This window comes from Salvelinus alpinus, chromosome 23, assembly GCF_045679555.1.
Source record: "Salvelinus alpinus chromosome 23, SLU_Salpinus.1, whole genome shotgun sequence".
Taxonomy (NCBI): domain Eukaryota; kingdom Metazoa; phylum Chordata; class Actinopteri; order Salmoniformes; family Salmonidae; genus Salvelinus; species Salvelinus alpinus.
The window spans coordinates 36,841,160-36,913,248 of record NC_092108.1 but is presented as its reverse complement, the minus strand read 5'-3'; the positions used below and the strand labels follow the sequence as shown (position 1 = coordinate 36,913,248).

Sequence of the window (72,089 nt, the reverse complement as noted above, 5' to 3'; positions counted from 1 at the left end):
TATTTGAGATTCTTAAAAGTAGCCACCCTTTGCCTTGACAGCTTTGCACACTCTTTGCATTCTCTCAACCAGCTTCATGAAGAATACTTGTCCAACATTCTTGAAGGTGTTCCCACATATGCTGAGCACTTGTTGACTGCTTTTCCTTCACTCTGCGGTCTAACTCATCCCAAACTGTCTCACTTGGGTTGTGGTCAGGTGATTGTGGAGGCCAGGTCATCTGATGCAGTTCTCCATCACTCTCCTTCTTGGTCAGATAACCCTTACACAGCCTGAAGGTGTGTTTTGGGTTATTGTCCTGTTGAAAAACAAGTGATAGTCCCACAAAGCGCAAACCAGATGGGATGGCGTATCGCTGCAGAATACTGTGGTAGCCATGCTGGTTAAGTGTACCTTGAATTCTAAATAAATCACAGACAGTGTCACCAGCAAAACACATGACTGATTCATGCAGTCTCCTCTGAACAGTTGATGTTGAGATGTGTCTGTTACTTGAACTCTGTGACGCATTTATTTGGTCTGCAATCTGAGGTGCAGTTAACTCTAATGAACTCACCCTCTGCAGCAAAGGTAACTCTGGGTCTTCCTTTCTCTCTGGCGGCCCTCATGAGAGCCAGTTTCATCATAGCGATTGATGGTTTTTGCGACTGCACTTGAAGAAACTTTCAAAGTTCTTGAAATGTTCCGGATTGACTGACCTTCATGTCTTAAAGTCATGATGGACTGTCATTTGTCTTTGCTTATTTGAGCTGTTCTTGCCATGATATGGACTTGGTCTTTTACCGAATAGGGCTATCTTCTGTATACCACCCTTACCATGTCACAACACAACTGATTGACTGAAACGTATTAAGAAGGAAAGAAATTGCACAAACTAACTTTTAACAAGGCACACCTGTTTATTGAAATGCATTCCAGGTGACTACCTCATGAAGCTGGTTGAGAGAATGCCGAGAGTGTGCAAAGTTGTCATCAAAGAATCTCAAATATAAAATATATTTTGATTTGTTTAACACTTTTTTTTAGTTACTACATGATTCCATATGCGTTATTTCAGCGTTTTGATATCACTATTATTCTAAAATGTATAAAATAGTAAAAATAAAGAAAAACCCTTGAATGAGTAGGTGTGTCCAAACTTTTGACTGCTACCGTACATGTCGGAAGGGGTAAAGTGACTATGCATAGACAATAAACAGCGAGTAGCAGCAGCGTAAAAAAAAAGTGTTTGTGTGTGTGTGCGTGTCTGCTTCCGTGCATGTGAATACATGTTGTTCGAACAGTATATGTTTCCAAATCCAGTTCATTGCTATCCCACACAACACACCAACCTTTTAAGTCAACATTAGTAGACATTTAAAACATCTAACATGCCAATTTGTGCAATCGAAAACATTTCATGCTAAATGGCTGTATGAATATTCAAACACATTGCTTCTGAACATGTCCCCATTCAATTGCATCACATTTGCATAGTATTTTTGCATTGGGCCACGTGCAGTTATGTCTCCAAGTAATAACCATAACAGATCATGTTCAGCATCCCTATCGGGTGATTAAATCTGCAATGATGAACATTCAAAGGGCAAATGGCTTTATGCAACACTGGACTCTGTGGACACACTGGGGCTCTGAGCATCCACTCACAAGTGGTTTGGCACGCAGCTGCAGGCAAGACTGTGCTGATTGTGTGTTTGTGTGTGTGTGAAAGCCAATGTTTCAAAATGGGTTATTATCAATAGGTCTGTAATCAGAGAAATTGCCATATAAACGTAAATCAAACACAAATCATACCATTGATTTGCTTTGAGTAATATTTCACCCGTTGTGTATTATTAAAGAAGAGCAAGTACAGAACAATTCCCTGGGAGAGAAAGCCCCTGGAGATATGGATGTGTAGTTTTTATAAAATGACATAATATTTCACACATCTGAATCACATTTCGAGACAGAATGAAACCATTTGGCAGGTCTATCAATTATATAACACGTTTTCCATTGTGTCCACACTCATACCTGGCATTGTGTTTCTTCAGGTGCAGTCTGCATCCTCCATTTCCATTTAACAGTGCAACCCTACACACTTCTTTGTTTTGGTTTTTAAGGACTGAGGGGGAGGGTCGTGCAGAAAACAAAGTAGAAAACGTCACCTTACTGTCATTCGAAGGACAGTTGTTTTTTTGTGTGTGTTTTGTTTCAGTTGGGATTGCGTATGTACTTCATCATGATATCACAGAGTAAGGAGAGAGAGCACCTTTAAGTTGTTAGCCTTACACTTTCACTTTCCCTCCTTCACCCCTGCGTTTGACCCCTGACCTTGGCTCACAGCCTGTCAACACCAACTCGCCCTCCTCCGATACCAGCTTGGTTGGTTCTCTCTCTCTCTCTGCCTCTCTCCACCTCCCTCCACCTCACCCTCCTTCAGATACCAGCTTGGCACGCACTCTCTCTCCATTGATTATGGTTATTTTGTACCTGAAAACATTAATTTATCTGATTAGCATAGAGCCTGGGTCCAGTTCATTAGCCCTGACCAGCTGACACCCATGCAGGCAGGCAGACGCCTGGCCACCCATAAGGATCCATCACAGAGCCACTGAGGCCTGAAGAGCACCGAGGCAGGCAGGAAGGGAGGGAGGGTGGGTGGGTAGACAGGTAAAAGGTAGGTATGTTGGCAGGCCGGCAGAGGGCAGACATGATGGAAGGACCAGCCACAAACACAGGTATGCAGTGATGTAGTAGCGGGTGCATACACACACATAATCCAACATAAAGGGTCTGAAAGACTGTGGATCAATGAGGCTCCAAAGAGAGGATGCTTGCTAGCGGGGTGCTGAGGGTAAGGAGGTCAGAGAGGGGGAGGAACGTGGGATGGAGATTCAGGGGGAAAGAGCGAAAGATGAAGGGGTGGAGGAGGAGAAGGCCACCCTGCAAATAAAAGGCTGTGATCTGATCAGTCAGAAGGGCTCCCTGGGGACCAGCACCACAGAAGAAGTCAGATTAAACGTGATTGAATTCACAGTCGTACCATCTTCAAAGGCTTGGGTTCATATGAAACACACTCCGCCCAGGATACATGCACTCTCTGTATCACTCTCTCTCTGTCTTTCTCTCTGTCTCCCTATGTCATTCTCTATATCTACAGTATCTTCCCACCTCTCCGTCTGTCTGTCTGTCCCTCTTCTCTCTCTCGCTCTCTCTTTCTTTCTCTCTCCTCTCTGCATCAAATTAAGAGCCTGGATATCAAAGTCTAAACCCAAACATATAAGGGAGAATGATAGACTCATGAAGAGTTTCAGGGAATTTATTTGGTCATGAAAAATACAAACTGGAGTTTAGGGCCTTTGTGTTGTTTCTTCTCTTTATTTGGATGCTTTTCTCACACATTGTTACATTTTCAAACGTTTGTTTTATTTTACAACCCTTAGACTGTTTATCAGAGCCTATAATTCTTGGTACACTTCTTCCAGAACAGGAGGGAACTATCAAATGATGAGCACATCCTTGAGTCAATAGAACACCACACGCTCGTAACAGTTTTATATTTGACATTTTAAAGGGACATATTTGCTTGGCCAGCAATACAATGGGGCCTTTTGTTCTTTTGTTGTCCACAGATTGTTTATCGACTCTGGGCTGTGCGAAGCCTATGCCTCTGATGGTGTGGTGAGGCCTCGGGAGAGAACTATAGATTCCTGCTCCTCTGTGTGTATCAGTACACCGGCTAGGTCAGATATCTGAAGACTAAAATATCTTATGCATTCTCACACAGATGCTGGAACTCACTACCCACAGACAGACACACAGATGCTGGAACTCACTACCCACAGACAGACACACAGATGCTGGAACTCACTACCCACAGACAGACACACAGAAGGAAACTTGACTTGACCACCTTCATTCTTCCTTCCATCACTTTGGTTACTTAAGGTATTGCTTTATACAACTCTTTTACCCTCAACATGCTGAACTCTCAACCCTGTTACACCTGGAAGTCTCAGCTCTGTTACCCTCCGAGGTCTCAACTCTGTTATCTTCAAAAGTCCATTTTGTTACCCTCAGAAGTCTAAACTGTGTTACCGTCAGAAGTCCCTCCACTTTTTCTGCCTGCTATTCGTAGATTAATGGATGTTCTTTATGCACTGGGTAAGGGAACCTACTATTAAAAACTACAATCATTCACCAACTCAAATAATTACAAATTAGTGTTTGCATGAATAATGCAGAACATGATCATTAAAACATACCTCATGCCCATTCTCTATTCACCTCCTATGAATTCCCTTCATTTTGCATTCAGGCAACACCAAATGAATGCAATTCAGTAGCAATTCAATACAGAATATCATGATTAAAATCCACATCTCCCTTCTCCCAATCTCCCTCTTCTATTCAAACAGCTTTTATATCTGTTATCAGACTTGTTCTTGGCCTCAGATAATGTGTACCCTCGCGGTCTATGACGAGTTTCTTTCCTGTGCCATTTGAAGCTTGCTTCTCTGATATTTGACGGTTGACATTCAAAGGTGCTCTTTCTACCTGACTGCGGCAGGCGCTCCAACTTGCTAATGTTATCTGTTTCACCCCAGTTTAGAGGCGGAGAGGTGTGGAGGTTGGGGCACTGGAGGCATAGAGGGATTTTCAAAGCATAATGAGGGTTTTGCTGGAGCGCCTGCCTGCCTCTCTGCCTGCCTGGTCCCCTTCACAGAACAAGAGGGAGAAATGCTTTCATTCTTCCAGTCAAAGACTACAGAGGGCCTTCCTTGAACTTGAAATGCAGGTCCTTAAGCTAAGCCTCTGTTGTAGAATGAATATGCATAATATTACTGCAATTTGAATAATATAGGTTTTTTTCTGGCTTAGCTTTTTCCTGTTCCTATTTAGTCAGCTTTCCATACCTCTGGGAAGAGGGTAGGATTGAATGTGTCTTTTGACTCATTGCTAGCATGACTCACAAAAATGTATATGCCCTTGTTTAACCTTGATTTGGTGTACAGATGCCTGTATATTTGCAAGGCAGTGTGCTTGAGTGCATGTGTAAACATACTGTATCTATGTGTGTATGAAACGCTGTAAACCGGAGACTGTGTGCATCTGTGCGTGCGCTGGCGTGCACATGCAGCAGCATGTGGATAAGCTCAGATTGCTCCTCTCTGGTCCACTACCCTCTGGTTTTTAGGCAGGCAACCTCTTGGCCCAGCTAACAGCTTGCAGCGCTGAGAAGACCGCTCTCTCTTAGCCCAGTCGCTGGATGCCTCAGCTCAGGTGAACAAGAGTAGATGGAATTTCTCCAGCCCCGCATGAGGTCTGCAACTCATCACAAACCGGTCTCGGCTGGTTTGTCCAGCGAATCAAATCAGGACCAGCCGGGCCCAACACTATTTCAGTTTTTGACTGGTATCTCTGGGTACAACTCAGCCATTCAACACATCTGATTCGATTCCATCCAACTTAAATGAAATATAACCCCGAAAACAATGGTGCTTTGACATTGTGCGAAAAGCCCACATGCTGTGCGTCACCACCGTAAACTCTAGTTATGACATCATCTGCTTCTGTTTGCGAGCCAGAAGACCTTGGCTGTTGATAATACCGTCTATTTATACTATTCACAGCACACATTCAAATATGAACACTCATACAAAAGGTGCTTCATACACAGACGATAGTACAGTACAAACAGAGAAACCTATACAGTAGTCACAAGAACCATAGGCTAGATCTGCAGTACAGCACTGCAAGGATGTAATGATACTGCACAATAGGACAATACTACAATAGTGACAATAACATCAATGGAGAACAGAAACCCACATGAAAAAATACTATAGTATACTATGGTTAAATGCTATAGTATCCACTTTAGTGTTTTTGCGGACTTTACTGTAGTATTTACTATAGTTTTGCGGACATGACTGTAGTATACTGTAGTATTTACAGTTTACTATAGTATAATTACTGGTTTAAGAAAAAAAACGGTAGAATATGCTATAGTACTTACTGAGTGTTTTTGTTGACTGTGGTATACTGTAGTATTTTCTGTAGTATTTTTGTGGACATTACTGTAGTATTTACAATAGGGTTTTTGTTTTATTATCTTTGACATAGTAGTGGGTGCTTTGTCATTGAGGAAACCTACTTGACAAAATACGCAAAGAGCAAATCTTCCCTAACCTGTAGGTAGGTAGGACTGAAGTCTGAACAGACAGGTCAGAGCTTCTGCTCTTTTTTATATATACTGTAGGGAACACAATATATGGTCTGTACTTGGCATGTAGGTTTCTAGCTTATGGGTGGCACAAATTGGGATATCGGGAGGGGCATGGGCAGGGTATATGCTAATATTATACAGTAGTACTGTATATACTATAGTAATTACTGTACTGTTTTTGCGGACTGTAGTGATTTTGCGACCATTAATGTATACTACAGTTTACTACATTATTCTATAGTAAGTACTGTAGTGTTCTATTGTAAACTGTAGTCTTTTTTCATGTGGGCACACACACTCAAAGACCTGCCGGACTACTCTAGACATGATTGTATAGTACAACATAAAGACATACCACACAATCCAAGCACATCATGGAGAAAAACATCAGAGACATAGGTGTTTATTGACGTGATATAGTCTTTAAGAAGTATGAAGCAGTCAGTCAGAAGCTCTAACGATGCACTCCAACAGAGCTTAGGAGTTGATGACGTCACTACTCCCGCTGTGCTTACGCCCTCTTCTATGAATGAATAATGAGTGTGTTTCTTCTCTGAGCAGTCTAAGTAACACGACTTGGCCTCTCTGCTTTCTCTCTGCCCCATGGGCAGGCTGATTTAACATTCAAGAGGCTGGTATCATTCTTCTAACATTGCCACGTTACGTTACATCTGAAGCCTTTCGCTCTCAAAAAGCCTGTAAGACTGAGCTGGTGTGAAGCAGAGCACGTCATCAAGACACAACAAAAAAAATCAGATTTGAAGGTGTCCTTGTTTACATACTTCAAGTACCCTTTGAGTACCCTTTGACCTTTGAGTACAGCCAGGGACCCTCTAAGCAGGTTCTGAGTAGGTGTCTGTTTGCTTGTTTGTTGTGCATTTGGAGACAGCAGGTGATTCCACTTCACACTGATATCAACCAGTTAGCTCAGTGAACTGCAGCACCTCTCCGTATCAGCGTGTGTGTGGTGACCTTTAAACTGATTGTGAATTAACTGACTCTGGAATCCTCCGCCCGTGGCCTTTGAAGGTTACAACGCTAACACTCCTGACTCTTATCACCTCAACGCTACAGACCTGTACATATGAACCTGGGTGGGGAAAACAACAAGGTCTATCACGTTTGTTTTCTCTCCAATGCCAAACAATCCTTTGTTCCAACGGCAGAAAGGCTCCTGAATGTTTAAAAACACAAATGTTTAAATAACCAAGTAGGACTTGAGGGCTGGCCTACAACTAACATTGTAGTTGACAGAGTGTTCTGTTGTGAATAGTGTACAGATGAATCATTAATCGCTAATGAACTGCACTTTACCTACCTGTATTTATTGTCTGTTTATGTCCTTTGTCTATCTTTAATTGTGTTATCCCCGTTGGGATAATAAAGTCATTAACTTATCTTACTCCATCTATCCATCCATCTCTTTCAGCAAGCATAGGTATCAGACACTGGGCCTCTCTCTCTCTCTCCTGCCCCCTTCTATCTCCTCTCTCTCCAACCCCGTCCATGTCCCTCAGGGGCAGGAACTGGGATGTCCATTCTCCGTAGTCTCCACAATTCCATCAGAACCCCTCTCTGGGAGAAGAGGATCAGAACCTCTCTCTGGGAGAAAGGGTGGACAATAAAACTGAAAATGAATAGAAAAACAATTAGTGGAGCTGATGGGACTGTGTATGATAATGAGATGGTGTGTGGTTGCGTGTAATGGAGAGAAGTTTGAAGTTAATTGAAGGCCAGATATGACACTGGGCGGTCTCCTCCATGGTATTGTGCTAGGAGACAAAGGATTTATCAGTAAAATCACTGAAAATTCAATTTATTATCAGATTTCACAAATCAGAACTATCTCGCCTTAACCTGACCATAAGGCAATATTAATTGGTTCCCTAACTAATTTTATTGGTTTCATAATGAATTTTGGGATTTCTTTCATCAGTTTCAATATGCCATTATTGGCATGAAGGGTCTTGCTGAGTCAAACTATTTCTCCGCAGTCTTCATGTTTCTAATGTATAAAATGAAGCCAAAATACCATCATTCCAGCTGAAAGGCTTAATGTCACAGTTGTCGTGCAAGTACATTTATTCAACATATTCAATTTGCCACTATGCTTCTCTACAGTAGCAGTGAAAGGTAATGTAAGGTTTCTTTTCCATTATGTTGTCAGTGGGATAATTCCCACTGCCAGACTGAGAACATTTGCAGTCTCGTCTTTAACTGACTGTTGGTTTTCTGAAAGAGAAAGAGTGCCACCCTCTGGTTGAATGATAGAATGCCCTCCACAAATCCATTCTAGAATCCATATAGTCAGCAAACCGAAAGAAATGTATACGAATACAAATGTATGCGCTTTCTCAAAGATCGCACAGAGATCACATACAGACATACACACATACATACATGAACAAGCACGTACACACACACATTTGCGCACATATGCACAAACACACACACACACACACACACACACACACACACACACACACACACACACACACAAGCATGCATTTTACTTGAACAAACCATAACCTTCCGTCTACACCACACAGATCCTCTCCTATTAACAAAAGAGTGGACTTGTTGCACTGAATTTCCTATCAATTCATGCTAGGAATGGGAATACATTACATTATGTTGAGCATGATGAACAGCAGAGGGCCCTCTCCTCCCCTCCTCAGAGAGAGGCTCTGTGTTAACAAAAGACAATTAAACGCTGTCTGCCTACTGTATTGATCATGTTTCCCTGATAGGCAGTGCGGAACCACTGCACCTGTATTCATTACACTACCTGTTCAGCGTGGGGAGGGGTGATGGGGTAATGCGCTGATTGCGAAATGAAGTTCCGTGAGCTGAAAGACTCTTTTTTTGTGATTGGTTGACTTGGCCTACACTTCTACATTTTAGAGAAGTGCAGTCTGTCATCCTCCATGGGCAACATTTCCTGACATGAGCAACTGCCCAAAAAATGTATCTTACAATGAAAACAGGCCATTTCTGCTATTGCAGAATGATATTAAATGGTGAGTTCTGCAATATATCCTTGCAAATGTTGGAGTGACTTTAAGACCATAATGTTATGGGTCCACTTTCTCAGTTATGAAAGGATCAAACATAAATCTGCTGGTGCCTGGGTACAATATTTACCACTCGTAGTACGTAATAAGGGGCACAAGCCCTCATGTAAATATCGGCTCTTTTAAGATTTGTTTGTTAAATTGCTAATAACCCATCCCCCAACCACCTGACCATATGTGATAAAGAGAAAATCTGAGGCCCGCACCTGACGCTAATCCGCAAATATATGAAATGCGCTGTAGAGTCAGAGATGGAGGACCATTTAAGTGTGTTTTAATCAATTATTTGCATTAAAGTCTACAAGCGAAGGGAAAAGGTGAGAGGAGGAGAGCACATAGATACGAGAAGGATTACAACGTGGCTGCTATGAAAGTGAACTGTATTTACGTGTTATCAAGGGTCTATTCATTCCGCTGATTCTGTTGGAAAATGTTTTTTAAACATTTAAAAGTTTTCATTTTTAGATAAAACTATACTAAATCTATTCATGTCACCAAATAATTGAAATGTCATTTTTTTCCAGTTTCACTTACTTAGCTAACAAATTCAGCTAGCTAGTTTAGCCTACTCAAACACCCTGCCTAAACAGAGGAATGCTATGTTAGCTAGCTGGCTATGACTATCCAACACAACACTGGAACTCTTCCAAGTAAAGGTAAGCTTTCATAAACCGTATCATAACCGCTACACACAGCCTACATCGTTGTCACTATATTAGCTAAAGTAACGGCATAGTCAACATACTGTAGCGTAACGACGTTCATCTGAGGAAGAAGGAGAGGACCAAGGTGCAGCGTGGTACGTGTTCATGACTTTTAATAACACTGAACACTAGAACAAAAATAACAAAACGGAACAAAGGAAACAGTCCTGTCTGGTGCAGACACAAAACAGAAAACAACTACCCACCAAAACACAGGTGGGAAAAGGCTACCTAAGTATGGTTCTCAATCAGAGACAACAATAGACAGCTGCCTCTGATTGAGAACCACACCCGGCCAAACACACAGAAATAGAAAACATAGAACACAAAACATAGAATGCCCACCCCAACTCACGCCCTGACCAAACCAAAATAGAAACATAAAAAGGATCTCTAAGGTCAGGGCGTGACAGTACCCCCCCCCCCCCCCCCCCCCCCAAAGGTGCGGACTCCGGCCGCAAAACCTAAACCTATAGGGGAGGGTCTGGGTGGGCATCTATCCGCGGTGGCGGCTCTGGTGTGGGACGTGGACCCTCGCAGCGGGCCCCGGACAGGAGGGCGACTCTGGCAGGAGGGCGGGAGGGCCGGACAGGAGGGCGACTCTGTCAGCTCCGGAATGTATTCTGCTCGGCGATTTTAACACAAATGTGCAGTTATCACCCAAGAACAATACACTAGTAAATGCCCTGTATAACTTTAATCAGTTATTTGGACTAAAACAACTGGGGTATTTATTTTTTTGACCCAACCAGGGTATTTATTGACAGTAACTCAACTTTGAATTTGATTATTGTATCAGATCAAGAGAACGTCTGTCAGTCAGGAGTCTTAAATAATGGTTTTAGTGATCATATGGGAGCCTACTGTACCTGTAAGAAATCCAAAATGCCAGGTAATATATACATGAAGGTACGGTCTATGAAACAATACTCAAAATAACGTTTTTTAGAGGTCCTTGGAATTTTGGATTGGTCTCATGTACTAAACTGTGATGATGTTGATCAAGCGTGGTATCTTTTTAAAGATTTGTTTCTCTCTGCACTCGACTCTCTGTGTAAAGACGTGCGCTGAGAGTCGGGAAGCAAGTTCAGGAAGTGAGTGTTTTAATAAATAAACTGAACATAATACAAAACAAGGAACTGGAACAGCACACAGACATGAAACAGAAACAGAAACGATGCCTGGGGAAGGAACCAAAGGGAGTGACATGTATAGGGAAGGTAATCAGGGAAGTGATGGAGTCCAGGTGAGTCTGACGACACGCAGGTACGCGTAACAATGGTGGCAGGTGTGCGCCATAATGAGCAGCCTGGTGACCTAGAGGCCGGATCGGAAGCACATGTGACAGTACCCCCTCACCGGCACGGGGCTCCAGCCGCAGGACGCCAACCAAAATGACGATCTCGGGGAACAGGAGCGGACCGATCACCTCTGCTGAGGTTCCGGGAAACCTGTCAGTCCGGCTGAAACGTGGGAACATGGCGAAATAGAGTGCCGGAGAGAGCATACGTGACTGTACCCCCTCCCCGGCAGGTTCGACTCCAGCCGCAGGACGCCAACCAAAGGGACGATCCCGGGTATCAGGAGCGGACCGGTCACCTCTGCTGATGCGCAGGAACTTGTCGCCGGCTGGGGCGCAGGAACCTGACAGACCGGCTGAGGCAGGGGAGCCTGTTGATCTAGTTGAGGCATGAGAGCCTGACGAGCCGGTGGAAGCAGGGGAGCCTGGCGATCCGGTGAAGGCATGAAAGCCCGATGAGCCAGCTGTAGCAGGGGAGCCTGGCAATCCGGATGAGGCACGAGAGCCTGACGAACCGGCTGAGGCAGGGGAGCCTGGCGATCTGTCTGAGGCATGAGAGCCTTTAGCGGCTCCCTGACCCGACGTCATTCCCACCAAAACAAAAACACAAAAAACACTCCCTGATGCTTCCCTTAGGTGAGGAGTCATTCTGTAACGACGTGCGCTGAGAGTCGGGAAGCAAGTTCAGGGAGTGAGTGTTTTAATAAATAAACGGAACAAAATACAAAACAAGGAACTCGAACAGCACACAGACATGAAATGGAAACAATGATGCCTGGGGAAGGAACCAAAGGGAGTGACATAAACTCAGCAAAAAATAAACGTTCTCTAACTGTCAACTGCTTTGATTTTCAGCAAACTTAACATGTGTAAATATTTGTATGAACATAACAAGATTCAACAACTGAGACATAAACTGAACAAGTTCCACAGACATGTGACTAACAGAAATTGAATAATGTGTCCCTGAACAAAGGGGGGGTCAACATCAAAACGAAAAGTCAGTGTCTGGTGTGGCCACCAGCTGCATTAAGTACTGCAGTGCATCTCCTCCTCATGGACTGCACCAGATTTGCCAGTTCTTTCTGTGAGATGTTACCCCACTCTTCCACCAAGGCGCCTGCAAGTTCCCGGACATTTCTGGGGGGAATGGCCCTAGCCCTCACCCTCTAATCCAACAGGTCCCAGACGTGCTCAATGGGATTGAGATCCAGGCTTTTCGCTGGCCATGGCAGAATACTGACATTCCTGTCTTGCAGGAAATCACGCACTGAACGAGCAGTATGGATGGTGGCATTGTCATGCTGGAGGGTCATGTCAGGATGAGCCTGCAGAAAGGGTACCACATGAGGGAGGAGGATGTCTTCCCTGTAACGCACAGCGTTGAGATTGCCTGCAATGACAACAAGCTCAGTCCGATGATGCTGTGACACACCGCCAATGACCATGACGGACCCTCCACCGGACCCTTGGTGTAACACTCAGTCTTTTGACGATAAACGCAAATCAGACCATCACCACTGGTGAAACACAACCGCGACTTGTTAGCAAAGAGCACTTTTTGCCCGTCCTGTCTGGTCTAGCGATGGTGGGTTTGTGCCCATAGGTGACGTTGTTGCCGGTGATGTCTGGTGAGGACCTGCCTTACAACAGGCCTACAAGCCCTCAGTCCAGCCTCTCTCAGCCTATTGCAGACAGTCTGAGCACTGATGAAGGGATTGTGTGTTCCTGGTGTAACTCGGGCAGTTGTTGTTGCCATCCTGTACCTGTCCCGCAGGTGTGATGTTCAGATGTACCGATCCTGTGCAGGTGTTGTTACACATGGTCTGCCACTGCGAGGATGATCAGCTGTCCATCCTGTCTCCCTGTAGCGCTGTCTTGGGCGTCTCACAGTACAGACATTGCAATTTATTGCTCTGGCCATATCTGCAGTCCTCATGCCTCTTTGCAACGTGCCTAAGGCACGTTCACGCAGTTGAGCGGGGACCCTGGGCATCTTTCTTTTGGTGTTTTTCAGAATCAGTAGAAAGGCCTCTTTAGTGTCCTAAGTTGTCATAACTGTGACCTTAATTGCCTACCGTAAGCTGTTAGTGTCTTAACGACTGTTCCACAGGTGCATGTTCATTATTTGTTTATGGTTCATTGAACAAGTATGGGAAACAGTGTTTAAACCCTTTACAATGAAGATCTGTGAAGATATTTGGATATTTGCTGAGTTTATATAGGGACTGTTATGCAGGTGAATGAGGACCCAAAAGCGACGTAATAGAAACAGAGTCTTTATTCCAGTATCAAACAAACAATGATTCTCCTGGATATATCAAAGGTAAATCCAAAACAGGAAACTGAAATCCTCTCGTCAGAAGAGAGGAACGACAGGAGACGCGACCACAGACTGCAGGTCGCTTCAGGAAGGCACAGGCCGTAGCTGACCTAGACACCTGCTCACACGCAGCATCTGAAGAAGGCAAAAACACGACAGGGCGGAACAAGGACACAGGAACAGCAAACATCAAATAAGAATCCGACAAGGACAGAAGCGGAAAACAGAGGGAGAAATAGGAACTCTAATCAGAGGGCAAAATAGGGGACAGGTGTGAAAGAGTAAATGAGGTCGTTAGGAGAATGAGAAACAGCTGGGAGCAGGAACGGAACGATAGAGAGAGAGAGCGGGAGAAGGAGAGAGGGAGGAGGAGAGAGAGAGAGAGAAAGAGGAAAAGAACCTAATAAGACCAGCAGAGGGAAGCACAGGGACAAGACATGATGATCAAAGACAAAACATGACAGTACCCCCCCACTCACCGAGCGCCTCCTGGCGCACTCGAGGAGGAACCCTGGCGGCAACGAAGGAAATCATCAATCAACGAACGGTCCAGCACGTCCCGAGATGGAACCCAACTCCTCTCCTCAGGACCGTAACCCTCCCAATCCACTAAGTACTGGTGACCACGTCCCCGAGAACGCATGTCCATGATCTTCCGTACCTTGTAAATAGGAGCGCCCTCGACAAGGACGGGGGGGGGGGAGGGAAGACGAACGGGGGCGCGAAGAAAAGGCTTGACACAAGAGACATGGAAGACAGGGTGGACGCGACGAAGATGTCGCGGAAGAAGCAGTCGCACAGCGACAGGATTGATGACCTGAGAGACACGGAACGGACCAATGAACCGCGGAGTCAACTTGCGAGAAGCTGTCGTAAGGGGAAGGTTACGAGTGGAAAGCCACACTCTCTGACCGCGACAATACCTAGGACTCTTAATCCTACGTTTATTGGCGGCTCTCACGGTCTGCGCCCTGTAACGGCAAAGTGCAGACCTGACCCTCCTCCAGGTGCGCTCACAACGTTGGACAAAAGCCTGAGCGGAGGGAACGCTGGACTCGGCGAGCTGGGACGAGAACAGAGGAGGCTGGTACCCAAGACTACTCTGAAACGGAGATAGCCCGGTAGCAGACGAAGGAAGCGAGTTGTGAGCGTACTCAGCCCAGGGGAGCTGTTCTGCCCAAGACGCAGGGTTTCGAAACGAAAGGCTGCGTAATATGCGACCAATCGACTGATTGGCCCTTTCTGCTTGACCGTTAGACTGGGGATGAAACCCGGAAGAGAGACTGACGGAAGCACCAATCAAACGACAGAACTCCCTCCAAAACTGTGACGTGAATTGCGGACCTCTGTCTGAAACGGCGTCTAACGGGAGGCCATGAATTCTGAACACATTCTCAATGATGATTTGTGCCGTCTCCTTAGCGGAAGGAAGCTTAGCGAGGGGAATGAAATGTGCCGCCTTAGAGAACCTATCGATAACCGTAAGAATCACAGTCTTCCCCGCAGACGAAGGCAGACCGGTAATAAAGTCTAAGGCGATGTGAGACCATGGTCGAGAAGGAATGGGAAGCGGTCTGAGACGACCGGCAGGAGGAGAGTTACCTGACTTAGTCTGCGCGCAGTCCGAACAAGCAGCCACGAAACGGCGCGTGTCCCGCTCCTGAGTAGGCCACCAAAACCGCTGGCGAATAGAAGCAAGCGTACCCCGAACGCCGGGGTGGCCAGCTAACTTGGCAGAGTGAGCCCACTGAAGAACAGCCAGACGAGTAGAGACAGGAACGAACAGAAGGTTACTAGGACAAGCGCGCGGCGACGCAGTGTGAGTGAGTGCTTGCTTTACCTGTCTCTCAATTCCCCAGACAGTCAACCCGACAACACGCCCTTCAGGGAGAATCCCCTCGGGGTCGGTAGAAGCCACAGAAGAACTAAAGAGACGGGATAAGGCATCAGGCTTGGTGTTCTTATTTCCCGGACGATAGGAAATCACGAACTCGAAACGAGCGAAAAACAACGCCCAACGAGCTTGACGTGCATTAAGTCGTTTGGCAGAACGGATGTACTCAAGGTTCTTATGGTCAGTCCAAACGACAAAAGGGACGGTCGCCCCCTCCAACCACTGTCGCCATTCGCCTATGGCTAAGCGGATGGCGAGCAGTTCGCGGTTACCCACATCATAGTTGCGTTCCGATGGCGACAGGCGATGAGAAAAGTAAGCGCAAGGATGGACCTTATCGTCAGACTGGAAGCGCTGAGACAGAATGGCTCCCACGCCCACCTCTGAAGCGTCAACCTCGACAATGAATTGTTTAGTGACGTCAGGAGTAACAAGGATAGGGGCGGATGTAAAACGCTTCTTGAGGAGATCAAAAGCTCCCTGGGCGGAACCGGACCACTTAAAGCAAGTCTTGACAGAAGTCAGAGCTGTGAGAGGGGCAGCCACTTGACCGAAATTACGAATGAAACGCCGATAGAAATTAGCGAAACCGAGAAAGCGCTGCAACTCGACACGTGACTTAGGAACGGGCCAATCGCTGACAGCCTGGACCTTAGCGGGATCCATCTGAATGCCTTCAGCGGAAATAACAGAACCGAGAAATGTGACAGAGGAGACATGAAAGGCGCACTTCTCAGCCTTCACGTAGAGACAATTCTCTAAAAGGCGCTGGAGTACACGTCGAACGTGCTGAACATGAATCTCGAGTGACGGTGAAAAAAATCAGGATATCGTCAAGGTAAACGAAAACAAAAATGTTCAGCATGTCTCTCAGTACATCATTAACTAATGCCTGAAAGACAGCTGGAGCATTAGCGAGACCGAACGGCAGAACCCGGTACTCAAAATGCCCTAACGGAGTGTTAAACGCCGTTTTCCACTCGTCCCCCTCTCTGATGCGTACGAGATGGTAAGCGTTACGAAGGTCCAACTTAGTAAAGAACCTGGCTCCCTGCAAAATCTCGAAGGCTGACGACATAAGGGGAAGCGGATAACGATTCTTAACCGTTATGTCATTCAGCCCTCGATAATCCACGCAGGGGCGCAGAGTACCGTCCTTCTTCTTAACAAAGAAAAACCCCGCTCCGGCGGGAGAGGAAGAAGGCACCACGGTACCGGCGTCGAGAGAAACAGACAGATAATCCTCGAGAGCCTTACGTTCGGGAGCCGACAGAGAGTATAGTCTACCCCGAGGGGGAGTGGTCCCCGGAAGGAGATCAATACAACAATCATACGACCGGTGAGGAGGAAGGGAGCTGGCTCTGGACCGACTGAAGACCGTGCGCAGATCCTGATATTCCTCCGGCACTCCTGTCAAATCACCAGGTTCCTCCTGAGTAGAGGGGACAGAAGACACAGGAGGGATAGCAGACATTAAACACTTCACATGACAAGAAACGTTCCAGGATAGGATAGAATTACTAGACCAATTAATAGAAGGATTATGACATACTAGCCAGGGATGACCCAAAACAACAGGTGTAAAAGGTGAACGAAAAATCAAAAAGGAAATGGTCTCACTGTGGTTACCAGATACTGTGAGGGTTAAAGGTAGTGTCTCACATCTGATACTGGGGAGAAGACTACCATCTAAGGCGAACATGGGCGTGGGCTTCCCTAACTGTCTGAGAGGAATGTCATGTTTCCGAGCCCATGCTTCGTCCATAAAACAACCCTCAGCCCCAGAGTCTATCAAGGCACTGCAGGAAGCAGCCGAACCGGTCCAGCGTAGATGGACCGACAAGGTAGTACAGGATCTTGATGGAGAGACCTGAGTAGTAGCGCTCACCAGTAGCCCTCCGCTTACTGGTGAGCTCTGGCTTTTACTGGACATGACATGACAAAATGTCCAGCAGAACCGCAATAGAGGCAAAGGCGGTTGGTGATTCTCCGTTCCCTCTCCTTAGTCGAGATGCGAATACCTCCCAGCTGCATGGGCTCAGTCTCTGAGCCGGTGGGAGGAGATGGTTGAGATGCGGAGAGGGGAAACACCGTTAACGCGAGCTCTCTTCCACGAGCTCGGTGACGAAGATCTACCCGTCGTTCTATGCGGATGGCGAGTGCAATCAAAGAGTCCACGCTGGAAGGAACCTCCCGGGAGAGAATCTCATCCTTAACCTCAGCGTGGAGTCCCTCCAGAAAACGAGCGAGCAACGCCGGCTCGTTCCAGTCACTGGATGCAGCAAGAGTGCGAAACTCTATAGAGTAATCCGTTATGGATCGATCACCTTGACATAGGGAAGCCAGGGCCCTGGAAGCCTCCTTCCCAAAAACTGAACGATCAAAAACCCGTATCATCTCCTCTTTAAAGTTCTGATAAACGTTAGAACACTCAGCCCTTGCCTCCCAGATAGCTGTGCCCCACTCCCGAGCCCGACCAGTAAGGAGTGATATGACGTAAGCGATCCGAGCTCTCTCTCTTGAGTATGTGTTGGGCTGGAGAGAGAACACAATATCACACTGGGAGAGAAAGGAGCGACACTCAGTGGGCTGCCCAGAGTAACATGGTGGGTTATTAACCCTAGGTTCCGGAGACTCGGAAGACCAGGAAGTAGCTGGTGGCACGAGACGAAGACTCTGAAACTGTCCTGAGAGATCGGAGACCTGAGTGGACAGGGTCTCAACGGCATGACGAGCAGCAGACAATTCCTGCTCGTGTCTGCCGAGCATTGCTCCCTGGATCTCGACGGCAGTGTTGCGAGAATCCGTAGTCGCTGGGTCCATTCTTGGTCGGATTCTTCTGTTATGCAGGTGAATGAGGACCCAAAAGCGACGTAATAGAAACAGAGTCTTTATTCCAGTATCAAACAAACAATGATTCTCCTGGATATATCAAAGGTAAATCCAAAACAGGAAACTGAAATCCTCTCGTCAGAAGAGAGGAACGACAGGAGACGCGACCACAGACTGCAGGTCGCTTCAGGAAGGCACAGGCCGTAGCTGACCTAGACACCTGCTCACACGCAGCATCTGAAGAAGGCAAAAACACGACAGGGCGGAACAAGGACACAGGAACAGCAAACATCAAATAAGAATCCGACAAGGACAGAAGCGGAAAACAGAGGGAGAAATAGGAACTCTAATCAGAGGGCAAAATAGGGGACAGGTGTGAAAGAGTAAATGAGGTCGTTAGGAGAATGAGAAACAGCTGGGAGCAGGAACGGAACGATAGAGAGAGAGCGGGAGAAGGAGAGAGGGAGGAGGAGAGAGAGAGAGAGAAAGAGGAAAAGAACCTAATAAGACCAGCAGAGGGAAGCACAGGGACAAGACATGATGATCAAAGACAAAACATGACAGGGACGGTAATCAGGGAAGTGATGGAGTTGAGGTGAGTCTGACGACACGGCGGTGCACAAAACGATGGTGACAGGTGTGCGCCTTAATGAGCAGCCTTGTGACCTAGAGGCCGGAGAGAGAGCACATGTGACACTCTGGCTATGATTAAACAAATTTGAATCAAACAGTGGTCAGGGAAATGGATCACTTCTGAGATCTTAGACCTCATAAGGAAAGTGATCGCTACCTGGCCAGATTCAGAAGGACGATCTACAACAAGATTATGACAGTTATATTAACTCTAGAAACCAGACAAGATACAAAATGGATAAGGCCAAATCCCAACATTATATAGATGCTGTTAATGACAACTTACATCAGCCTCGTAAACTGTGGAAAATTGTTAAAGAACGTTAGCTCAAAAACTCCCCATAAGGTAAAATCCTGTAGTATTGGCCTGGATATTGATTATGTTTTATATTATGACCAGGCAAAGGTTGCAAATTATTTTACCACATTTTTTACCACTATAGCCTCATCTCTGGTTAAGAAGTTACCCACCTGCGCTGGACACTATGGCCAGTCTTTCATTAACAATTTTTACCATAGCAAAGGTATCACAAATTATTTGTTTGAACTGTGCATGGTAACAGAGGACAAGGTTTACAATCTACTATGCTTAATGAGCATATTGGCTGGATAACCTTCCTGGAATATTCATAAAGAATAGTGCTTTTGTCACTGCTAAAATGATAACACATATTGTAAACCTTTCTATTAGTAGTGGTACATTTCCCAATGATCTCAAAACAGCCCGAGTGGTTCCACTCCACAAGAAGAGCAGTAAAACAAATGTAGGAAACTACAGACCTGTGTCAATCCTCAGCACCTTATCCACAATTGTTGAGAGATTAGTTTTTAATCAACTTGAGGGATACTTTCTTGAGCACACACGTATTTATGAACTACAATCTGGCTTTAGAACAGCTCATTCCACTGGTACTTGCCTTATCCATCTTTTTGACCACATTAAGCAGGAAAGTGAGAAGGGGAACTATACAGGTATGGTCATGTTAGACTTGCAGAAAGCTTTTGACACTGTGAACCATGATATTCTGAATTGAAATGCATGGATATAAATTCTGTAGCAGTGAATTGGTTTAGGTCTTATCTGACCAACAGAACACAAGTATGTAATGTTATTGATGTTCTGTCAGAGGCCAAATAAATATCCTGTGGAGTACCACAGGGATCCATTTTAGGGCCTCTCTTATTTCTTATATACGTTAATGATATGCCAGATACAGTGCAAACTCCTGCTTTGTGCTGATGACTCAGCCATACTGGTATCAGGGAATGATACAGTTTACATAGAGGAGACCCTGAGTAAGGAATTTCATTTTGTTAGAGATTGGTTATCTGACAACAACTTGTCACTACATTTGGAACAAAATGTAAATTGATTATGGCTGACAAGGTAAACTGCGCAGGGAAGGAGATTGAATATAAAACAAGTGTATCTTATCATGGTGTGTCCTTAGATCAATCCCTTTCTGGAGACCTGATTACTGCTAAAATTCTTTCTAAAATGGCAAACAAATTGACATTTTTATATTGTAACACTAGATATTTTAACATTAAGGTTAAGAAACTGCTTGTCTCAACCTTGATTCAGTGTCATTTTGATTATGCCTGCTCTGCTTGGTATAGTGGGCTATCAAAAAAGCTGAAAAGGAGAATGCCAGTCATGCAAAATAATGTTATCAGGTATATGCTGAATGTCCCCCCTAGTACCCACATGGGGGTGCAGGAATTCCGGGAGGTGGGCTTGTTGCCTTTGGAGTCCAGAGTGGACCAACTTAAGCTTAATCATATGTTTGACAATTGAAATGATCGTGCCTCAGGTTACATGAAAAACCGCATTGATATGGTCTATAACCAACACAGTTACAATACCAGAGCTAGTGTTATGCCTTGTAAAATCAGTACTGCGAGGAGCAAATCTTTCCATACAGGCATTTGTCTATGGAATAGCCTTCCCTTGGAAATCAAGCAAATACAAAGTAAAAATTGCTTTTAAAAGTAGGCAACGTTTTTCATTTGGACAAGGTTGTCTAAGTAAGGGAAACTACTCCACTGCCCCTTGTAACCCCTACTGCTGGTCAGGTGTATTTATTTGAAGGATCTGTATGATGTGCAATTAATAAATTGTTTTAATGTGAAATGACTATGGTTGATTTTTAAGGTTAGGGAGAAGTGCAGTGAATAGTGCCACTTTTTAGGATGTCAATATAAATGAATGTATTTATGGTTGTTTGTAATTTTGTCTTGTCTTTTAATAATTATGTGTTATTGTTTTTACCATCGAGGACCACTTTGGAAATAAGCGTTTTAATTAATGCGTTCAAGTGATATCCTCTGTGTCCACATTGTGCATTTTGTTTTATTTTTCTGTTGCCCAAAATAAATTAAATTCAAAATAACTGACTAACATTGGCTAGCTTGCTAGCTACTTCCAAACACATAATGAGAGAACCATCCACTCTGACCATTTTACTCACCCTCGCAGAGCAGGTTAGGCTGTTTTCATGTTATCCAGAGCATTGGTTACTGTAACTGTGGTGCTGGCAACGATTTAATTAAGCATTTTTGCCAATGTTTACTGCGCGAATACATGCGCCGAATACAACAGGTGTTGACCTTACAGTGAAATGCTTACTTAGAAGCCCTAACCAACAATGCAGTTTAAAGATTTTTATAAAAAAATACCCCCCAAAAATATGAACAGGTGTTGAGCGTTTGTAAATTCATCAGTTATTCTGCGCTCTGGCACACTAAGACGAGAGTATTTTGTTAAAACATGTAGCTAACTAGCTAGCTAGGTAAACAATGAACCATAATCCCAACTCATGACGTTACTACCCTGCATGAATCTGCAAGTAGCTAACCAACCAGGTTCAATGTTAGCTGGCTAACATTAGGCTATAACTAGTGGCTCTGAGATACGAATTATAAGATCATACACGTAAAGTTAGTTAGCGAGCCAGCCAGCTAACAGTACACTTTAACTAAATTAGAAACGTGTGATATCTGAAAATGTAGCGAGCTAGACTCTTACCCGTATACATCATGGTTTGATGCGTCTCCTGTCGAATGACATGGTTGCCCTTAGTTTGAAGATGTAATTTGGTGACTAGTGACCTGCAACATATAACTAGTTTCCTGAAACGGGTCAGATATATGGCAACACTTGAAAATGGCTGTCTAGCATTGATCAACAACCAACTTGACAGAGCCGATGACAAGCATACTGTCGTGACTTGACTACCATTAATGTGAAGACTGTTTTATCAATTAAATTGACTACGTTTAATTATTATGTGGTTAAATTAATCATGTAACAATTAACTCATTAGTATCTTGGGGCACCACGGAAAAAGTTTGTTTAATTAGTTACCGTTTTCCGAAATAACTCAAGAATATATCGTTGTCATACCAGTCATCCATTAATCATTATTACCTCATATCAGTCTCATTCTGAACGTCGCAAAATTCCTGGATATCTGCACGAACCCTAATCTAAATGACGATTCAGCGATACACAAGTTGGCTTAATTAGTCAAATAACTAAACAATCACACAGAAATACAGAAACACACACAGTAGAGGTTGAATTGATTACTAACATAATGCAATGAAAAGTCCCAAGTGGACTAACCCAATTTGACAAGTTGTTACACAATGGAGAGGGGGTGGGGAGAGATAAAGAGCGGGAAAGACATTGTACATGCAATTGGAAAACTATGCTCATGGGAATGAAAATACTTTGCACATAAACGACTGCTCATTCAAAAATAATTGCAATGTATATATTTACACTTGCGTCTTTGTCGTCTCTCTCTGTTGAAACCACTCAATCCTTCTGCAGCGAGTAGTTCAATGCAAGTCTCTGGTTGTCCACTAGAGATCACAGTGTCCTTTGTAGTTGTAGTAGTAGGCTTTCTTTGTTCTGGAAGTGTTCGTTAGAATGGATACATCAGAAATTTACCAATGGTTGTTTGCTTCCTCATGTGTTTGGTCAAAGTTCTAGGCTACTTTACATTACCCAGCTAAAGACAGAATGTTTGGTATAGTCTTCACCTTCTTCACTCGTCGAGTTTCAGAGGGTCTGACCATTTCGTAACATTCAGCTCACGCTATCGGTCATGCTGGTCTGTATTTAACTTCTTATGGCTGGGGTCAGTATTGAGTAGCTTGGATGAATAAGGTGCCCAGAGTAAACTGCCTGCTACTCAGGCCCAGAAGCTAAGATATGCATATTATTAGTAGATTTGGATAGAAAACACTCTGAAGTTTCGAAAACTGTTTGAATGATGTCTGTGAGTATAACAGAACTCATATGGCAGGCAAAAACCTGAGAAAAAATCCAACCAGGAAGTGGGAAAACTGAGGTTTGTAGGTTTGCCTATCCAATATACAGTGTCTATGGGGTCATATTGCACTTCCTAAGGCTTCCACTAGATGTTAACAGTCTTTGGAACCTTGTTTGATGCTTCTACTGTGAAGGAGGGGGGAATAAGAGCTGATTGAGTCAGGGGTCTGGCAGAGTGCCACGAGCTCACTCAGGCACGGCCCCGTGAGAGTTAGCTGCGTTCCATTGCATTTCTACAGACAAAGAAATTCTCCGGTTGAAACATTATTGAAGATTTATGTTAAAAACATCCTAAATTATTGATTCTGTACATCGTTTGACATGTTTCTACGAACTGTAATGGAATTTTTTGACTTTTCGTCTTGCCTGCGCGTCATGAGTTTGAATTTTGGAACTAAACGCGCGAACAAAAAGGAGGTATTTGGACATAAATGATGGACGTTATCGAACAAAACAAACATTTATTGTCATGAAATTATATTATATGATATCCCTGTCCCGTTAGGCTAGGCTATGCTAGTCAGTTTTTTTGATGAGGAGGATCCCGGATCCAGGAGAGAGAAGGGGTAGAGGTTAACTGATCGTCTTTGGTCTGCAGCGTTTTGAGTAGAATCGTGTTACTTTGAGTAACGTTCAACAAAACTGCATGCATGTTATCAAGTTGAGCGCTCCTGTTTGTAGATAACTCTTCAGATTTATCTAGTTTGGCGTGGACATCATCGTATTTAGTTTTGGCTAAATCGAGTTGTTCCTGTAGCATATGATTTTGTTCCTGTAGAAGACGATTTTGTCTTGTGCTTGTTCATCGTCATACGTTTTTGCAATTACATTTAATTGTTCAGTTTTCAAGCGCAGTTCCATAGCTAGCATAATTTTTCCCTTTTCTGCATTTGTCATTGGTTTCCCGGTTCTCTCCACCTGTCCCTTTATGTCTACCATTACCTGCTCATGCTTCAGCTTTGCACTGCGGTATTGGACAGATGCCAATCTCGGGTGGCAAGACATCAGGGCTAGACTGGAGAGAGCCTTTACGAGGCCTGCGCCTGATGGTTGATTTTGGAAAGCGTCGTTGTCTGCTTTTCCACTAATGACATAATTAGGGTTGGTATCGCTGCTGAGGTCAGAGATCAATCCATTTGCGGGTGGAGGTTCACTAATTAGCGGGCAAGCTACCCCTTCTGATAGCTTGCACATTATTAGAACATTTGAAAGGAAAAAAAAGAAATCCTAATTTTCCAAAGTTTGGTTTTGGAATATATTGGGAGCTGCAAAGACGATTTTAATCTATTTATAGATGTTAATGAACCATCAGTACTGGACAGTACTGTGGAAGTTGGACGTGAATGAATTTGCAAAAGCAAATTGAATTAATCAATGATAATGATTAATCATACCTGGATAGGCTATCTGGGAATTAAACTTTAAATTAACCTGGGAGGTTGGTTCATCTAGGTTACTATTGCAAAGTTTAAGGTGTCTCATTTAACTCTGGTTCTTTCTTTCCTCTGGTGGTCCGATTGAGAGCTAGTTTCATCATAGCTCTTGATGGTTTTTGCGACTGGACTTGAGGGAAACTTTCAAAGTTCTTGACATTTTTGGGGTTGACTGACCTTCATGTCTTAAAGTAATGATGGACTGTCATTCCTCTTTGCTTATTTGAGCTGTTCTTGCCATAATATGGACTTGGTCTTTAACCAAGTAGTGCTATCTTCTGTATACCCCCCCCCCCCCCCCCCCTACCATGTCACAACACAACTGATTGGCTGTAATGCGTTAAGAATGACATTATTTTTTTTATTTAACCAGGAAAAGCCCATTGAGACCCAGAGTCTCTTTTTCAAGGGAAACCTGGCCAAGAAGGCAGCAACAATAAATGCATTACATAATTAAAACATACAACAATAGAACAATGTGATCCAGTCTAAAAAAAGCATTTACACTCTTCCGTAACAGAGTCTCCCATCAATATTTTAAATTAATTCAGTGGCACTAACATATCTAAATGAAGCATGAATTGTAGATTATTCCATGCATCTGGTGCACAACAAGAGAAGGCAGTCTTGCCTAATACTGTGAATGTCCTGGGGACTTTAAGTAGCAACCACCTAGCAGACCGGGTATGGTAACTGCTGGTGGTGAAGGAGACCAGACTACAGAGGTAAAGAGGGAGTTTACCCAAAAGGGCTTTGTAGATGAACACATACAAATGTAGCTTTCTGCGCATATAAACTGAGGTCCAACCTACCATTTGGTACAATGTGCAATGGTGGGTGAGTGACTTGGCATTTGTAATAAAGCGCAAGGATGCATGATAAACAAAGTCCAGTCTCTGTAAGACGGAGGAGGTTGCATGCAACAAGTCACCATGATCAATTACAGAGAGAAAAGTGGCCTGAACAAGCTTCTTTCTAGCCATAAGCGGGAAGCAAGCCTTATTACGAAAATAAAATCCAATTTCAATTCAAGCTTTGTCACAAGATTATCCACATGAACTTTAAAGGACAACTTGTCATCCAACCAAATACCTAGGTATTTGTAGGATGACACTTTTTCAATGGATAAGCCACCAGATGTGACAATGCTAACGTTCTCTGGGAGAGTTCTAGCTCTGGTAAAGATCATGAATTTAGTTTTTTGTATATTCAAGACTAGTTTGAGACCATAAAGGGAGGCCTGCAGTGAATGTAAATTGTGGCGATTCTTTTATGAATTGTTCAGCAGTCTAATGGCTTGGGGGTAGAAGCTGTTGAGGAGCCTCTTGGTCCTAGACTTGGCACTCCGGTACCGCTTGCCGTGTGGTAGCAGAGAAAACAGTCTGTAACTTGGGTGACTGGAGTCTCTGACAATGTTGCTTTTTATCAAGTCCATTAATGATGTAATTTGCCACTGCCATAGCTGCAGTTGTGGTGCTGTGCCCCGATCTAAAGCCAGACTGAACCCCGCTCAATATGTTCTTATCAATTAAGAAGTTGTTTAATAACCTCTCTGGGATAGGTGGGACATTAGCGTCCCACCTGGCCAAAATCCAATGAAAATGCAGAGCGCCAAATTCAAATAAATTACTATAAAAATTTAACTTTCATGAAATCACAAATGCAATACACCAAATTAAAGCTACACTTGTTATGAATCCAGCCAACGTGTCAGATTTCAAAAAGGCTTTACGGCGAAAGAAAACGATGCTATTATCTGAGCACCTCAGCAAACAAACACAGACAATCATATTTCAACCCTCCAGGCGCGACACAAAATGCAGAAATAAAGCTATAATTCATGCTTTACCTTTGACGAGCTTCTTCTGTTGGCACTCCAATATGTCCCATAAACATCACAAATGGTCCTTTTGTTCGATTAATTCCGTCTTTATATATCCAAAATGTAAATTTATTTGGCGCGTTTGATCCAGAAAAACACAGGTTCCAACTCGTGCAACATGACTACAAAATATCTCATAAGTTACCTGTAAGCTTTGTCCAAACATTTCAAAGTACTTTCCTAATACAACTTTAGGTATTTTATTATGTAAATAATCAATAAAATGTAATACGGGATATACTGTGTTCAATACCGGAGGAAAACAAAGTGTAGCGTGCTTTTCAGGTCACACGCCTCTATCAAAAAGTACACTTCCCTCTACCCTCGTTCTGAACAGTGCTACTTCTTCATTTCTCAAAGGGAAAACCTCAACCAATTTCTAAAGACTGTTGACATCCAGTGGAAGCGATAGGAACTGCAAGAAGGTCCCTTAGAAATCTGGATTCCCAATGAAAACCCATTGAAAAGAGAGTGACCTCCAAAAAACAAATTCTGAATGGTTTGTCCTCCGGGTTTCGCCTGCCAAATAAGTTCTGTTATACTCACAGACATGATTCAAACAGTTTTAGAAACCTCAGAGTGTTTTCTATCCAGATATACTAATAATAAGCATATGAGTAGCAGGCTGTTTACTTTGGACATGCTTTTCATCTGGACGTGAAAATACTGCCCCGTATCCCAAAGAATTTTTAACTGTGATTTCACTAGGGATTCATAGACTTTGGCCAGGATAGGGAGTTTAAAGATAGAACAATAGTTATTATCATCTGAGGGATCTCCACCCTTTAGCAGTGGGAGGACATAAGCTGATTTCCAAATGCTGGGTATGGAATTGGTCAAGAGACTAAAGTTGAAAATGTGAGCCACAGGTTCAGTAATAATACCGGCTGCTATCTTTAAGGAGGTAAGAGTCCAGGTTGTCTGGACCTGCAGACTTTTTAGTGTCTATTGCCTTTAGTGCTTTATAGACCTCAGGATAAGAAACAGGCTCAAAGTTAAAATGGTTCACATGAGGGCCTATATCATAGTTGACTGTGACAGAGCTTACATTAGAAGCCTGGGCCCCACCATTATTAAAAACTGAACCAGCAGATATGAAGTGCTTGTTAAAAACCCCTACAATATGGGCTTTATCCTTCACTTCATTAGAATCAATCATTAAATGGTCAGGAAGGCCAGAGGATACATTAGAACCTGACACTGATTTGATTAGCTTCCAGAACTTGGTATGGTTGTTTAGGTTCTTTGTGACTGCATTTAAATAGTAATCTGATTTGGACTTCCTGATCAATCCTGTGCATTTGTTTCTTAGCCCTCTGAAGGAGGTCCAGTCGACAGGAACTTTCATATGTCTCGCTTGAGCCCAAGAGATATTTATCTTTCTAATTAATTCTGCCAAGTTATCTGAAAACCAGGGATGGCCCCTTCCACTGATTCTAAATTTCTTCACAGGGGCATGCTTATCACAAATCGACACAATTTTCATATAAAGATTGTCCCAGGCAGTGTCAACATCGGGAATAAGACTTACTCTGTCAATATTATGGTACAGATCATGTAAGAACGCTTGCTCATCAAACTCATAAAATTATAACAGGGTTTTGCTTTGGTCATTTTTGAATTTCTAACACAAGCAATTGCACAGTGATCACTGACATCATTACAGAAAATCCCAGTCCATGTGTATTTGTGAGGGGTATTCGTTAGAATAATGTCCAATAACGTTGATTTGTTAGGTGCTGTGGGATTTGGTCTTGTCGGCGCATTAATTAATTGAGCGAGATTCAGAGTCCCACAATTCATTAAAAGAGTCCGATACAGATTAATGCATGTCCCAGTTCAAATCTCCTAAAAGAATGAATTCAGAGTCATTTAGCTTGTGCAGTACATCAGAAAGAGAGTTAAGTGCGTCTGCGAAGCCGAGGGCTGTAGTCTTAGCCAACTACAGTGATGTGGGAGTCCTTATATATATGTTCAACAAGCCACACCTGTTAATTGAAATGGACTACCTCATTAAGCTGGTTGAGAGAATGCCAAGAGTGTGCAAAGCTGTCATCAAGGCAAAGGGTGGCTACTTATGGAGTTGGTGTTAAACAAATACATTTTCATTTGTTTAACACTTTTTTGGTTACTACATGAGTCCATGTCTGTTTTGATGGAATTAATTGATGTGCCCAAACTTTTGACTGGTACTGTAGCTCTTGACTATAGTCATCAGAGGAGAGTAGATGATGAATGGAAAGTGTCTGAGGTAGTCCGTTTCCAACAGAAGGAGGTTCAGAGCAGGGAGAGAGCACTACAAATGACAAGATCATGCAACCAACAGAAAGAGAGCAAACCATGGAACAAGTCATGCTCCTCCAATGAAATGAAAACAAATAGACCCAACATGCCATCTGCTGCGGCACTGCACACAGCCAGCCAGAAGGAACAAAACGGTCTATTCTGTGACAGTGCAGACCCCAAATCAGAAAACTGCCCATATCAAAATATTTCTGCACGCAAAGAGAAACTAATGAAAATGGGAAAAAAGAAAAAATCTGTAGTCAGAGTGTCATGTGCAACATGTGGAAGCAGACATCACATTGGTGTGTGTACCGGTAAGAGGAGTGAGGTGCAACCCCCTACTGTTTCTGCAGATGCTGTTGTTTCCTCAGTTAATCCCCATTCAGTGAAGATGAAACCAGACGGACAGAACACTGTGTTGCTACAAACGGCAAAGACATGGGTAGAAGGCCCATCGGGCAGGAAGATATTTTGTTGCTTTCTAGATGGAGGCAGTCAGAGAAGCTTCATACATGAAAACTTTGTGAAGGGCCTGAAACTACCAGTAATCAGACAAGAGGGACTCACTCTTCACACGATTGGCTCCTCTTCTCCAGCAACATCCCAACGCAACACAGTGAAAGTCATCTTGGAGAATGTCTGGGACAAATAGCAGAGAATTTAAATAGAGGCAATTGAAACACCACAATGGTGCACAGCTATGATTAAGGTTCCTGGTGAGCAGATTCAACATGAGCTCCCAGACTTTCCAGGAGATGACAATGATCCTGAACTCTCTGTCCTGATAGGAGCAGACTAGTACTGGCAGATAGGATCAGGCCGAGTGGAGCGACTGACAGAGACGCTGGTTGCTTTAGAGAGGACCTTTGGATGGTCGGTGCAGGGATCAGTGTACATGTCAAGTGTCGCTGAGGCAACATGCATGTTCTTCCCACTTGATGAAGACACACTAGTCTCCAAACAACTGCATGCATTCTGGGAGCTTGAGTCTCTGGGTATCACAAGCGAGAAAACACAGAACCCAGAAGAAGACGAGGCTCTACAGAGGTTAGAGAAAATAACGACCTTCAAAGATGGACGATACCATGTGAAGTTGCCATGAAAACGAGAAATGCCAGAACTCCGAGACAACTATAGAATCGCCAAGAAACGGTTTGAAGGTCTGAAGACTGAAGAAGGATGTGACATTGTACAGCAGATACAATGAAGTAATAGAGGACTAATTACAACAGGATGTGGCAGAGGACGTGCCCAAGGACAACACATCAAGCACAGACGACGTGAAATACTACTTACCTCACCATGCAGTACTCCGAGAGGACAAGGTGACGACAAAACTGAAGTGGTGTATGATGCCTCGTCCCATGAAGATGGCTGTTCATCCCTCAATGACTGTCTACTCACAGGACCGAACCTGAATCGGGATCTTGTCAGCGTTCTGATAAAGTTCAGACTACATGAGATCACATTCATGGTAGACATCAATAAGGCTTTCCTGCAGTTATCCCTAGCAGAGAGACAGAGACGCTATGAGATTCCTGTGGCTCACAGGCCCTCGAAGGGGAGAAAATGAAGAGGAGCTGCTCGTGCTGAGGATGAACAAAGTGGCATTTGGAGCTTCCCCAAGTCCATTCTTGCATCGCAGCTACAATCAGGAAGCACCTGAAACAATATGAAAGGGAACAACCAGAAGTTGTAGAGACAGTGAGAGAGTCACTCTATGTAGATAACGTCATTGCAAGTTCACACAATGTTGAAGAGGCTTACTTTGTGAAAACAACTGCAAAGTGAATGCTGTCGACTGCAGGCATGGACCTCTGCAAGTGGATGACCAACTCTCCTGAACTGTAAACAAAATGGGAGGAGAGTACAACATCTGACCACCCATTGGTGCTAGAAACACAAGGTGTAGTGCTGAAAGTTTTAAGTTTAGTGTGGAGACCGGGAACAGATGACTTTGTGTTTGACCTCAGGCCGCTACTGAGCATTCTAAAGCAAAAGGAAAACACAAGGAGAAGTGTTCTGCAGTTATCTGCCCGCATCTTCGACCCTCTTGGCTTCCTGACACCCTTCACCATCAGGATCATGTGCATGTTCCAGGAAATGTGGGAGAGGGGACTCAGCTGGGACGAAGAGTTGCCACCTGATCTGACATGAGAATGGCAACAGTGGTGTTCAGAACTAACCCAGCTCCACCAGCTCGCTATACCAAGGTGGTACAGAACAGACATGCAGCCACAGAACAGCCACACACTGAAACTACACATGCATCCAAGTCCAGGGTGGTCCCACTCAAGAAAATTACGCTGCCACGCCTGGTGCTCATGGGAGCTGTGATTGGAGCAAGACTACCAAACAACCTAATGACCACACTGAAAATGGAACAAAAACAGATCAAAATGTGGACAGACTCGATGATCGGGCTGCATTGGATTGCAGCTCGGCTCAGAAATTGAAACAGTTTGTCGCAAACAGAGTGACAGAGATCCAATCCCTGACCAATCCAGAGTCATGGTCACATGTTGAAGAGAAAACAAATCTAGCCAACCTCCCTACAAGAGTACAAACTGTTCGAAACTTGACACAGAACCAGCTATGGTGGAACGGACCCAGCATTCTGACACCACCCAATCAGTCGGAGGAGACTGATGACAACAAGGTTCCAGAAGAGGTGAATACAGAACACAAGAACTACTCAGTGTGGAAGGAAGACTGCTACAGTCCAACTTCACATTCAGAGAGCAGCACCCATGGGTTCTGCTCAACAAGCACAGATACTCAGAAATGCTGATACAGTACCATCATGAGAAGATGATGCATTCTGGAGTAAGAGACACTGGACACTGGATCTTGCGTGCTAGGCAGCTTGTCAAGAGCACAGTGGCAAGATCTATAGTCTGCAAGAGATTCAAGGCAAGGGCCGGAAAGCAGATCACTGCACCTTTACTAAAAGACAGAATAACTGAATCCCCACCGTTCGAAGTCAAAGGTGGGGATTTTGCAGGACTGCTCTACGTGAAAGAAAATGGTTCTGTGAAGAAGTCATACGTTGCGCTATTCACTTGTGTTGTAACCAGAGCAGTGCATTTGGAACTGGTCTCAGATCAGTCAACAGAGACATTCCTGTTAGCTCTGAAAAGATTAATCTCAAGGAGAGGGTTATGCATGGTAATCTATTTGGACAATGTAAAAACGTTCAAATAGAGCTAATCAGGACTTTGAACGCCAACTCTTGGCGTTCTTCTCAGAAAGGGGCATACCCTGGAGGTTCATCGCTGAGCGAGCAGCCTGGTGGGGTGGATTCTGGTAAAGACTCATCAGGTCAGTAAAAACATGCCTGAGAAAGGTTATTGGGAAAGATTTGCTCAACTTTGAAGAGATGTGCACAGTCCTGACAGAAGTTGAAGCTATCCTAAATTTTAGGCTTCTGACCTTCTTGCACAATGAAGTGGATGAACCACAACCCCTGACACCAGCACACTTCCTGGTGGGTAAAATACTAAGCTCACTCAGCACCCAACTCTCAACAAGGAGGAGATGAATTACAGGCAGAGACTTGTGGAAATACAGGCAGAGACTTGTGACCAGCTTCTGGAACAGCTTGCAAAGAGACTACTTGCTGGATCTATTGTCAGCACACCGCTGTGACACAACACAGCCCACCCCACTGAATGTGGGTGACGTTGCACTCATTGGAGAAGATAACACACCCAGACAAGCCTGGAAACTAGAGAAGATTGAGGAACTGTTTCCAGGCCGAGATGGCCTAGTTAGGTCATGTTCAGTTTGTACTACCTCAAGGACTTTGTTGAGAAGACCTATTCTGCTGATATACTGCTTAGAGATTTAGATGAACACAGTTGTTCATCGGGGGGAGGATGTTGTAACTTTAATGGGTTACAGAGTTAATGTTTACAGTTAATTCATTGAACTGTATCTAAAGATATTATATTTTACAGTTATTGTATTAGAATCCATGTGATGGAGATTGAGAGAACTACGTACATATTTCTGTTGTAATGGTTAGTATTGGATTATGCTATTGACTGCCTTGCGACAGGAAGTAAACAAAACGAGAATGTGCCAGTTATGTACAAGTTACAAGTGATTTTCCTGGCTTTCGCTAGCAACTTTCTTTTATTGTCTAATAGAATCTAAAGTGGTCAAATGTAATGTGAACAAGTATTATTACTAAAAAATAAGCTTTCATCCTACAACCGACATCCCGAGTTATTACATTGAAGATAGTCATTCTATACTTTTGCCTGATTGATTGCCTTACGGAGGGCATAACTGCACTGTTTGTATTCAACCATCTTCCCAGTCACCTTACCGTGGTTAAACGTATTTGTTTGCGCTTTCAGTTTTTCATCCACTCATCCACTCACCTATTAGTCAGTTCATACCGAAGCTAGGGATGTACTCCCTCCGAACCATCTTGACACCTTCCCACCTTCGCCTTAAAGTGTTTTAGGGGGAACCACTAATGGAGCCCCCCCTTGAATGTTTTAATGCAGTTACACCTTGAATACCTTCAATCCGCTATGCGGATGTCAGCCAATGCGGGTTAACTCTTGATCTGATTGAATCCAGGCCTAAATTGTGGTTTGGTAATTAACACCAATGACCAATAGATCTGTGTTCTCATGCAGATTGAACCCAGTTAAAAGAGAATGTTCTAGATTTAAAGTATCATGCTCTCTTGCTTAACAATTTTGTACTTTACAACCAACAATGTTTTGGCATGCTATAGCAACCAGTAGGCTACAAACTATTGCCAGGCCTCACAAAGGTGTAGGAATGTGTAACGGCTGTCGTCTTCCTCCTCGTCTGAGGAGGAGAAGTTTGAAGGATCGGAGGACCAATGAGCAGCGTGGTAATTTTTCATCTTATTTAATGAAAGTGAACAACTCAAAATACAAAAACAACAAAGTGAAAACCGAAACAGTTCTATCTGGTGCAGACACACAAAGAATGAAAACAACCACCCACTAAACCCAACAGAAAACAGGCTACCTAAATATGGTTCCCAATCAGGGACAACGAATGACAGCTGCCTCTGATTGAGAACCATATCAGGCCAAACACAGAAAACCAACACAGAAATAGAAAACATAGATTACCCACACAACTCACGCCCTGACCACACTAAAACAAAGAAAATACAAAAGAACTATGGTCAGGACGTGACAGAATGTCTTCTGATATTTTCCCGGGAGGACACTCCTATGATATGTAAATAATAGCTGATCAATCTGTTTAGAAATCGTGTTGTTCACTTCAACAAAACAGTTACTGTACCTGATATTCATTTTATTTATAGGGAGACGTCTGAGAGAAAAAATCATCCTTTTGACATGGTTGGATTTTAGATAATCAAATCTATGGAGGAGATTGACTCATTCTTATACTGTACAGTCGAACTAGACTCTTGTCACTTCTGAGACACCAACAAAGACATGTTATCAATGGGGCAATTATAAGAATCCTGTCAATATTTGTTTAGGAACGTCTCTGTGTATTGACATACAGTACAGGGATCTGAGAATGTATCATAGTGACTAGTTGAGACAATCACCTAACACCTCATCTGTCTATCTTATCTCTCCTCTGCTTATACTTATGGTGTGGCGTTATCTGTTTGACACACTGTAAATACACTGAGTATACCAAATTTTAAAGAATTTCTTCCTAATATTGAGTTGCACCCCCACTTTTGCCCTCAGAACAGTCTCAATTCGTTGGGGCATGGACTCTACAAGGTGTCAAAAGCGTTCCACAGGGATGCTGACCCATGTTGACTCCAATGCTTCCCACAGTTGTCAAGTTGACTGGAAGTCTTTTGGGTGGTGGACCATTATTGATACACACGGGAAACTTTTGAGCGTGAAATACCCAGCAGCATTGCAGTTCTTGACACAAACCAGAGCTCCTGGCAGCTACTACCATACCCCGTTCAAAAGCACGTAAATGTTGTGTCTTGCCCATTCACCCTCTGAATGGCACACATACACAATCCATGTCTCAATTGTTAAAAATCCCTCTTTAACCAGTCTACTCCCCTTTATCTACACTGATTGAAGTGTATTTAAGGTGATATCAATAAGGGAGCATAGCTTTCCCCTGGATTCACCTGGTCAGTCTATGTCATTGAAATGTTTTGTATACTCAGTGTATGCTTTAGCAGACACGGCATAGGAGCCTGGTTGAAGCTAGAAAGTATCAGGCCAGAATTTACACAATCCTGCTTGTAAACTTCTCAAGAGGACATTATAGATTGCACTTGCCTTGTGCCGTAAGGTTTTGGGTGCCAGCAGTGTTCCATTGGAATGAGCCATCTGCAGAGGCTGTCATTGATGATACATGGAGTAGACTAAAAGACTTTATGGGTCAGCATGATGGAGTGTTTGTACAGGTTATTTTCAAAGGGAGAATAAAAAATGTATTAAAAATGACACTAAGTAGGCTTTTCTATTATGACAGGTGCAAACACTTGGTAAGCCTGTTCATTGTGCATTGAATATTAATATGGGCCTACATGTGAGCAAAATATATAAATATATCTATAAATGTATAGAAATGTAATGACACACTTCAGAAAATAGTATTTTGACCAAAATGACCATAATGTTACATTGTTTACTGTCATTTTGTCCACGTACAATTCATTATTTCCAACAGTAACCTGCTTTTATTGCTTTCAACTTTTCAGCCTGACCCTTTTATGCTCAGGGCATATCGTCAACAGGGTTTTATTGATAATCCATTATTACATATATATGGGAACATATTATCAATCAAATACTAGTGCCATTATGAATTCCATATGACATATGTCAATAATTATAATTTCTATAATTGCTTATAACTGTTGGGTCGTTGTAAGGTTATTCTGCTTCCCTTACGTTTGTAACAGGTACATTGTAATCTGTCTAGAAGCAGGTCGGCATGATTATAAAGGGCAGTGCCACCCTCTTTAAATAGATAAGAATCCATAAATCAATAGATTAGTGTGGCATCATTGCTCACACACCATTCAGTGTGTGCGAAAGAATATTTGCTTACATGCACTAATGTGATGAGGAGCATTTTAGTGCAGGCCATGAACGCTCTCACATAATATTATTCCTCCTTGAGGTTACTTTACTTACTCTTACTTGACTTTACTTTGATGAATGCACAAGGGTCATTCTTGAATTGCAGTGTCATTCAATAAGAAAACATACGTAAGTCTTACACGGCAACACATCTAGTTGCATACATTGTAGAAGCTACTTGGGACTAGCAAATTGGCTTGTCCCACTGGTGGTGTTTAGAGGTGTTTCATGTTTTGGGGATTCAGAGATATCTATCAATTATTTTGATAATTTTTTATGCTAGACAGTGAGCAAAAGTGTTTTGTGCATTGTATAGTCCAATATTAAATCTTTACTAATATAATGTGTGTACCTCAGTTTTATGTGATTGGTGTTACCGCCTAGAAAATTAATGATTACAAAGATATACAAGGACCTTGAGCATTCTGTCCGGTGGCAAACTGTTATCTGGGAAGGGTTCTACATTAAAGAAAATTATTAGCTAGTATGTCATAAATTTGAGGATTTCATTGGTGTGTCTAAATCCAAAGTGTCACTTGGTGTTAGTCAGTTTAAATAAAGGGAAATAACAGTGTGGGCAAAATGATTAATCAAATCACTTTAGTACAACATTTTTTGAGGATTGACCTTATATTTGAGCATTTGGGGCCTCCATTTCATAAAATCTTAATTTACCTAAAACATCTCATTGGTGTTACTACTGCTACGGGTGGTACAATGCTATCATAATGGTCAAAATTATTTAAAGTCATTAAAATAGCAGTAGTCCCTGGATCACAGATTAACCCATTTAACGCCATCAGTCACAATAGTGGGGAAAAAATGTTGTACAGTGCTTTACAGGACCTAGAGAAGTTTAAGTTGTACTTATCATTATTATGCATTATAAACATGTCTGGTATGATTCTGAGAAGTTTCATATGATTTGTCAAAATGATCTCAAGACCACAAGCATAAATCTCTAAAGTGAACTTTTACAGATGAATTTGGCACTACTGTATTCAACAGTTTAGGGATCGGTGTCCCGTGCACGGGACGCTTGACCTAACGTAGGCTAATGCGATTAGCATGAGGTTGTAAGTAACAAGAACATTTCCCAGGATATAGACATATCTGATATTGGCAGAAAGCTTAAACTCTTGTTAATCTAACGGCACTGTCCAGTTTACAGTAGCTACAGTTGTCAGAAGATTACATACACCTAGGTTGGAGTCATTAAAACAAGTTTTTCAACCACTCCACAAATGTATTGTTAACAAACTATAGTTTTGGCGAGTCGGTTAGGACATCTACTTTCTGCATGACACAAGTAATTTTTCCAACAATTGTTTACAGACAGATTATTTCACGTATAATTCACTGCATCACAATTCCAGTGGGTCAGAAGTTTACATACACTAAGTTGACTGTGCCTTTAAACAGCTTGGAAAATTCCAGAAAATGATGTCATGGCTTTAGAAGCTTCTGATAGGCTAATTGACATCATTTGAGTCAATTGGAGATGTACCTGTGGATGTATTTCAAGGCCTACCTTCAAACTCAGTGCCTCATGGGAAAATCAAAAGAAATCAGCCAAGACCTCAGAAAAGAATTGTAGACCTCCACAAGTCTGGTTCATCTTTGGGAGCAATTTCCAAACGCCTGAAGGTACCACGTTCATCTGTACAAACAATAGTATGCAAGTATAAACACCATGGGACCACGCAGCCGTCATTTCGTTCAGGAAGGAGACGCGTTCTGTCTCCTAGAGATGAACGTACTTTGCTGCGAAAAGTGCAAATCAATCCCAGAACAACAGCAAAGGACCTTGTGAAAATGCTGGAGGAAACAGGAAGAAAAGTATCTATATCCACAGTAAAACGAGTCCTACATCGACATAACCTGAAAGACCGCTCAGCAAGGAAGAAGCCACTGCTCCAAAACCGCCACAAAAAAGCCAGACTACGGTTTGCAACTGCACATGGGGACAAAGGTCATACGTTTTTGAGAAAAGTCCTCTGGTCTGATGAAACAAAAATATAAATGTTTGGCCATAATGACCATCGTTATGTTTGGAGGAAAAAGAGGGATGCTTTCAAGCCGAAGATCACAATCCCAACCGGGAAGCACGGGGGTAGCAGCATCATGTTGTGGGGACGCTTTGCTGCAGCAGGGACTGGTGCACATCCCAAAATAGATGGCATCAGGAGGTAGGAAAATGATGTGGATATATTGAAGCAACATCTCAAGACATCAGTCAGGAAGTTAAAGCTTGGTCGCAAATGGGTCTTCCAAATGGACAATGACCCCAAGCATACTTCTAACATTGTGGCAAAACGGCTTAAGGACAACAAAGTCAAGGTATTGGAGTGTTCACAAAGCCGAACTGAAAAAGCGTGTGCGAGCAAGGAGGCCTACAAACCTGACTCAGTTACACCAGCTCTGTCAGGAGGAATGGACCAAAATTCACCCAACTTCTTGTGGGAAGCTTGTGGAAGGCTACCCGAAATGTTTGACCCAAGTTAAACAATTTAAAGGCAATGCTACCAAATACTAATTGAGTGTATGTAAACTTCTGACCCACTGGGAATGTGATGAAAAAAAAAAAGCTGAAATAAATAATTCTCTCTACTATTATTCTGACATTTCACATTCTTAAAATGAAATGGTGATCCCAACTGTCCTAAGATAGGGGAATTTTTACTAGGATTAAATGTCAGGAATTGTGAAAAACTGAGTTCAAATGTATTTGGCTAAGGTGTGTGTAAACTTCCGACTTCAACTGTATTACAGTGAAATAATACCATGCTTTTGTTTGAGGAGAGTGCACAATTTTGAATATGAAAAGTTATTAATAAACAAATTAGGCACATTTAGGCTGTCTTGATACAAACTTTTGAACAGAAATGCAATGGTTCATTGGATCAGTCAAAAAATTTGCAAATACACTGCTGACATCTACGGAACAAAATCTAAATTGCACCTGGGCTGGAATAATACATTATGGCCTTTCTCTTGCATTTCAAAGATGATGGTACAAAAAAATACAACAAACTGTTGTTTTTTTCTTTGTATTATCTTTTACCAGATCTATCGTGTTATATTCTCCTACATTCCTTTCATATTTCCACAAACTTCAAAGTGTTTCCTTTCAAATGGTACCAATAATATGCATATCCTTGCTTCAGAGCCTGAGCTACAGGCACTCCGATTTGGGTATGTAATTTCTTGCGAAAATTATAAAAGAACGGGCGGATCCTTAAGATGTTTAAAAAAACAAATATATGTTGTTGACATTTTAAAATATGTTCTTTGTAAATATAATGTTTAAAGGATCGAATTTACATATTCTGAACAAAAATATAAACGCAACATGTAAAGTGTTGGTCCCATGTTATTTAAATAAAATATCCTCAAAATGTTCCATATGCACAAAATTTTTATTTCTCTCGAATTTTGTGCACAAATTGGTTTACATCTCTGTTAGTAAGCATTTGTCCTTTGCCAAGATAATCCATCCACCTGACAGGTGTGGCATATCAAAAAGCTGATTAAACAGCATGATCATTACACAGGTGCACCTTGTGCTGGGGACAATAATTTCGTCCAAACGGCCACAAAACTGAAAACCACGTGTAACCACGACAGGCCAGGACCTCCACATCGGGCTTCTTCACCTGCGGGATTGTCTGAGACCATCCACCGGACAGCTGATGAAACTGTGGGTTTGCACAACCAAAGAATTTCTGCTGCCAGAAACTGTCTCAGGGGGGCTCATCTGCGTTCTCGTTGTCCTACCCAGGGTCTTGACTTGACTGCAGTTCGCCATCGTAACCAACATCAGTGAGCAAATGCTCACCTTCGATGGCCACTGGCACGCTGGAGAAGTGTGCTCTTCACGGGTGAATCCCGGTTTCAACATTACTGGGCAGATGGCAGACGGCGTGTATGGAGTCGTGTGTGTGAGTGGTCTGCTGATGTCAACGTCGTGAACAGAGTGCCCCATGGTGGCGGTGAGGTTATGGTATGGGCAGGCATAAGCTACGGACAACGAACACAATTGCCTATTAATTGTTGGCAATTTGAATGCCAGGAGATACCGCGAAGAGAACCTGAGGCCCATTGTTGTGCCATTCATCCGGAGCCATCACCTCATGTTTCAGCATGATAATGCATGGCCCCATATCGCAAAGATCTGTACACAATTCCTGGAAGCTGAAAATATCCAAGTTTTTCCATGGCCTACATACTCACCAGGCATGTCATCAACAGCCTTATCAACTCTATGCGAAGGAGATGTGTCACGCTGCATGAGGCAAATGGTGGTCACACCAGATACTGACTGGTTTTCTGATCCAGACCCCTACCTTTTTTTTAAGGTGTCTGTGACCAGTGAAATAGACTAGGGCCTAATGAATGTAGGTATGTACCTTCATTTTCAATACATTAACTCCATGATGCTGGTGGTAATAACCATTGAGTAAATAACTCTTTATTTTCTATGACCAATGTGCCACGAAAGATGGTTCTATCTTCTGCATGATATTGTTTTGCAATTATTGATTTAAATTACCCAGAAATCTGACTATTTTACTTGACTATTCCTTCCTTCCTTCTCTCTCTCTCTCTCTCTCTCTCTCTCTCTCTCTCTCTCTCTCTCTCTCTCTCTCTCTCTCTCAGGGACCTGCACTGTCCACAGCGACTCCCACGACAGCACCTTTGACTGGGCCATCTTTCCCTGTACCTATATCCTGGTACGGATGTGCTCGCCCTCTGAGACCCCCCTGTCCCACTTCAGTGTGGAGGTAAAGAATGAGCTGAGAGGGAACTCCTCCGTGTCTGCTGTTCTGCAGGCCAACGTGGAGGTGGAGAACCTCAGGGTCTCCCTACACAAGCGACAGAACCACCAGGTCATAGTGAGAACCACCGGGTCATGGTGAGTACAATATAGGTTGTTATCATAAAGTTTATTCACCATACAATGGGTTATAATAGTTTATTGGTTCTAATCACCTTCACATATGATTTAGGCCTTTCACATTCCAACTGACCACATTGATGTTAGGTAATGTATCTTAACCCAGGCGGCAGGTAGCCTAGTGGTTAAGAGCATTGGGCCGGTAACCGAAAAGTTGCTTGTTTGAATCCCAAGCCGACTAGGTGAAAGTCTGTGCCCTTGAGCAAGGCTCTTAATCCTAATTTCTCCTGTTAATCGCTCTGGATGAGAGCGTCTGCTAAATGACTAAAAAGTCAAGCTCAATTTTACTGCCGGAAATTCACTCCTTGAACCTGGATTCCCCCGATTTCCACCCTGTGTTGTAACTGAATAACAGAATCAATTTTTAACCAAGGAGGAAGTGTTATGCAGTGATACCAAGTTCAATACAGAACATGCATTGTCTGTTCCTTTACCTTATGATTCTTAGATGGGTCTAGCTAGCTCCTAAGTAGTGAAAAACAGTCTGGTTTCCTCATAATAAAACTGCTTTGATTGATCAGCTATCTTTAATTAAATCATTAATCTTGTTACTGGGTGCTGACACCCTTTACAGTAACTATGTCTTAATCAAGGTTGTCAACTCGATGTCTTTTTGACGCCATACACTTGGCCTCCCCCTTTCCCTGCCCACTGCTCTGGGCCACCAGGACCCTTATAAAAGTCTGCACGCTTTCCCCTCCCTAGTCAGAATCAGTGAGACTCCAGTACTCCCCACTCTCTCTATATAGTGAGTGTAAAGAGTATTCTATCTTAGCCTCCATAAGGGAACACAGCTAGAAGAACACCCATGCTTGGAGGCACCTACATTGGGTTGCTGGCTACAGCAGCCCTCCTCTCTCTGCTACAGGACGGGACTTACGGAAGGTGAGTCTCACTGTCATACTGTTGGTCTATTGTTTAGCATCTAACATACTCTTAGTTACTCTCTCTCTATGGCTGTGTCTTACTCTTACAATTGTATGATTTACTGTCTTAATTATTATCATGTCAACATTAGTATAAATAATACAAATGCTGAACTTTAGTTTGCAACTTGTTGTCGGATGCACCATGGCATAGAGATTACGATGTCGATATGTTGATGTGTAGGCTAACAATAAAGTGTTTTACTTTGATATCAATTTCTCTCCCACTGTTTTGATTTGATCCTAATGTCTTCTTTCAGTGTTGAGGGTGACAGATCATCAGTTACAGTGAGAGATGCAGGTATGAAACAGTATCAAATACCAATAATGCTAAGCATTGTTTTCCTTTTTCTTTTCTCAAACAACACAATGATTGCTGAAGGAGAAGTGGGATTTGTCAGTAGAACTAGCAACCTATTCATCAGTCTGACTTATAGGCTACACCTTTGTCTGTTTTTTGTTAAGTCCAGTGTCATTCACACCCCCAATTGCTACATTAACTTTGGACAAAAACTCACCTTTATTAAAGACCTAAACACAGAATAGTTTTTTTTTAAATGACGACTTTAATTGACTATTCTCTCTTGTTCTCTCTCTCGCTCTCTCTCAGGGACCTGCACTGTCTACAGCGACTTCCACTACAGCACCTTTGACTGGGCCAACTTCCGCTTCGTTGTCCCCTGTACCTACGTCCTGGCCCAGCTGTGCTCATCCTCTGAGATCCCCCTGTCCCACTTCAGTGTGGAGGTGAAGAATGAGCAGCGAGGGAACTCCTCTGTATCTCCTGTTCTGCAGGTCAATGTGGAGGTGGAGAACCTCAGGGTCTCCCTGCACAAGAGACAGAACCACCGGGTCATGGTGAGTACAATATAGGTTGTTATTATAAAGTTTATTCACCATACAATGGGTTATAATAGTTTATTGGTTCTAATCACTTTCACATATGATTTAGGCCTTTCACATTCCAACTGACCACATTGATGTTAGGTAAAGTATCTAGATCAGGAAAATGTGCTATTTGTAATTGAGTCATTGTAAATTCACTGCATAATAGTGCTGAACTTAGTTATTCGCTGGGTCTAAAAGTTCATATACTGTATCTGCCATGAACTGATCAACTGAAAAAGTATTTACTACAGTACAACAAAGTTCAGAGTTGGTTATGCAATGATGTACAAGAATATGAAACTATGGGACATAAGAGGGTTAGTATTTTGTCCCCTATTCCAAAGTATCGAACACATTGATCCAGTAAATATTTACTACATGCTACTGTAAGAACGGCAAAGAAAGACCAGTCTTTCAAGTAAATCAATCTTTATCATGTTTTCAGGTCAACGGCATTTGGAAGAAACTCCCACTGAGCCTCAACGGTGGCACCATCAACATCCGAGGCAATGCGGCTTCCGTCGTCCTGGAGACTAACTTCAACCTTTTTGTATCCTATGATGACTCCTGTGCCGTCCATATCACCGTCCCCGCGTCGTATTCCGGTAAAGTCTGCGGCATGTGCGGGAACTTCAACCACCTGAGAGACGATGATTACCACACGGCTGACGGTTCTGAGGCTTCAACCGCTGCCACATTCGGCCAGAGCTGGCAGAGCCAGAAGGCCTGTCAGTCGACCGTTGTCCCCCATGAGTGTCCCCCTATGGAGGAGGCAGAGTACGCTAGCGAGCCCTACTGTGGGTCCCTGGTCTCCAGGCACGGGCCCTTCGTAGAATGTCAGTCTGTCCTGGGAGCCGAGAGCTACTTCCGGAGCTGTGTGGCGGGGATGTGTGGAGCAGGTGGTGGCCTAGAGGTGCTGTGTGAGGCCCTGCAGTCCTATGCTGATATGTGCCTCAAGGCCGGGGGGCCCGTACCTGCCTGGAGGAACTCGACTATGTGTCGTAAGTTGTTTTATGGTTTCCTCTTTTGATTACTAACCTTCCTGCTGTAATTAATTATTGAAGTTGGAAACAACTTGATGATGGTGATAGCCTTCTAGACATTTTACTAAATGCTCTGCCTTTTCTTTCCCTCCCCAGCCCTGGAGTGTGGAGCGAACAGCCATTACAACGCCTGTGCCGAGGGCTGCCCTGAGGCCTGCTCCATCATGGACACCCAAAGGGCGTGTGGAAGCTGTGAGGAAAGGTGTGAGTGCAACCCCGGCTTCAAGCTCAGTGGGGGGAGGTGTGTCTCTGCAGAGGACTGTGGCTGCTGGATGAATGGAGTGCACTATGAGGTAAGGAATAGATTTAGGTTGATAGCAAAATATCAACACAGACAGACATTAAGAAAAACACACACACATCTCTTTTCTTCACCCTTTTCCAGAAAGGCGCGACGTTCATGGACGGTGAGTGTGATCGTGTGTGCCAGTGTATGGGCGGGGACAGACTCCAGTGTTCTGCTTCCTCCTGCGCGGACGACGAGGTGTGCAAGGTCAAAGAGGGGGTCAAGGGTTGCTTCCTCTCCAGCCCAGCCATCTGCCGCGTCTACGGAGACCCCCACTACATCACCTTTGACGGCAAGGCATACACCTTCCAGGGGGGCTGCAGCTACACCCTGGCCAAGACGTGCGGCGGACACACACCCGTCCAGTTCTCGGTGACGGGCCAGAACTGGAACCCGGGGAGCGAGAGCAGTGCTAAGCTGGCCGCAGTGGTTCTGGAGACCAAGGGTCTGCATTTGAAGATTGATAACTACAGCGCCACTGTAAGAACGAAAACTACGACATTTTGAAATAATCTTTCTTTACTTGTGCAGAGACTTTTTCCTATTTTGCCAGTTTTGCCTTTTGCCTTCAGAACCTTCACTAATCAGCTCTGGGTGTGCGGTAGATTCTACCTATTATTTACTTGTGACATTAACATGCATTGCTGACCCACTGGACCTTGCCCTCCTATTAACCGCCTCCCCACTTCCCTGTATTGCTTTGGTACAACAGTTCAAAGGAACTATGTAGAGAATTAGAGAATCTATTAGAGAATCTAACTATGTCTATCCCTTATATGTTTTTATTTGTATTTGCAACTGTTCAGTGTAGTTTAGTTTCTACAATTTGTCCAATGAGACAGAGGAGACATACTCTATTCCACACAAAAATTATATTTAATTCTACTTTCATCTATTTTACTTGGCTCCACTCTACCTTACTCTGCCCTACCCTTCCCTACTCTCCACTGCAGGTGAACCATGTTTGGCAGAGTCTTCCTATTGCAGTAAACGGCCCGTACGGCGAGGTGAAGCTGTACAAGAAGAAGCAATACACTGTCATGGAGACGACCTTTGGCCTCCAGATGCTGCTGGACGATCATCACAGGCTCTTCCTGCAGCTGGACGAGCGCTACAAGGGTGAGATGTGCGGCCTCTGTGGTACCTACTCCAACGACCAGGGGGATGACTTCCTGACCCCAAACGGCACCAAACCCGAGACCAATGAGGTCACGTTCGCCAACAGCTGGAGAGTGAAGAGTCCGGAGGACGATCGGTGAGTGGGTTGGATGTTTTGAACCATAACGGTAACATACTGTACAGTACATTATGTTACCGTTATGTTTGTAGTGGATGAGTGTATCCAGCCGTCAACTGAAAAATGCAGAACTGTCATTGTATCATCAACACTAATCTTTGAATACATCAATACATCCAATACATAACACCATTGATCTCCTCTCCGTTCTCCTCTTCTCTAGCTGTGTTGCTTCCCCACCTGCCCCCCAACCATGTGACTCCCATTTGGACAACCAGGGCCACCAGGAGTGTTCCAAGCTGCTGCGTGACACTTTCAAGCCCTGCCACCCATTTGTCCACCCCACGTCCTACATAGTTAGCTGTATGTCTGACCACTGTGCCTCCGGCGGGGACATGCATGTGACATGCTACTCCCTGAAGTCCTACGTGACCGCCTGTCAGGTGGCCAGTGTTACCTTGCCCCCCTGGTTTAATGACACCGCCTGTGGTGAGTGTGGTATGGTATGATTGTTTTCGTAAATGCATGCTGCTGCTGCTGAACACCGTACTATGATTGCATGGTGGTTGGCTCACCCCATCCATCATCAAACACTTTGGTTTTTGCTGTAGTCTTCAACTTGGATCCTTCATTCCTTCCTCCATTCTTCTTTTCCTTCCACTCTTGCATCCCTTATTCCTGCCCTCTTTTTCCTCCCCTCCTCCCTCCTTCTCTTACTTTCCCCTTCTTACCATCCACCTGAGGCTTGTCCGATGTGTTCCTGTGAAAAATCCTGCTGTCTGTCTTATAATTGCAGATAGCCTACCTGGCCCTCCCACAAAACCACCAGTTACTACACCTGACAATACATGTAAGAACGTTGACCACATGATTTTCCAATGGCAGCATTTCCATTCCTTTGATACCAGCTGGTTCATTTGGTGACTGAGTTTTCTATGGCATCCTACAGTTTGTCCTCTAGACTGCAACTTTGACAACAGCGAGTGTGGGTGGGAGCAAATTGTTCAGGACAGTTTTGATTGGAGAAGACAGAGAGGCCCAACCCCGTCTGACCTCACAGGGCCAACCCAGGACCATACCACAGGAGGTGAGAGGTTACATGGTTGTGCCCCCAAAAAATCTGAAATTACCAAATGTGCATCATCCACTGTTTCTGAGATTTCAATGAATGAGACAATACATGGTTGTAGCCTATCGACTTGTACAGACAGTGATATATAAATACCTATCTACATAGTGAACACCATAGACATCATAGAGGCTAGCCATTTCAGAGCTAATATGCTGGGAGTCGTGATGTTAAAGAGTGTCTGTGTATGTTTGTTGATCAGGTGGCTCCTACATGTACATTGAGGGTGACGGTGTTTACCACGGAGACTCTGCCCGTATGATAAGCCCTAAGTGCCAAAAAGGGGCGACAAAATACTGCCTGCGCTTCTGGTACCACATGTACGGACAGGCTAAGGCCATGATTCTCAATGTGTACCAGCTTGACGAGCGCAACAAACACAGGAAACTGTGGTCCAAAGCCAATAACCAGGGCTCCACATGGTATCTTGCAAAAGTGGATATCAATACCGATGGGTCATTCCAGGTAGGAGAAGGTATCAGAGGTTTTTAGAGGGTTAAATAGTGTGAAATGATTGTGGTATTCCACATTTTCACCCAACACAAAATGTCTCTGTTTCAGATCATCATCGAGGGAATCCGAGGCTCTGACGATCAGTCTGACGTGGCATTTGACGACGTCTCCATCCATTATGGATCATGTTCAGGTGAACTTTGTAACTATCATAGGGACGCATGCTACTGTACATCTAAACACTGGATGTCAGATGAGGAAACATTTACCCTTTATGACCAATGTCATTCCCTGCTTCCTCTGGCAGGTTCCTCAACAGGTGTTGTTGGTGGACCTTCAGTTCCTCCCCCAGTTGAAGAAGGATCATTTGTCCCACACCCAGGTATATTACATCTATAGACTCATTTTCTTATGGAAATAAAAAAATCTCTAAGGTACTTCAGAATAACCTGTTAAAATGTTGGACTCATATTGACTTTTACAAATGTTTCCCATGTTCCCTGCACAGTGTGCAACTTCGATTGCACTTTTGAGGAGGACCTCTGCAGTTTTACCCAGCTGATGACGGATTCTTTTGATTGGACAAGGCACAGTGGCTCCACCCCCACTGCGATGACTGGGCCATCAGCTGACCACACTAAAGGAGGTAGGTGTTCTTAGGACTTTTACCCCAAACTGAACAACAAAATATGGTAATTGTTGTCATTGTTGGACATCAAAATGCCTTGTCTGAATGGTTGCAAAAACTCTAATGCTCAAACAACAAACCGGAAAGTCAAAATTGGATTGAAGGATTTACCCTGTACTATTCTTTCTGCTCCATTAACTTCAATGGCTGTATTGCAAGACCTACATCCTTACATAAACAATCTAACCTGTCCCATTGCTGTTTGAACTCCAGAAAGAACCCCTAATAAAACCTACTGCTATCTAAAGGAATTGAATCTGTGACCCTATCTCTAATCTTATCTAATCTATTCTTGCCTATAAGATGGCGGTCACTACTTGTACATCGAAGCCAACAATGTGTCTAACGGAGACACGGCTCGCCTCCTCAGCTCTGAGTGTTCTGACCCCGGTCTTCAGTGTCTGCAGTTCTGGTACCACATGTCCGGTTCAGCGAAAACCATGGGCCTGCACGTCTACATACTCCAGGACCGCAGCGCCGACATGGTATGGTGGAAGAGGAACAACCAGGGAGACAGCTGGCAACTAGCCCAGGTGGATCTCAGGACCACTGGACCTTTCCAGGTGAGTGAGTTATGTGACATTGGTCTTGGTTTAGCCATTTTTATATCAATATTAAATAATTTCTGGGTAACAATGAAGTACCTTACTGTAACAGATTTCCATTCATATTGGAAAAATAGCTTTTTAGGAAAAAAATATGCCTCAAGCTAGAATTTTGCTAGGACTGACTGGGAGTGGTCTGAGTGGAGAGGGGAAAACTGAAAACTCGCTGTTATTGGCAGAGATGTTTGGAACTCTCTTTGTTATTGGTCCCACGTCATCAGAGCATGACGCATGATGAACGCGGAACGAGAGAGAGCTCGGGTTTGTTGTTTTGAAAGTTTCCGAAAAAGTGTTTCCTTAAAAAAGAAAAGCCTTCCTGTATAATTTGGATCACTTGCTGGGACCGGTAATATCTGTCCCAGGATATTGCCAAACCCTAAATTCTGAAGAGCTGATGGTTGGTGAAGCAGCTGGCATAGATGTTGCTGTGTATGTTCAGAGCCATATTCCTGTAAAGCTTATGAGGATCTCATGGCAAATGTTGTAGAAGTGGTGGTTGCAGGTTCACGTGCCTCATCTAAAGCCTCTTCTTTCGGGGTGCTGCTAAAGGCCACCAAGTGCTAACAGTCAGAATTTGGGTAATATCTGTGCAATACTTGATAGTGTGTGTGTGATGTTAATAGAGATGTCTGTTTTCTGGGTGACCTGACCATTGACTGGTTAGCAACTAGCTGTCCTCTCAAGAGTAAGCTTTTAACTGTGACTAATGTCTGTAATATGACCCAGGTTATCACTCAACCAATTAGAGTGCATTAGTGTTGGATCTGTGACATCCACTGGTATTGATCATATCTTCACTAATACTGCAGAGCTTTGCTCTAAATGTCACGCCCTGAATAAATAAATATCAATTCCCATTGGCTGTAGTGAACATAACATTGTGGCAATAACAAGAATAGCCTAAGTGCCAAAGGTTGGTCCTGAAGTAATTCATAAGAGATCACACAAAAATGTTTTCTCAGGACTCTTTTGTTGAAGATGTACAAAATGTATGTTCGTCTGATGTGTGTGAGGAAGTGAATGCAGATGCAGCACTGGAAGTATTTGTAAAATAATGAATGCCAATTGTTGACAAGAATGCACCTGTTAAGAAATGTACTGTGAAAACTGGTAAGAGCACCCTGGATTGATGATGAATTGAAAAAGGGTATGCTACAAAGAAATTATGCAAAAGAGGTGGTCAATTTGGTCAACTTAGTGTGGGAGAGGTGGAAAAACTATTATTATCCATCAATAATGATAAGCCACCAGGAATAGACAACCTTGATAGGAAACTATTGAGTATGGTAGCAGACTGAATTGCCACACCTATTTGCTATATCTTCCTCTACCTAAAAATAGTAAAGCACCCATTACTTGCTTTAACAGCCACCCAACCAGTTTGCTGCCTGTTCTAGTAAACTGATGGAAAGAATTGTGTTTGACAAAATACATTGGTTAAAATAAATGGATAATAAATGGATAATAAGATGATAGTTGGAACTGTATTGTTAGATTTGAGTGCACCCTTTAATCTTATTGATCATAAATTCCTATTGAAAAAAATAACTTGCAATGGTTTTACATCACATGCCATCACGTGGTTGGAGAGTTATTTATCCAATAGAAACCAGAGAGTGTTCTTCAATTAAATCTTCTCTAACATCAGATAGGTACAGTGTGGTGTCCCTCAGGGCAGTTGCCCTGGGCCGTTAACCTTCTCTATTTTTACAAATGATTTGCCACTGGTCTTACACAATGCTAAAATGACTATGTATGTGGATGATTCCACACTCTATATGTCAGCACCCAAAGCCAGTGAGTACACTGAAACTCTAAATAAGGAGTTACAGTCAGTATCATAATGGGCGATTAATAATAAACTGGTCTTAAACTAAAGGCATTGTATTTGGTCCAAAACATTCTTTATTACCTAAACCTCAACTGGAGTTGTGCATAAAGGGTGTGACCATTGAGGAAGTTGAGGAAGATAAACTCTTAGGTATAACATTGGATGGTCAATTATCATGTTCAAGTCATATTGAAAAAGTTGTTGTGAAGATGGGGAGGGCTATGTCTGTTATAAAAACATGTTCTGTGTTTTATACACAAAAACATCAAGAACATGCATGCGTCTATCCTGGTTGAGTGTTGATGAGAGATTAACTGCTTCTCTTCCAGTTTTTATGAGAAATAGTATTGTGATGAAAGTTCAAGGGTGTCTGCACAATCAAATAACTCAGCTCAGACACCCATGCATACCCCACAAGACATGCCAACAGGGGGTCTCTTCACAGTCCCATAGTCCAAAACAAATTCACAGCAATGCACAGAGACTTCCCGCGCCGACAGAGATGGCCGCCTCGCGCCTCGTTCCTAGGAAACTATGCAGTATTTAGTTTTTTTACGTGGTATTTCTTACATTGGTACCCCAGGTAATCTTAGGTTTTATTAAATACAGTCGGGAGGAACTATTGGATATAAGAGCAACGTCAACTCACCAACATTACGACCAGGAATATGACTTTCCCGAAGCGGATCCTCTGTTTTGTCCACCACCCAGGATAATGGGTCGGATCCCAGCCGGCGAACCAAAACAACGACGCCGTAAAAGGGGCAGACGAAGCAGTCTTCTGGTCAGGCTCCGGAGACGGGCACATCGCGCACCGCTCCCGAGCATATTGAAATCCGAGCAAGAGTAGCATTACAGAGAAAAAAAAGAGACTGTAACGTTCTTTGCTTCACGGAAACATGGCTCACTCGAGACACGCTATCGGAGTCGGTACAGCCAGCTGGTTTCTTCACGCATCGCACCGACAGAAACAAGCATCTTTCTGGTAAGAAGAAGGGCGGGGGGGTATGCCTTATGATTAACGAGACGTGGTGTGATCATAACAACATACAGGAACCCAAGTCCTTCTGTTCACCTGATTTAGAATTCCTCACAATCAAATGTCGACCAGATTATCTACCAAGAGCATTATCTTTGATTATAATCACAGCCGTATATATTCCCCCCCAAGCAGACACATCGATGGCCCTGAACGAACTGCATTTGACTCTATGTAAACTGGAAACCACAGATCCCGAGGCTACATTCATTGTAGCTGGGGATTTTAACAAGGCTAATCTGAAAACAAGACTCCCTAAATTCTATCAGCATATCGATTGTGCAACCAGGGCTGGTAAAACCCTGGATCATTGTTATTCTAACTTCCACGACGTATATAAGGCCCTCCCCCGCCCTCCTTTCGGAAAAGCTGACCACGACTCCATTTTGTTGCTTCCAGCCTATTGACAGAAACTAAAACAGGAAGCTCCCACGCTCAGGTCTGTTCAACGCTGGTCCGATCAATCTGATTCCACGCTTCAAGATTGCTTCGATCACGTGGACTGGGATATGTTCCGCATTGCATCAAACAACAACATTGACGAATACGCTGATTTGGTGAGCGAGTCTATTAGCAAGTGCATCGGCGATGTCGTACCCACAGCAACTATTAAAACATTCCCAAACCAGAAACCGTGGATTGATGGCAGCATTCGCGCAAAACTGAAAGCACGAACCACTGCTTTTAATCAGGGCAAGGTGACCGGAAACATGACCGAATACAAACAGTGTAGCTATTCCCTCCGCAAGGCAATCAAACAAGCTAAGTGTCAGTATAGAGACAAAGTAGAGTCGCAATTCAACGGCTCAGACATGAGAGGTATGTGGCAGGGTCTACAGTCAATAACGGATTACAAAAAGAAACCAGTCCCGTCGCGGACCAGGATGTCTTGCTCCCAGACAGACTAAACAACTTCTTTGCTCGCTTTGAGGACAATACAGTCCAACTGACACGGCCCGCTACCAAAACCTGCGGACTGTCCTTCACTGCAGGTTCGACTTCCTGACGGGCCGCCCCCAGGTGGTGAGGGTAGGTAACAACATCTCCACCCCGCTGATCCTCAACACTGGGGCCCCACAAGGGTGCGTTCTGAGCCCTCTCCTGTACTCCCTGTTCACCCACGACTGCGTGGCCATGCACACCTCCAACTCAATCATCAAGTTTGCAGACGACACTACAGTGGTAGGCTTGATAACCAATAACGAAGAGACGGCCTACAGGGAGGAGGTGAGGGCCCTTGGAGTGTGGTGTCAGGAAAATAACCTCACACTCAACGTCAACAAAACAAAGGAGATGATCGTGGACTTCAGGAAATGGCAGAGGGAGCAACCCCCTATCCACATTGACGGGACAGTAGTGGAGACGGTAGTAAGTTTTAAGTTCCTCGGCGAACACATCACGGACCACCTGAATTGGTCTACCCACACAGACAGCGTGGTGAAGAAGGCGCAGCAGCGCCTCTTCAACCTCAGGAGGCTGAAGAAATTTGACTTGTCACCAAAAGCACTCACAAACTTTTACAGATGCACAATCGAGAGCATCCTGTCAGGCTGTATCACCGCCTGGTACGGCAACTGCTCCGCCCACAACCGTAAGGCTCTCCAGAGGGTAGTGAGGTCTGCACAACGCATCACCAGGGGAAAACTACCTGCCCTCCAGGACACCTACACCACCCGATGTCACAGGATGGCCATAAAGATCATCAAGGACAACAACCACCCGAGCCACTGCCTGTTCACCCCGCTATCATCCAGAAGGCGAGGTCAGTACAGGTGCATCAAAGCTGGGACCGAGAGACTGAAAAACAGCTTCTATCTCAAGGCCATCAGACTGTTAAATGCCACCACTAACATTGAGTGGCTGCTGCCAACATACTGACTCAACTCCAGCCACTTTAATAATGGAAGAATTGATGTAGCCACTTTAAACAATGCCACTTTTATATGTTTATATACCCGACATTACTCATCTCATATGTATATGCTGTACTCGATACCATCTACTGCATCTTGCCTATGCCGTTCTGTACCATCACTCATTCATATATTTTTATGTACATATTATTTCATTCCTTTACACTTGAGTGTATAAGGTAGTTGTTGTGAAATTGTTAGGTTAGATTATTCATTGGTTATTACTGCATTGTCGGAACTAGAAGCACAAGCATTTCGCTACAATCGCATTAACATCTGCTAACCATGTGTATGTGAAAAATAAAATTTGATTTGATTTATTATACAGAGCCATGATCACATGGAACTCCCTTCCATCTCCAATAACGCGAGCAGTCAGCAAAATGACCTTCAAGAAATGGATAAAACAACATCTCATGGCACAATAGGGACCGTGAAATGACACACACCAACACACGCACCCATAGACACACTATCACACTCTAACACAATCAATTTACACACATTATTCTTTAGCAGTATTGTTTGTATATTGTTGTATTTTATATTAGTGTGACTGTTCTTGTGTACAGTGTTTTGTTACTTGTCGTGTTTATGTTTTTTGGTGGACCCCAGGAAGAATAGCTGCTGCTTCGGCAAAAGCTAATGGGGATCCGAATAAACCAAATAATATTATCCAATTTACCGCATGGTGATGTCAGTGTGGAAAGCCGAAACTCCTGCCCATGCAAACCTGCTGATTAGAAGGTCCTGTAGATTGTATTTTCAACCAGCAACTATCAGGAAAAAACACTGATCAAATTCTTTCACACTTTTATAGTATTAATTTCATCATCTGTTGTGCAATATGTTACAAAATACAGGCAAGACACAATGTTGACTTCACTGGTCCTTTAAGCAACAAGGTGAATAGGGTAGACTGGAATGTGAGGTGTGGATATTCCTCACCGCACCATTATCCCTGTGTTGTAATCTTAAAATGTCAGACGAGTTTGGACTCGGACATGTGTACCATTATTCATCCAGAAAGGTCCCTTTGACAAAACGTGCTTACGGTACCTTTTTGCTCTATATCCTCTGTTATAAATGTTTCTCCCTGGCTATTACTTTGATCTCAGATCATCTTCGAGGGCCGAAGAGGCACCACTGATCAATCTGATGTGGCTATAGATGATGTTTCTCTGCATCGTGGACACTGTGAAGGTAAGGGTCACTCCCTCCACAGTCCATACTGGTGAACAACACAACCACATTTGGGGTAATTGTTATAATGTTGATTTTCTTTTAACTCCTAGATCTGATTAAGCCAACAACACCAACCGAGAAACCTGTGCCAGCAGACAAGTCTACCATTGTACCAACACCAGCTCCAACCAACTCAACCATGACATCTAAACCCTCAACTACTGCTAGGCCACAACCACCAACAACTATGAGACCAGAAACACCAGCACCACCCACAACTGAAATACCAAGTCCACCAAGACCGACAACTGAAAGACCACAACCCCCAAGACCGACAACTGCAGGCCCACAACCCCCAAGACCGACAACTGAAAGACCACAACCCCCAAGACCGACAACTGAAAGACCACAACCCCCAAGACCGACAACTGAAAGACCACAACCCCCAAGACCGACAACTGAAAGACCACAACCCCCAAGACCGACAACTGAAAGACCACAACCCCCAAGACCGACAACTGCAAGCCCACAACCCCCAAGACCGACAACTGAAAGACCACAACCCCCAAGACCGACAACTGAAAGACCACAACCCCCAAGACCGACAACTGCAAGCCCACAACCCCCAAGACCGACAACTGAAAGACCACAACCCCCAAGACCGACAACTGAAAGACCACAACCCCCAAGACCGACAACTGAAAGACCACAACCCCCAAGACCGACAACTGAAAGACCACAACCCCCAAGACCGACAACTGAAAGACCACAACCCCCAAGACCGACAACTGAAAGACCACAACCCCCAAGACCGACAACTGCAAGACCACAACCCCCAAGACCGACAACTGCAAGACCACAACCCCCAAGACCGACAACTGCAAGACCACAACCCCCAAGACCGACAACTGAAAGACCACAACCCCCAAGACCGACAACTGCAAGACCACAACCCCCAAGACCGACAACTGAAAGACCACAACCCCCAAGACCGACAACTGAAAGACCACAACCCCCAAGACCGACAACTGAAAGACCACAACCCCCAAGACCGACAACTGAAAGACCACAACCCCCAAGACCGACAACTGAAAGACCACAACCCCCAAGACCGACAACTGCAAGACCACAACCCCCAAGACCGACAACTGAAAGACCACAACCCCCAAGACCGACAACTGCAAGACCACAACCCCCAAGACCGACAACTGAAAGACCACAACCCCCAAGACCAACAACTGAAAGACCACAACCCCCAAGACCGACAACTGAAAGACCACAACCCCCAAGACCGACAACTGCAAGACCACAACCCCCAAGACCGACAACTGAAAGACCACAACCCCCAAGACCGACAACTGAAAGCCCACAACCCCCAAGACCGACAACTGAAAGACCACAACCCCCAAGACCGACAACTGAAAGACCACAACCCCCAAGACCGACAACTGAAAGACCACAACCCCCAAGACCGACAACTGAAAGCCCACAACCCCCAAGACCGACAACTGAAAGACCACAACCCCCAAGACCAACAACTGAAAGACCACAACCCCCAAGACCGACAACTGAAAGACCACAACCGCCCACCACAGCAAGACCAAGTAAGTCTTTACGTGCCCTTGATAACACAAAGTTACAATATTCATTCATTACAGACCCCTCCTCTAACACAAGTGTTATACAATCGGTATTTTACAAATGGAAAGACACTAAGTACAAAGAAAATGTAATCTGTACTTATTCTTGCAGTCAGTGTGCTACATATTCTATACACTCAACCTTATATTTGAAGAGTTTTATTCCAAACCTTATATATCCATTTTCAGAAATATTTGTAAATTAGCTTTTATTGTTAAAAAAAAAATATGAAAGAGATTGGTGTGTTTTTGAACTATCTAATCATGGCATGGCATGAATTTGTTTCAAATCTATCATTTGGTTTCATTTCAGAGAGACAAATAATCATGCTTTTTTGCTAAATGCTATACATATCCGCCTCGCTCTCAGAGAATAAGTAGTACTGCTAGGTTTTACACAGTGAAATGTAACAAATGACTACATTTTTTAAAATGAAATGTACAAATGATACATTTGTGACATCGATATTCAATGTTTTTAAAAACATATTTAAAACAGTAATATGAGATCTGTATGTAAAACATTTACATTTTAGTAATATAGCAGATGCTCTTACCCAGAGTGAATTACAGTAAATAGTAAATCTTACGATAGCTAGGTGAGAACCACGTCAGTCAAAAATACAGGATACGAACATTCCATTCCAGCAAAGCAAATGGATATATAGCACTTTGCCCCAATTATTTGTGTACATTTTCATACACATCTAAAACCTATGAATGAAAAATCTGAGAACAATAATATTTTACAGACATGAATTTACCCATAATAAGCAATCATTTCTGGTGAAGAATTGGTGAATATTGCGTTATTGGAAATAAACTCTTAATTTGCTCTTTTCTCTCTAGCACCATTGTGCCCAAAGAACAGCCACTTCACCCCCTGCATCTCTGACTGCCAGCCCACCTGTAAGCACCTCCACGGCCCACCCGACTGCCACTCTGATGAGCACTGCGTACAGGGCTGTGTGTGTGACGACGGCTTTATGCTCAATCAGAGGGTGTGTGTACCCACCCAGCAGTGTGGCTGTGTGGACAGCAATGGCAACAGCCATCACGTAAGTAACCTAGCACACAATGAGAACTGCTTTAGAAGTATGTTTGGTGTAGACCCAGTGCCCATAGTTACATGTGTGAAATCTGCAGTGTAATGACTTTAAAGATGGACTTTCATTTCAGTTTAAAGAGAGCTGGTACACTGAGCACTGCCATCGGAAGTGTGAATGTGTTGAAGATGATGGTGTGGGGGAGATTGACTGCGATAATGAATATGAGTGTGATGGGGATGCCATCTGTCTTCAGAATGAAGCCGGACTGTATTTCTGCAAGTCAACAGGTAGGCCACACTTCCCAGAAACTTGACTCTCTTAAGAACTGTCTCCCATACACTCAACAGACATTCAATTGCATGCAATGCCAGTCCCTTACAGACCTCTGTCAAGGCCTAACGTTCTCCTGTGTTCTAAAACAATGTTCAAGACCAAATCCACAACAGTTCAGTCTCATCGACCTTCACTGTTTTATATCATAATTCCTATCTATGTGTTTTCTCACCATGTCCTCATGCACATGTTGTTTCTATGGTATTAATCTTGTTTCTATTTCTGCGTTCAAGGCTTCAGTGAGTGCTCTATCAATGGAGACTCAGAGTACAGAACCTTTAACAACATGAAGCATGACTTTGAGGGCACAAACTCTTATGTTCTGGTCCAGACCACAGACCTGTCCAAGAACCAGCCAGACATCTACATCGAGGCCATCAATGAGATCGTCAACCAGGATGGTGATGACAGTCATGGTGACAGTAGCCAAGGTGACAGTAGTAATGTTGACAGCAGTGATGAGGATGACAAGCATAAAGACAGCATGAGAAGGGAGAACAGTGAAGACGAGCATGATCACAGCGATGAGGACAGTGATGAAGATAAAACAGAGAACAACAACCGTCTGCGACTCAGAGGGCTGAAGATCAGAGTCTACAACCACATAGTGGAGTTCAGGAAGAACAGGAAACTTGTTGTAAGTATTTAGGACTTATACATTATTTAATATGACAATTATAAGTCAATTCATAACTTCTACTTACAGTTGAAGTCGGAAGTGTACATACACCATATCTTTTCTTCCTCATGATGCCATCTATTTTGTGACGTGCACCAGTCCCTCCTGCAGCAAAGCACCCCCACAACATGATGCTGCCACCCCCGTGCTTCACGGTTGGGATGGTGTTCTTTGGCTGGCAAGCCTCCCCCTTTTTCCTCCAAACATAATGATGGTCATTATGGCCAAACAGTTCTATTTTTGTTTCATCAGACCAGAGGACATTTCTCCAAAAAGTACGATCTTTGTCCCCATGTGCAGTTGCAAACCGTAGTCTGGCTTTTTTATGGCGGTTTTGGAGATGTGGCTTCTTCCTTGCTGAGCGGCCTTTCAGGTTATGTCGATATAGGACTCGTTTTACTGTGGATATAGATACTTTTGTACCTGTTTCCTCCAGCATCTTCACAAGGTCCTTCGCTGTTGTTCTGGGATTGATTTTCACTTTTCGCACAAAAGTACGTTCATCTCTAGGAGACAGAACATGTCTCCTTCCTGAGCGGTATGACGGCTGCGTGGTCCCGTGGTATTTATACTTCGTACTATTGTTTGTACAGATGAACGTGGTACCTACAAGCATTTGGAAATGGCTCCCAAGGATGAACCAGACTTGTGGAGGTCAGCAATTTTTTTTCAGAGGTCTTGGCTGATTTCTTTTGATTTTCCCATGATGTCAAGCAAAGAGGCACTGAGTTTGAAGGTAGGCCTTGAAATACATCCACAGGTACACCTCCAATTGACTCAAATGATGTCAATTAGTCTATCAGAAGCTTCTAAAGCCATGACATAATTTTCTGGAATTTTCCAAGCTGTTTAAAGGCACAGTCAACTTAGTGTATGTAAACTTCTGACCCACTGGAATTGTGATACAGTGAAATAATCTGTCTGGAAACAATTGTTGGAAATATTACTTGTGTCATGCACAAAGTAGTTGTCCTGACCGACTTACCAAAACTATAGTTTGTTAACAAGAAATTGTGGAGTGGTTGAAAAACTAGTTTTAATGACTCCAACCTAAGTGTATGTAAACTTCTGACTTCAACTGTATCTTTACGCATTATTTATCATGTGCTTTCTGATTTGTTACCCCATGTCTTATTGTAACCTGTAGCCAAAGGTTTGCCACTTTGCTGGCAGAACTGAACACGTCTCTGAAACATTATCTCATTCTCTACAGGATGGAATTACATAGTTTCCTTTTTGGGACCCTTATTCTTCAGTTTATGTGTGTGTGTATGTCTGTGTGTCTCACCCTGACCCTCATAGCCACTGGCTAGGTGCGATAAGATAAATGGTTCATGACAGGGTTGTAGTACACTCTAAACTTCAGAGGAATGCAGAACTAGCCATATATGATTTTTTCACTTCTTCCCTATTACTCTCCTCACCTTAAAACACACTCACTAGGCTTACTGACATAAATATGTTGGTTGCGTTTAAAGGTTGACTTTGAGCAAAAATGCAAAAATAGCTGCTCAATGCACCATCATACTAGGTCATTTAATGGTAAAAAAAAAAAAAAAAAAAAGAAGATGAATAAGATATTTGGCTTCAGAAGTGCCATTTCTTACCGATATTCACAGCTTTTGTCCAAAAATAATTTGTGTGAATTACATGAACACATACTGGAAGAGTTACTGCCCAGCAAACCAACATTGGTTCTGTAACGGTTCCCAGAACATTCATTAGCGTTTTTGCAACGTCAACCAAATGTTTTAAACAAACATGCAAATGTTCAGGGAATAGTCTGTGGTGGTTGTTACAGATGTTAGTGAATGTTAGGAGAACATTCCAAGGACATTTCATCTAAAACATTTTTGTTAAGTAAATTGATTTTATCAAAAAAATTATCTGAATGTTTTGGGGATTTTATCATCCTAATGTTAGATAAAACCCTAACTATAACTTAATGAGAATCGTAGCTAATGTTCTGTGAATGTTCCCAGCTAGCTAGCCTCTGCATAGTCCCCAACAACCGGATGCTCCAGTTTGCAGGGGAACTGGAAAGAGAGCCTGTGACGTGACTTCCGCTTTTGGACGTTAACAAGGCGACACTCCATCTTAACTCCTCCACATTTACCAGATTGGTTGAACAGTGTAGAACAGAACCTCCCCCCAACAGTTGTTTTCTTCTTGTCAAGACCAGTATGTAGGGGATCTAGTTTCAGGCAATTCTTTTACATCTGCTACGTTAGGTTACTCGCTAACTAGAGTAGCTAGCTTAGCTAACAGACTAGCTACGTCGGTCGCGGTCTGCTTGAACAGAATGACATATCAATGAACCACTAAAGGAACACCCCATTTCTGTTTGAGAAATCATAGCAATATTCCTACAGTGAAATAATTGTTCTCCCAAAAAATATGTGTGTGTTTAGTAGACTGCTAGCACATTTTGACTTGTTGCCATTGGGTCAGTAACAGTCTTTCCACAGATCAATAATTAACTATGAGCCCAATTATTTGTTTCCTCATTGGTTGCTGCCCTCTGTTGTTGACAGATAAGCAAAATTACATTGAACATATGATATCTTGCCCCTTCTTTCCTTCTTTCTTTCCCTCCCTCCTTCCTTCCTTCCCTTCTTCCTTCCTTCCTTTCTGTCCCTCTCTCTCTCTCCGTCTCTCCCTCTCTCTAGCTGGATGGTAGGAGCACACATGCCCCTGTCTCCCCAGCAAGGGGTCTGAGGATTCTGGAGAGCTCCTCTCGTATCTACCTGAAGACAGACTTTGGCCTCTCCGTGGAGTTTGATGGACACAGCAGAGCAGGTAACACCAATGTTACATCACAGCCAAAGGAGGGTTTAAATGATTGGTATCTCAATAGTCTCTCTGATAACAGAACAGTAAGATAGCTGTACAGACAGTGTTTACTGCCCAATATGTCTCTTATCTGTGGACAGATAATATTATCATAATAGTATAATTAACATTTACACCTTTTATCATATCTTGCAGAAATATGGTAACAAGGGAACATACTGTATCAATCCAAACACATACAGTGGGGAGAACAAGTATTTGATACACTGCCGATTTTGCAGGTTTTCCTACTTACAAAGCATGTAGAGGTCTGTAATTTTTATCATAGGTACACTTCAACTGTGAGAGACGGAATCTAAAACAAAAATCCAGAAAATCACATTGTATGATTTTTAAATAATTAATTAGCATTTTATTGCATGACATAAGTATTTGATCACCTACCAACCAGTAAGAATTCCGGCTCTCACAGACCTGTTAGTTTTTCTTTAAGAAGCCCTCCTGTTCTCCACTCATTACCTGTATTAACTGCACCTGTTTGAACTCGTTACCTGTATAAAAGACACCTGTCCACACACAATCAAACAGATTCCAACCTCTCCACAATGGCCAAGACCAGAGAGCTGTGTAAGGACATCAGGGATAAAATTGTAGACCTGCACAAGGCTGGGATGGGCTACAGGACAATAGGCAAGCAGCTTGGTGAGAAGGAAACAACTGTTGGCGCAATTATTAGAAAATGGAAGAAGTTCAAGATGACGGTCAATCACCCTCGGTCTGGGGCTCCATGCAAGATTTCACCTCGTGGGGCATCAATGATCATGAGGAAGGTGAGGGATCAGCCCAGAACTACACGGCAGGACCTGGTCAATGACCTGAAGAGAGCTGGGACCACAGTCTCAAAGAAAACCATTAGTAACACACTACGCCGTCATGGATTAAAATCCTGCAGCGCACGCAAGGTCCCCCTGCTTAAGCCAGTGCATGTCCAGGCCTGTCTGAAGTTTGCCAATGACCATCTGGATGATCCAGAGGAGGAATGGGAGAAGGTCATGTGGTCTGATGAGACAAAAATAGAGCTTTTTGGTCTAACTCCACTCGCCGTGTTTGGAGGAAGAAGAAGTATGAGTACAACCCCAAGAACACCATCCCAACCGTGAAGCATGGAGGTGGAAACATCATTCTTTGGGGATGCTTTTCTGCAAAGGGGACAGGACGACTGCACCGTATTGAGGGGAGGATGGATGGGGCCATGTATCGCGAGATCTTGGCCAACAACCTCCTTCCCTCAGTAAGAGCATTGAAGATGGGTCGTGGCTGGGTCTTCCAGCATGACAACGACACGAAGCACACAGCCATGGCAACTAAGGAGTGGCTCCGTAAGAAGCATCTCAAGGTCCTGGAGTGGCCTAGCCAGTCTCCAGACCTGAACCCAATAGAAAATCTTTGGAGGGAGCTGAAAGTCCGTATTGCCCAGCGACAGCCCCGAAACCTGAAGGATCTGGAGAAGATCTGTAGGGAGGAGTGGGCCAAAATCCCTGCTGCAGTGTGTGCAAACCTAGTCAAGAACTACAGGAAACGTATGATCTCTGTAATTGCAAACAATGGTTTCTGTACCAAATATTAAGTTCTGCTTTTCTGATGTATCAAATACTTATGTCATGCAATAAAATGCAAATTAATTACTTAAAAATCATACAATGTGATTTTCTGGATTTTTGTTTTAGATTCCGTCTCTCATAGTTGAAGTGTACCTATGATAATAATTACAGACCTCTACATGCTTTGTAAGTAGGAAAACCTGCAAAATCGGCAGTGTATCAAATACTTGTTCTCCCCACTGTATGTGTATGATGTGCCATAAAATGTAATGTGTATGATGTGCTATAGATGTGTGATGTATGCTTTGTGATATACAGTAAACTGCTTTATGATATACAGTAAACTGTTTTATGATATACAGTAAACTGCTTTATGATATACAGTAAACTGTTTTATGATATACAGTAAATTGCTTTATGATATAAAGTAAACTGCTTTATGATATAAAGTAAACTGTTTTATGATATACAGTAAACTGTTTTATGATATACAGTAAACTGCTTTATGATATACAGTAAACTGCTTTATGATATACAGTAAACTACTTTATGATATAAAGTAAACTGTTTTATGATATACAGTAAACTGTTTTATGATATACAGTAAACTACTTTATGATATACAGTAAACTGCTTTATGATATACAGTAAACTGCTTTATGATATACAGTAAACTGTTTTATGATATACAGTAAACTACTTTATGATATACAGTAAACTGCTTTATGATATACAGTAAACTGTTTTATGATATACAGTAAACTGTTTTATGATATACAGTAAACTACTTTATGATATACAGTAAACTGCTTTATGATATACAGTAAACTGCTTTATGATATACAGTAAACTGCTTTATGATATACAGTAAACTGTTACAGAACATAGACGTACTGACAGAATGAACTCACTTCCATGTCTTTATTTTGCATAGTAATCATCCTGGCCCACACCTACAAGAGGAGATTGGGAGGCCTGTGTGGCAACTTTGACGGCAAGAAGAATAATTACATGATGAAGCCGAACGGTAAACAAAATAATTTGGAGAGAGCTGAAGAGTGGCGGAGGACAGACTGAGCATAACATGGAGGTACGGAGTCACAGAGACAGTACTAGCTACCACTACCACATTAATGTCTGCAATATCGTGTGTATAGTGTTCAGTATGACATCCATATTAGGAACTCCCTCAGTTGTCACTTCTCATTTCACTTTTGTCAAATCTCAACTTTTAACCATCTTTTAACCAAGAAGATACAGTATATTTGACTTTTATTTAACTAGGCAAGTCAGTTAAGAACAAATTCTTATTTACAATGACAGCCTAGGAACAGTGGGTTAACTGCCTTCTTCAGGGGCAAAACAACATATTTTTACCTTGTCCACTCGGGGATTCAATCTAACAACCTTTCGGTTACTGGCCCAACACTCTAACCATTAGGCTACCTGCCGCCCCGGGGGAATATTTTTTATTGTAAGGAAATGTTATATCTTTAAAGAGCACCAACACCAAAACTGACTCATTCTTCTTTTATGTTTTCAGAGGATCACCTTCCCTTCGTAACTTTGCCTATGGCCAGCGACCTGACCTCAATGCATCAAGACCATTGAATGTGTATTTTTTCTTCTTCTCATAGACAGACACATTCTTTCCTACAATGGACACAGTGCATTTGAAAGCACTTGGGTTTAAAAAAAAAGGGGTTTTGTGGACTATGGATCAATAAAGTATTCTACTTCTTCCATATGACTGTTGGTTTAAATCCTGTTGTTTCCTCAGCTTATGACCCACCTGTGTGCCTTAGTCATAGGTTATTTACACAGTTTACCTAGTGTAAGAATCAATGTACACACATGACACTTCCCACTTGAAAAAATACTACAGTTTACTATAGAATACTACAGTTCAGACCCCAGTCCTACCTACCTGGTTATGGAAAATGTGCTATTTTAGTATTTCTACAATAGGTGGAGAAAGTGGAGAAAGCCTCCACTTCTATGTCAAAGATAATAAAACAAAAACACTATAGTAAATAGTACAGTAATGTCAGCAAAAACGCTACAGTAAATACTACATTCCACAAAAACACTACAGTAAATAATACTGTATACTACAATCTGCAAAAACACTACATGAATTACTATAGTATATACTACGGTTTTATTTTACTACAGTATTTATACTATAGTTAACTGTGAATACTGCAGTATATTACAGTGAATACTACAGTAAAGTCCGCAAAAACACTACAGTGAATACCATAGTATTAATACCATAGCATAATAAAAAAAACATTCATGAAGGTTATACTTGTATATTACTGCTAACGTGTAATATTTATTCGAAGGCCCACATTCCCTTAGCTTTAGACTGATGTCCAATACCTCAGTGACTGTAATGTACAATATTACTGTATGATAATAGAAAACTATGCAAATCAATGATGCAAGTGTTTAAGCTTACGTTTTTCCCACTAAATGTATGTTTTATTTCTTGAATTATTGATCTATGCTTGATATTCATTTTATGAGATCTTATGAATAATAAATTATTATTCACACTGCACCGATTCTACATGTGTTGAAAACAATAGGGCAAGTTTAATAAGGGGTAAAAAAAAAATGCTTAGGGGGCATAATTTTAAAACTCAAGTGATTTGACCTAGACCCCTGGTTATAGTGTATTATTTATCGTCTCAATCAGTCTGGTCATGTGTGTCTCCATTGGTCTAGTCCAGTGGCAGTCAATGCCATTTAAGATGAGGGAGTACGATTCTCTTTTTTTTCATGAGCATGGCATTATTTCTATCACAGCATATTGGATGACTGTCATTCATATTCCATTCATTCAGTTCAATGTAACAGGGATAGGTTTAAGGCTACTAAATTATGTTTTAATTTTCCCTATACCCATAATGAGGTTGCTACAACCTAGCTTATGAATGAAAGTTTACAATGTAGGTGCACACGTCGAGAGAAAATGTTTGTGGCAGACAGTGACACATGGACAGACAGTGACATATTCACCTAGGAACCTAGGAAGAAACATAGAGAAGAACCAGGCTCTGAGGGGTGGCCAGTCCTCTTCAGGCTGTGCCGGGTGGAGATTATAACACTACATGGCAAAGATGTTCAAACGTTCATAGATGACCATCAAGATTAAATAATAATAATTGTATTCCTTCTCGCATTTATGCGCTCTCTTCCTCTCACCTTTTCCCTTTGCTTGTGGACTTCAATGCACAACACCTCAGCTACCACAGTGTACATCGTTGTCACCATATTAGCTAAAGTAACATCATTGTCAACATAGCTAATACAACTAATGTGTTAGTAAACCCGCAACAATCATACAGTAACTTTAGAGTGTACAGTCAGTAAGCCGTTGCCCCGGTGGCAATAAATTAGTAAAACCAAAAGCTTACCTTGACTTAGAAGAATTCCATTGTTGTGTTGGATAGTCATAGCCAGCTAGCTAACATAGCATCCCTCTGTTTAAGCAGGGTGTTTAAGTAGGCTAAGCTAGCTAGCTGCATTTGCTAGCTAAGTAAGTGAAACGGAAAGTTTCTCTCTCTCTCTCTCTCTCTCTCTCTCTCTCTCTCTCTCTCTCTCTCTCTCTCTCTCTTGCTTCTTCATTTTGGAAGAAATTAATTTGTATAAAACTGTTCAACTAATGTCTTTCTCTTTGAGTCAACTACTCACCACAATTATGCACTGCAGTGCTAGCTAGCCGTAGCTGATGCTTTCAGTACTAGATTCATTCTATGATCCTTTGATTGGGTGGACAACATGTCAGTTCATGCTGCAAGAGCTCTGATAGGTTGGAGGATATTCTCCAGAAGTTGTCATAATGACTGTGTAAGTCTATGGAAGGGGGTGAGAACCATGATTCTCTTAGGTTTTGTATTGAAGTCAATGTACCCAGAGGAGGACGGAAGCTAACTGTCCTCTGGTTACACCATGGTGCTACCCTACAGAGCGCTGTTGAGGCTACTGTAGACCTTAATTGAAAAACAGTGTGTTTTAATCAATTATTTAGTGGCATGTGAATATATTTACTATAGTTTTATCTAAAAAATTATAACTTTTTAAATGTTTTCCTATTTTTATTTTTATGAAATTCACTGAGCAGGATGGTCCTCCCCTTCCTCCTCTGAGGAGCCTCCACTAGTCTAGTCAATGGACATACACACCATTCCTTACATGTCAAACACGAACCAATAATGAAAAGAATGTTGTTGTTAGTAAATCATTAGACGCCACTTTGACTTTTAGGGAAACGTGTACAACCAGTGATGTCTATAAAGCCTGGATGACTGACGGGGCACTGTATTGAAGCCATTGCGATGCCATCTTGGTACTCCTCCTCCATTGTAAAAAATATTTTGTAAGCTATAGAAATGCATTTATTTATGTCTACATTCGTTTTTGACATGTTTATTATATTACAGACACCAAAAAATATATATACATGTATATATATATATATATAAACATTTTCTTTCAAGTATTTTTTTTAGTACTAATGTTACTGTCTCCACTACAATAACAAAATAATTAAATATATGTCATTTTATCCTTTAAACATTTAATTGAAATACTGTAGAATTCCATTAATCCCTATGGAGGACTGCTCCTACTGGGGAAAACCAATATGGCTGACCGGTGGCTTCAAAGCCTCTCAATGGCCAATACATAGCATCAGCAATCCAGGGTTTATATACATGGTTGGGTACGACTGTGGTGTCTGAGGTAATAGGATATTACCAACTTCTCTAGTCACAATAGGTGTTTGTGCACCAAGCACACAATTGGATTGTTTGTCTGCATATGTGTGCCACCGTGCATATGATGAATATTGTATTCATTGATACCCACCTAAATTAACGTTTATCACATTTGGCTGTAAAACAGCAGGATGGATGGGTCTACAGTACACATAGTGCTTCTGATGCTGTTGCTGCTTCACCATCCACAGGGGATCTTGCCAACAGGTAGGGAAAAGAGGGAAGGAAAGTTATTGACATGTAATTGATTAAGTTTATTTCCAAAACGCTATATCCATTTTAAAATGATAAACATGGATTAGCTAGCACAACGTGCCGTTGGAACACAGGAGTGATTGTTGCTGATAATGGGCCCATGTACGCCCATGTAGATATTGAATTAAAAATCAGCAATTTCCAGCTACAATAGTAATTTACAACATTACAATGTCTACACTGTATTTCTGATCAATTTGATGTTATTTTAATGGGTATAAAATGTTATTTTCTTTCAAAAACAAGGACATTTCCAGGTGACAAAAAATATTGAACGGTAGTGTAAACATTCAGATCGTTTACTCAGTACTTTGTTGAAGCATCTTTGGCAGCGATTACAGCCTTGAGTCTTCTTGGGTATGATGCTACAAGCTTGGCACACCTGTATTTGGGGAGTTTCTCCCATTCTTCTCTGCAGATCCTCTCAAGCTCTGTCAGATTAAATGGGGAGCATCACTGCACAGCTATTTTCAGGTCTCTCCAGAGATGTTCGATCAGGTTCAAGTCCGGGCTCTGGCTGGGCCACTCAAGGACGTTCAGAGTCTTGTCCCAAAGTCACTCCTGGGCTGTCATGGCTGTTTGCTTAGGGTCGTTGTCCTGTTGGAAGGTGAACCTCCTTCTCCCCAGTCTGAGGTCCTGATCGCTCTGGAGCAGCTTTTCATCAAGGATCTCTCTGTACTTTGCTCCGTTTATCTTTTCCTCGATCCTGACTAGTCTCCCAGTCCCTGCCACTGAAAAATATCTTCACAGCATGATGCTACCACCCCCATGCTTCAATGTAGGGATGCTTCCCGGTTTCCTCCAGACGTGACGTGTTCAATCTTGGTTTCATCAGACCAGAGAATCTTGCTTCTCATGATCTGAGAGTCTTTAGGTGCCTTTTGGCAAACTCCAACAGGGCTGTCATATGCCTTTTACTGAGGAGTGGCTTCCGTCTGGCCACTCTACCATAAAGGCCTGATTGGTTGAGTGCTGCAGAGATGGTTGTCCTTCTGGAAGATTATCTTATCTCCACAGAGGAACTCTGGAACTCCTTCAGCGTGATCATTTGGTTCTTGGTCACTTCCCTGACCAAGGCCCTTCTCCCCCAATAGCTCCGTTTGGCCAGGCGGCCAGCTCAGGGACCCTTCCCTGAGATGGTTCCAAAATTCTTCCATTTAAGAATGACGGAGGCCACTGTGTTCTTGGGGACCTTCAATGCTGCAGACATTTTTTGATGTCCTATCCCAGATCTGTGCCTCGACACAATCCTGTCTCTGAGTTCTACGGACAATTCATTCGACCTCATGGCTTGGTTTTTGCTCTGATATACATGGTCAACTGTGGGACCTTATATAGACAGATGTGGGCCTTTCCAAATCATGTCCAAACAATTGAATTTACCACAGGTGGACTCCAATCAAGTTGTAGAAACATTTCAAGGATGATCAATGGAAACAGGATGTACCGAAGCACAATTTCGCGTCTCATAGCAAAGGGTCTGAATACTTATGTAAATAATGTATTTCTGTTTCTTATTTTTTATATATTTGCAAACATTTCTAAAACCCTGTTTTCGCTTTTTCATCATGGGGTGTTGTGTGTAGATTGATGAGGGAAATTATTTATTAAATTCATTTCAGAATAAGGCTGTAACGTAACAAAATACGGAAAAAAAGTCAAAGGCTATGAATACTTTACGAATGCACTGTACCTATAACTAAAGGAAGAAAGGATGACCTTACAAAGTATCACAAGCAGTTGTACCTCTTTTAAAAAATGTTAACCTTAATTTATGGGAGTGTACATACAAAAGCAACCAGTTGAAATCATTCTTATTTCATAACATATTACACGTTTTGTAAACAGTCTGTTGTTTGAATCGTGATTTTTAACTGCTACCATTATTCCTTGTTTTCTAAAGTGTTCACCCCTCCAAAGCCAGTCACACAAGAGCCAACCACAGGAGAAAGTATTACTACACCATCTAATTCAGTAGACAACAGTACTACACCTTCACCATCAGTAGACAATAGTACTACAGTTTCACCATCTAATACAGTAGACAACAGTACTACACCTTCACCATCTAATACAGTACACAGCAGTACTACACCTTCACCATCTAATACAGTAGACAACAGTACTACACCTTCACCATCTAATACAGTAGACAGTAGTACTACACCTTCACCATCTAATACAGTAGACAACAGAACTACACCTTCGCCATCAGTAGACAGCAGTAGTTTATCTTCACCATCTAATACAGTAGACAGAAGTACTACAACTTCACCATCTAATTCAGTAGACAGTAGTACTACAACTTCACCATCTAATTCAGTAGACAGTAGTACTACAACTTCACCATCTAATTCAGTAGACAGTAGAACTACAACTTCACCATCAAATTCAGTAGACAGAAGTACTACAGCTTCACCATCTAATACAGTAGACCGTAGTACTACAACTTCACCATCTAATTCAGTAGACAGAAGTACTACAACTTCACCATCTAATACAGTAGACAGTAGTACTACAACTTCACCATCTAATTCAGTGGACAGAAGTACTACAACTTCACCATCTAATTCAGTAGACAGTAGTACTACAACTTCACCATCTAATTCAGTAGACAGTAGTACTACAACTTCACCATCTAATTCAGTAGACAGTAGTACTACAACTTCACCATCTAATTCAGTAGACAGTAGTACTACAACTTCACCATCTAATTCAGTAGACAGCAGTACTACAACTTCACCATCAAATTCAGTAGACAGCAGTACTACAACTTCGCCATCTAATTCAGTAGACAGTACTACTACACCTTCACCATCTAATTCAGTACACAGCAGTACTACAACTTCACCATCTAATTCAGTAGACAGTAGTACTACAACTTCACCATCTAATACAGTAGACAACAGTACTACACCTTCACCATCAGTAGACAATAGTACTACAACTTCACCATCTAATTCAGTAGACAACAGTACTACACCTTCACCATCAGTAGACAATAGTACTACACCTTCACCATCTAATTCAGTAGACAGTAGTACTACAACTTCACCATCTAATTCAGTAGACAACAGTACTACACCTTCACCATCAGTAGACAATAGTACTACAACTTCACCATCTAATTCAGTAGACAGCAGAACTACACCTTCACCATCAGTAGACAATAGTACTACAGTTTCACCATCTAATACAAGAGACAGTAGTACTACAACTTCACCATCTAATACAGTAGACAACAGTACTACACCTTCACCATCAGTAGACAATAGTACTACAGTTTCACCATCTAATTCAGTAGACAACAGTACTACACCTTCACCATCTAATTCAGTAGACAATAGTACTACAACTTCACCATCTAATTCAGTAGACAGCAGTACTACACCTTCACCATCTAATTCAGTAGACAATAGTACTACAACTTCACCATCTAATTCAGTAGACAGCAGAACTACACCTTCACCATCTAATACAGTAGACAACAGTACTACACCTTCACCATCAGTAGACAATAGTACTACAGTTTCACCATCTAATACAGTAGACAACAGTACTACACCTTCACCATCTAATTCAGTAGACAACAGTACTACACCTTCACCATCTAATTCAGTAGACAACAGTACTACACCTTCACCATCAGTAGACAATAGTACTACAGTTTCACCATCTAATACAGTAGACAACAGTACTACACCTTCACCATCTAATACAGTAGACAACAGTACTACACTTTCACCATCTAATACAGTAGACAACAGTACTACACCTTCACCATCTAATACAGTAGACAACAGTACTACACCTTCACCATCAGTAGACAATAGTACTACAGTTTCACCATCTAATACAGTAGACAGTAGTACTACAACTTCACCATCTAATTCAGTAGACAGCAGTACTACACCTTCACCATCTAATTCAGTAGACAATAGTACTACAACTTCACCATCTAATTCAGTAGACAGCAGAACTACACCTTCACCATCAGTAGACAATAGTACTACAGTTTCACCATCTAATACAGTAGACAACAGTACTACACCTTCACCATCTAATACAGTAGATAACAGTACTACACTTTCACCATCTAATACAGTAGACAACAGTACTACACCTTCACCATCTAATACAGTAGACAACAGTACTACACCTTCACCATCAGTAGACAATAGTACTACAACTTCACCATCTAATTCAGTAGACAGCAGAACTACACCTTCACCATCTAATTCAGTAGACAACAGTACTACACCTTCACCATCTAATACAGTAGACAGCAGAACTACACCTTCACCATCAGTAGACAATAGTACTACAGTTTCACCATCTAATTCAGTAGACAGCAGAACTACACCTTCACCATCAGTAGACAATAGTACTACAACTTCACCATCTAATTCAGTAGACAGCAGAACTACACCTTCACCATCAGTAGACAATAGTACTACAACTTCACCATCTAATTCAGTAGACAGCAGAACTACACCTTCACCATCAGTAGACAATAGTACTACAGTTTCACCATCTAATTCAGTAGACAACAGTACTACACCTTCACCATTTAATACAGTAGACAACAGAACTACACCTTCACCATCAGTACACAATAGTACTACAGTTTCACCATCTAATTCAGTAGACAGCAGAACTACACCTTCACCATCAGTAGACAATAGTACTACAACTTCACCATCTAATTCAGTAGACAGCAGAACTACACCTTCACCATCAGTAGACAATAGTACTACA

General features: G+C 42.7%; 1 protein-coding gene across 1 annotated transcript; it reads left to right on the top strand.

Annotated features, from left to right (window-relative positions):
- The first annotated feature begins 41,719 nt into the window (after positions 1 to 41,719).
- LOC139550905 (zonadhesin-like) lies at positions 41,720 to 64,853 on the top strand. Its single transcript, XM_071362159.1, has 24 exons — positions 41,720 to 41,856; positions 42,158 to 42,198; positions 42,508 to 42,755; positions 43,231 to 43,786; positions 43,925 to 44,121; positions 44,214 to 44,594; positions 45,068 to 45,369; positions 45,575 to 45,840; positions 46,148 to 46,201; positions 46,301 to 46,438; positions 46,683 to 46,945; positions 47,042 to 47,126; positions 47,241 to 47,315; positions 47,442 to 47,579; positions 47,925 to 48,184; positions 54,128 to 54,212; positions 54,305 to 54,536; positions 55,767 to 55,798; positions 56,684 to 56,892; positions 57,014 to 57,170; positions 57,450 to 57,853; positions 60,565 to 60,694; positions 63,224 to 63,379; positions 63,833 to 64,853. Exons 1-23 carry the CDS (start codon positions 41,780 to 41,782, stop codon positions 63,364 to 63,366), a joined length of 4,473 nt encoding a protein of 1,490 aa, XP_071218260.1. The 5' UTR covers positions 41,720 to 41,779; the 3' UTR covers positions 63,367 to 63,379; positions 63,833 to 64,853.
- Positions 64,854 to 72,089: the final 7,236 nt, after the last annotated feature.

What these genes read in the sequence shown, in the direction of transcription:
- LOC139550905 (XM_071362159.1), top strand. Translation starts at nt 41,780, where the DNA reads ATGCTTGGAGGCACCTACATTGGGTTGCTGGCTACAGCAGCCCTCCTC. An exon ending in TACTACACCTGACAATACAT is followed by an intron (nt 46,202 to 46,300) that starts GTAAGAACGTTG and finishes GGCATCCTACAG; the next exon opens with TTTGTCCTCTAGACTGCAAC. An exon ending in GGACCACTGGACCTTTCCAG is followed by an intron (nt 48,185 to 54,127) that starts GTGAGTGAGTTA and finishes CTTTGATCTCAG; the next exon opens with ATCATCTTCGAGGGCCGAAG.